The 72,089-nt window shown below is 34.5% G+C and overlaps 2 protein-coding genes across 4 annotated transcripts; one reads left to right on the forward strand and one right to left on the reverse strand.

The window, feature by feature from the left end:
* Positions 1 to 3,284: 3,284 nt before the first annotated feature.
* Positions 3,285 to 14,692, forward strand: LOC137387565 (uncharacterized). 3 transcript variants are annotated; one of them, XM_068074025.1, is made up of 8 exons: positions 3,285 to 3,454; positions 5,046 to 5,152; positions 5,490 to 5,615; positions 8,696 to 8,866; positions 9,119 to 9,301; positions 10,827 to 11,012; positions 12,115 to 12,294; positions 14,011 to 14,692. In XM_068074025.1, the coding sequence occupies exons 1-8, from the start codon at positions 3,327 to 3,329 to the stop codon at positions 14,022 to 14,024; spliced, it is 1,095 nt and encodes a 364-aa protein (XP_067930126.1). In that variant the 5' UTR covers positions 3,285 to 3,326; the 3' UTR covers positions 14,025 to 14,692. The 3 variants fall into 3 exon arrangements, with proteins under 3 accessions (XP_067930126.1, XP_067930127.1, XP_067930128.1); XM_068074026.1 differs by having other exon boundaries at positions 12,118 to 12,294; XM_068074027.1 differs by lacking the exon at positions 5,046 to 5,152 and having other exon boundaries at positions 3,312 to 3,454.
* A 2,420-nt stretch (positions 14,693 to 17,112) lies between these two features.
* Positions 17,113 to 47,741, reverse strand: LOC137388443 (paramyosin-like). The gene is made up of 13 exons (XM_068074928.1): positions 47,705 to 47,741; positions 46,857 to 47,161; positions 46,395 to 46,694; positions 46,025 to 46,169; positions 31,234 to 31,441; positions 29,002 to 29,116; positions 28,565 to 28,619; positions 24,807 to 26,666; positions 23,263 to 23,532; positions 21,264 to 21,320; positions 20,012 to 20,077; positions 17,362 to 17,442; positions 17,113 to 17,204 (listed from the first exon to the last, which is right to left on the reverse strand). Exons 1-13 carry the CDS (start codon positions 47,739 to 47,741, stop codon positions 17,113 to 17,115), a joined length of 3,591 nt encoding a protein of 1,196 aa, XP_067931029.1.
* Positions 47,742 to 72,089: the final 24,348 nt, after the last annotated feature.

Here is a 72,089-nt window from a genome sequence, read left to right on the forward strand (position 1 = left end):
TATCAAGTTTTGTCGATTTTAATCTAGAAACATCCTGACAGTCAGATCCCTTCAATCATCAAAAACACTCGCAAATGTTAGAAAAATACAGATACTTTCTCATAAAAGCTACTAAAATTCTGTGCAAGATCATCCGCGTTGACATTAAGCTGAATGTGGTTTATGTTTACAGGAATATGCCTGAAGTAACTCTCATTGACTTATCAAACAACAGTCTTGAGCATATTCCATCTGGAACATTCCGCAATAAAACTGCCAAACTGAAATCGGTAAGCATACCTTATTCTGCGACATAATCATTGTTGAAAATAAAAGTTTTTACAGCTGATATGGTAAGAATGGTGATTGATGAAGTCTATCATTAGTGACCCATACCGTACCATGAATTGCCTAAATCATATTTTGTGTTAAAAGGATGCTATAAAAATAATGTTCAATATAAGATATAGCAAGGATTTTTATAATTAAATAGAGTTCATGATGTAATAAACTATACAGCTTGTAAAAGTTATTCTAACATAACTCATCCTAAAACACAAAACAATTTAATCTTTTATATTACTTAAATAGTTAATATTAACAGTACAGTGCAATGTACTGCTACTTAGTTAAAAATTGATTGCTGTGTACAAAACTGAATCTATTCATCGCATGCATGTACAAATTTTTGAAATAATCAACTAAAAATTACCGTATTACCATAAAATCAACAAAATGTTTTTCATCACATGCCAAAAAGACTAAATATAACAAAACAGCGTTTTTGGAAAGATATATTTTGGGGTGATACACTACTATTAGTTGACAGTAAACTTTTCATGTGCTCATGTAATGGAGGTCTAGAGGGCTAGAAACAAGTAAATGGAGACGATAAAAAGACCAGTATTACCTTATTATTACCTTATTACATAGATGAAAAAATTCAGTCTTTTTCAATATATTATTTAGTGAAATTTAATGTGATGCTAATAGCGTTGCCGTGGTTATAAACTTGTTCTCTATCATGGCGATCAAATGAACAAACACATGCTATAGAAGGCCATATTAATACTAAAGTTAAAAATCTCATTCAAGAGTCACATTCATAAATATATCAAGGAGTATTTGCACTTTTTACATTTATACTGACAATTCCTGCAATATGTTTCTTTTATGTATTTCCTTTTGAAATGACCGAGTGGTCTAAAATGCTGGACCTGCAGACAGTGGGTTAGACCTAGTGCTGCACGATAACACGATATAATTCGATATGACGATATATTTCAGTGGATGATTTTATATTTGGTCAGTTTTTGAATCGATATGAATATCGAGGCCGATATTTTATCGAAATATCGGCTTGTTTTATTTTGCAAAAATGGAGTTGTCTATTATATTTAGTGTAATGAGGTGACAACTCCTGTTTTTCAACTGATATTTACCAATATCCTCTCATATCGTTCATGTTAAAGCCTAACACTATATATCAAAAGAAGACAACTCCAATGTTTGATATTTTTCGATATTCGATATATTTTGAGACCAAATAATCTAATGTACATGCAAAAATATCGTGCAGCACTAGTTAGACCTCAATTCTCAAAAAGGCCACTGGTGGTGACAGGAATGAAATCTAACGTTACATTGCTCTCTGTAGCTAGGCGTGTCTACAGTCATCAAGGTTCCCTTGTCATAAGACTCAGACATGTCCAGTCAAGATCATAGAGCTATTGTTTGTGTAATAATACTTTTAAAATGCACACACAGTTTCTGCTTGCAGTAAGCTAAGCGGACATCCTACTCGTTCATTGAGAGATTACTTACATCCACACATGTTTTTTTTACTTGATTAGAAATAATAGTTAGTTAATATGCCAGTGTAAGATTATTAAAAGGAAAGGCGGTCTATCACCAGCTTTAACTAAACACCAAATATGATGGTGTGGTTTTAGGAAACCAGAAGTTGTCTACTCTGCATTCTGACAACTCCTGTTTACATGGACTGCTTTTGAATTGCATTATTTCAGAGAAGATCTGTGATTATTGCTATGTAAAATTACTATGTTAGGAAAATGGTCAAATTTTAAAAAGCCTTATAGGTATTTTCAGAAAGTAGCAAAATTTTGCAAGGTTTGACAGGTTTATCTGAAAATAGCAACATTTTTTTATCGCTAATAAATTGTTTAAAAACATGGTAAAATATTTTAAAACCGTATAGGGTTTTTCTGAACATAATAAAACTTTGCAAAACCTGACAGATTAAAAAAACATTTACATTTTAAACCCTAATATATTGTTTGAACAATAATAAAATTTTCACAAACCTGACACATTTTTTCAGATAATACTAAAATATTGCAAAACTCCACTTAGTGGGCACTGAAAAGAAGCTAAAATACTATTAGATTGCATCATAGTATTGTGGTGGAAGTCAGCTGGTTCAAGAAATGAGCTGGTGCTAGAGCCAGCCAGTTTTGTACAGCAGCGAGATGTTTGAGTCAGTGCTAGCTCGGTGCTTTGACCTAAAAATAATGAGAGGAACCAACTGCAAGCAGGGTATATAAAGGCCAGCTATTTTTTTATCCGATGAGTTGCAGAGAGTCATTTTGCTCGTGCCATAGTATTGTAAATATTAGGCTGGCAGTCTAATGTGCCACGAAAAAACGTCATGCGTAATAGGTACATGTATGTGCAGGTTTGTTCTCAGATGTGGAAAGGTGGTCGAGTGGGGCAGTTGTAGTACGGTTGCTTTTGAATCAAAATATCAAGGTTTGATTCCCATGTGAGACAATATTTTTTGTCTCACATGGTAATCAAACCTAGATACTTTGATTATCTAGACAGGTAATCGCACACCCAGTGATGTCATTTCGGCACGTATGTTTCTTCTGTGTGTTCTAACTGTGATCAAGTTTTGTCATTCTTAGTGTGGATTTGGACAGACAGATGAACGAACATGGTCCTTATAGTAAAGGCCAGTAAATATTACTTTATTGTTTATAATTAATTTACAGAAAAAAAAGTTTATTATCACCTCAGCTGGAATGTCAGCTGCGTAGAAGTAAAGCATCAAGGCGTAAACGTTATAGAAGATAGATGTTACGGTGACCAGCTAGCCTCTGGCCAGTCAGTTATCATTCTTGAGTGCAAATTTGTTGATGTGGTAGGTAAATATTTAGGATCTTTGAGACTCAACTGGCATAAATATGTACTTTAGGCAAATTATAATTAGGTAAGTCTGAGAACCAACAGTTGTGTTACCCCACACTACTTTTCTGCATTTGTTACAACTTTGTTGTTAGGTTTACTTGCGGAAAAACAAGCTAATTACACTGCACTACTGTTCCATGTTTGATTCCTTCAACCCTTTTATTGACACTTCAAGCAAAAGAATTAATCTCTGGATACATGGCAACAGTATTACATGTGACTGTCATCATATCTATTTGAGGAACACCAATTGGTTCTCAATCAGGTAAATTTACAAATTTTCTCAAATATTTAGTTAAACTCCAATAAGCCATTTTGCTTTTAAAAAACCATTGTTTTCGTCAAGAATTCAATATTTTATTATATGTTGTTTTTCATTTTTTATATACATTAAAGAAGCATTAAACAAGCTTAAATGATAGCTTTTGAAGTTCAGGAGATTAAAACATGCAACGTGTGTGGTCCTGCGGTGCATATTCTCAGAAAATGTTTTGAACTGGCTTAACTATATTTAAGAAATGACATCAGAATGTTGCCATGAGTGTTCATTGAGAGTTGTACAGGAAACACAGCATAATAATAATTATTTAAAAACACATTAAGAAAATCATAAGAATAAGTCAACCAATACTAATATTGTACCGCGGGTTTTTTATTTACTGAAGTCACTGTAGACTTAGCCTGGGCATGGCTCTCGTGGGGGATTGGGAGAGAGAGCCTGGGACACATAGCAAAAAATGTAAGATAACTTCTGCAAAACTAGCGCCATATGTTACATATGACGCTCAGACTGATACTAATGGAAGCGTGTCGTTAATTTGAGATCTAACGATGTATTAGATGCGGCGCGTTTAAAAACCTATCGTCACGGTCATGGTCATGTGACTTGATCTAGTAAAAGGCCCTATGTTTTTGATAGGCTGGGTGATTACGTAGTACTCCGTTTGATAATAAAACAATAAGAACCATAGGTAACTATTCTCTTGCGTTTTCACGTTAGCAGTTTCATTTTATATCTTGATAAAAAATGGAGCGATTCCAAATTACTATCAAAGCTAGGCATAGTCACATTGAGATCAGAACAGTTTCAAGCCTCACAACATATTATCGCAGGTTTTGACCAATTTATAGTTCTTCCTACTGGCCTCGGAAAGAGTATTTGCTTTCAGATGGCACCGTTTTGCAGTGGTAGGTCCAAGTTGTTCATAATAACTGTCGCGAGTAATCATAATACTCGCGAGTAAAATAAAACTGAAATTACTTTTTACTAGATAAACTTTTCTTTACTAGCAGCTTGCAATTCATTTTTGTTGTTCTATTGCTATTCGTTTGCTATGTTTGTATTGTTATTGTGATTTTTTATTTATTTAATTGATTTAATTTTTTATTATACTTAAATCAAAACATAATGAATTGAATATATGAAATAATGTAACTCCCGTGATTGATTTATTATGCAGCCAACATTTCATACTTACTAACCAGCGTTTGCTTGCTGCCAATTCAGATTAAAAATAATACATAATACTCGCGTAAATCATAAATAAGACTGTCACATGATACTCCTTCGGAAATAATGATTGTGATATTAGCGACTGCAAAAGTCGACTTTTAGAGTTGTCTTCCCCGCGTGTTGCTACGTGTCTCAGGCTCTCTCTCCCAATCCCCCACGAGAGCCATGCCCAGGCTACTATAGACTTATCTTGCACTGCGGCAGCAGGCCAAGTACTAACTGAATATAAATACTAACTAGTGTTACTATTTATATTATATGGTTGCATAAATTTTAATTGAGCCTCAGATCAATAATTGTTTATGCCGTGACATAGACTGAGCTTTGTAATCCTTATTTGTAGAGAATATATAAACTGTTCTGGCAAATCTGCAAACCTCCTTAATTTTAATGCTGAAGCGTGTCAAAATCCAACATATGTCAAGGGCTGTCCAAACAAATGTCCCACTGGTGAGACTTACAGTGCAAACCTATTTTGAAAAATATTCACAATAGTTACAGAAGCAAATTTGAGCAAATAGTACAGTTCTAACCATTTGTAAGATTAGAAAAGTAGTCTTTACTATAATAAGAACCATGTCTGTCTGTTTGTCCGTAACTACCCTAAGATGGTTAGGAACAAAATGATCAGCGTTTTTCTATCATTTGTGATTGTGTTTGGTGTTTGAGGTGATCTGATTGCCAGGATTTTTCAAGATTAAAATTGACAAAACTTGATCGGGGTTAGAATGTCTTATCATGTATACTCAAATTGACGTTTGATTTAGTTCTACTGTAACATTTCCAGAATGTGACTGTCTCGGACATTTTACCGGTGAAGTTTGCTCTGAACCTACATCTTGTGCTGCTATGCACTGTAGCTATTATCATAATTGCATCAGCCACCCATCAACTGGCAAACCAACGTGTGTCGGTAAGTGCATTTTAAAGCCATATTTACATCTTATCTGTATTTCTCAAAGTTTGTGTGTGCATTCGTATATTCGTCTGTGATTGTGATTGTCCAGCTATAGCTATTATTTTAGCATTGCGCCCATGCGTTACAATGCTTCTGTTAATAAATATTCTGTAATAAATATGTTCATAAATATTCTGGGACCTAAGTATGTGCCTAAAATAAGATATTTTCTTTATTGCATTCTCATTATTGCATTCTGTATTGCCTTACATGTAAACACTGTATATGTCTTGCCGTGGAGCAATTTCTGTTTCCTGCCAGTATTATTTTATTTTGCTACTTGTAATCACCCTCTCTACATAACTGTTTCGTTATTTACATCTGACAATCTCACCTACAGATGGGGAGTTTCTTTCTCATGAAATATAATTATAGATTATATTTATTTTCGCCTGCAAATAGAGGGGCAAATCATATTATATTTTATATTAATATTATTTCAATAAAGATTAACTAAGTATGTGCAAATCGATACTTCTTCATCTTTTTTTCGTTAGAATTAATTTGTTCCGTCTCACGGTATTGACAATAATTTATCTCAAACTTAAAATTTGGCGATTTGTGTACCGATTATATACGTAAATATGCGTAGATATGCCTCACTGAACTTGCCATGACGAGTTCCGGTATCCGTTATAATGAAAACGATTCGCAAACAGACAAATGATAAAGGTTTTGTTAAAAGTTTGAAGTTTACTAAAATACATACTAAAACTTCCTTCAAGTATGTGTTTAGTAAACTAAATTCATTTAGGTTAGATTCAGCATTTATGTTACACGTCTGTCGCGAAGGTAAGAACTCTCCACGCAGTATATTGTAATGTTATTTTAGCTTGCAGATCCTAACCACAAAATTCACTAAGGTCATTGTAGGTACCTATAGTTACTAAGGTTAACATAGTGTTTTGGTATAATTTTTAATGATGATTTTTACCAGGAGGTGATTGCATTAGATGATGACTATGGGTTTCTATATCACGCTATGTCCATCTATAGCCTACGATATTTTCGCTTGCCAACACTGGCATGCAAAAATTGACATGCCAGTTTTGGCATGCCAACACTGAAACAAACTGAAATCATATGAATGTATACCAAATAATTTTTGATTGTAATCGTAGTGAAATAAACTATACTTAGCCATTACTTGCTAATTATTTCACAGTTAAACACCTTTACATATTTATTTTTCTTTCTAATTTATTTCAATGAAACACTTCTTTAAACTTATGAAATTTTAAACTCATAGTTGTTTAAAAACCTTTACAGTTGTTTTATTTATTTTTAATTCAGTTGTCCTGCACAAAACCTTTTTCTCATGGTATGAAGTTTGAAAGTTATAGTTGTTTGACAAAGTTTGAAAACCTTTACAGTCGTTTTTATTTTCTCTCTTAATTCATTTTAACTACACAAAACACTTCGCTCATGATATGTAGTTTGAAAGTTAGAATGGCAAATGTTGCTATATGTTAAATACAAATCAATTTTCTGTGCAAAGACTTTTTGATTACACGGGCAACGCCGGGGAGCACAGCTAGTCTATATATATATTTTTCAAAGTATGTGTGTAACGGTTTCCCTCCAGCTATAGCTATTATTAGAATAGCATAGCTAGACGATGCTTACGCTATGTCATGGCTTACTGTCATTAGAAGCCTAGCCCTTAACTAGCTTACTGGAATTTTCCATTGGCAAAGTGTCAGGCTAATAGTGGTGAGTGAGCAAGTGATAGGAGATGCTGATTGAGAAGATTATTGAGGTCTGGCATCACATAGTGACACCATAGTGAACAAACTCAAGAAATCTTGTTGACAGTATGCCAAGGCGGCAAGGCGGGGTAGCGCTGTCATCAGAAATAAAGGCTGGCCAACAAAGCACTAGACCTCAATTTCAAACCCAACAGCCCTTTTCAGGGCCACCTTCACTTGTACAAAAAGTTCTGTTTGTAAGTTTTCCTCAATTGAGCAATGTTCGCTGCTAAACCAATTCTAGCAATTTCACTATAGCGACAAGTTTTCCATCATTAGAAATATATTTTTCAATTATAAAAAAGCAGTTGAAATGCACCAGAATTCAAATGCATCTTTGAATTGCTCACAAATTTCTGCGCAAAATGGTGTATAACATTACTTAGTTCTTTGATTGTAAGCACAAAAATTACCAATGCATGTGACGCTTGTCATATTGTGCAGGAGGTTGCCATAATTTTGTACAGCACTGTATATATGTGTGTATATACTTGTGTATTTATATACACATACTAGTTGAATTCCCGGCGTTGCACAGGTATTAAAAACAGCTTATAAACAATGAGAGGTAATGTAATTGTCTGCCGCTTGTCTTTAGCCTAGCACATTGTCAATGACTAATTTGAGTAAGCTAGTATCCGTATTGCTAAACTTACTAATAAGAACCGTGAGAGCAAGCTTTAGTGACGTTGTGAGTAACACAGAGTCGCTATGCTATTTTAACCCAGATAATGACTCATGTCACCCAATGAATCCATTGCATCTCGTGTAGCTTAATAGGTTAGGTTACCGAGTGATGAATGAGAGATTCTGAGATCAAATCTTTAGTGATACAGATTTTTCATTGCTAGATATTCATTGCTATAGCTGGACATTCTGAATGACAGACGATAAACTTTGAGATATATATATACATGTATATATATATATATATATGTACCGTAATCAGTACAATGATTAAGGTACACGTATAGGAATAATGTAAAACAATATAAAAAATCACATTTTAGCTATGATGCATGTTAAAATCAGTTACATTATTTATAGTGAGGTTATTATTATTAAAATCATTAAAATTAAATTTAAATTATATGAAAACTCAAACGATTTTTTCCCAGTTTTCATGTACAAATGGTAGTGAAAAAATTAAAATCAGACTGCACTCTAGTAAACACCCAGAGGGTGAGGTCTTCACCAAGATCGTTCATTTCTTCCATATACAAGTATAGAAAATACCTATAAGCTAAAATACTTATAAGCTGTGTAATTTAAAGTAATTTATTTTAGAGGATTTGCTCTACAGCCGTGTAAGATATGGCAACCGCAAGAGAGAATCCTGTTCATCATCACCGGACTGTCAATATCACCTCAAGGACTCGGTTTGTAACACTTATTCAGAGAACTGTGAATGTCCTCCGAACACTGTTGCTCATGACAACAAATGCGTTCCTATGTGGGGTGAGTTTTATGTTGAGATTCTCAGGGAAAGGTACAAAGTAGATGACTTGGAACTTAGCCAATAAGATCCTTCTAAAAATCCTCAGGAGTTTAATAATAATGATGATAACGTTTTTATTAAATTCTATTTCAAACAGCTCAGTGGAAAGAGCTGAAAGTCAGTCTAATTATTGCATTTTCAGCTTTATCCAAGAGTTTTATGCCAACTGCTACACACTTTTCCCAACTGTTACTAAATTCTGCATGTTTTAGTTCCTTGCAAGGCTGAGATGCAATGTATATTGTTCACTTTTACTGCACAATGCGATGGCCGACCCCTAAATGACCTTGGAGATGCCATGTATCATAATAGAATGCCACTGCTCTCTGAGTCCGACTGCTTGTGTTATCTGTATGCCAAGAGCGAGAATGAGAGAGAAAGCTGCACAGGATACAGTAAGTACATAATCAGTATGTACTTACTGCATGTACTTACTAGTAAGTACATGCAGTAAGTACATAATCAGTATGTACTTACTGCATGTACTTACTAGTAAGTACATGCAGTAGGTACATAATCAGTATGTACTTACTGCATGTACTTACTAGTAAGCACATGCAGTAAGTACATGTATGTATTTTCATTATTTTTATATACAACATATATAAGGTAAGAAATTTGTAGAAAATGAGGGTCCATATGCGCAATAGCAGAGCTAATCATGGCGCCGAACCCAAGTCAGCAGACAAAGCAGCTCAAAGTCAATAGACCTAAGCTATCCCAGTAATCCAAGCAGATGTTGCTTCAAAGTCACTTTAAATTTGTGAGCATTGGCAATCAAGCGTAGACTGCCAGGCAATAGGTTCCAAGCCCGTGCCATCTGATAAGAGACCTGTGTGTATGAGACGTGTGTAAGACATGAGCAGTATGTACTTACTGCATGTACATACTAGTAAGTACATTCAGTAAGTACATAAGCAGTATGGACTTACTGAATGTACTTACTAGTATGTCTTACTAGTGTTAGATAATTTTAATCTTAATATACACAAAGTAATTTCTAATAAAGTAATATAGTTATAATGAATACAACCAATAAATTTTAAATCAATAATCAATAAAAACAAGTTGTTTCCTCACCTTAGAAAACACGTGGTTGTAATGGAAGGCTTTATCACACATACATAGGTTCAGAGGTATAAATGGCGATAAAAATATTTGGAGTAATTAATTAATTAAATCTAATAATTCACATTAATTAAATTAAATAAATTAATCTAAATAAAACTGAATGAAGATTAAAGCAGATTGGTTTATATATTACTCTTGTTTGCGTCATTTTACACTTATTTTTAAATTTTACCATGTTTTAATTTTTGCTCATGTGACTAGAAAATTTTGAGAAACATTAACTGCTGTATATAGCAAATGGCTTCTAGTTTATTCTTCAATACATGCTCCAATTCTATATCACAGTATCTGAATGCCTGGCATTGCTTTGGTAATAGCGAGGTTTTGGCATGTAAAATTTATTTTTAATCGACTAAGTTTTTGTACCCAATGAACCTGAGTAACTTGAGCTAGAACTGCAATAAAAGCCATTATTTCAATTTAAGCGAGCATTACGAAAAAAACATAGCATCATAATTTTTAAACATGCTAGCTGAAGGGTGAGTATTTTAACCAATTGGCAAGAGCATTAGTATGTTCACAATTATTCATCACTACAGCTAGTTGCACAGGTAGTCTAGTGGTCTAGCATGCATGTCTGCTGACTCAAAGGTTCCGAGGTCAAATCTATCGCAAACCAGATTTTACATTCCTAAAAATTTATCTCTAAACTGAACACATGAATGACAGCGCAACAGACAAATGAAACACACTGAAATATATATATAGATGTTTAAAAATGCATGTATTGAATTGGTCAAAAAACTGAGGTAAACTGTCTGTAATTCCGTTGCTATAATGTGTATGTAGGACTACGAGAAAGTTCGAAACCATCAGCTTACATAGCTAAAAATGGATTGGGAATCTTGGACCAGGAATATCTGCTGCCGTTAGTCCTTGGAGTACTGTCTATACTTGGTAACATGACTCTCTGCATGATACGAAGAACGAGAAGGAAAGCTAAGGCGAAGAGAAAGGAGGACCATAAACGCTATAGTGAGTCTTTTTCTTTAGCTACAACTATGGAAGACATGATAAGAAGGAAATATTTAGGATTGTGGCATGTCATAGAGCTACATAAACATATTTATCAGTTTGCATTTCAAAAAGCTGTTTGCAATTAGGCAGTCCACTTAGCAGTCTATGATCTGATGTTTTTAAATCTCTTGCATGATTTAGAATCCATTGAGCTGATTTTGGTTTAGCAACAATCGTAGGTAGATAATTAGGTTATTAACGCTAGTAATATATGAAAACGCTAATAATTATGGGTAGAGTATCATACCATAGCTTAGATAATATACATAACAGTAATCATAGGTAGAGTTTGATGTTATACCTTAGATGATATACATACTAGTAATCATAGGTAGAGTATCATGTTATAACTTAGATGATATACATACTAGTAATCATAGGTAGAGTATCATGGTATAACTTAGATGATATACATACTAGTAATCATAAGTAGAGTATCATGGTGTAACTTAGATGATATACATACTAGTAATCATAGGTAGAGTATCATGTTATAACTTAGATGATATACATACGAGAAATCATAGGTAGAGTATCATGCTATAACTTAGATGATATACATGCTAGTAATCATAGGTAGAGTATCATGTTATACCTTAGATGATATACATACTAGTAATCATAGGTACAGTATCATGTTACACCTTAGATGATATACACACCAGTAATTTTAGGTAGAGTTTCATGTTATACCTTAGATAATATACATACCAGTAATTATAGGTAGAGTATCATGTTATACCTTAGATGATATACATACTGGAAATCATAGGTAGAGTATCATGTTATACCTTAGATGATATACATACTAGTAATCATAGGTAGAGTATCATATTATACCTTAGATGATATACATACTAGTAATCATAGGTAGAGTATCATGTTATACCTTAAATGATATATATACTAGTAATCATTGGTGTAGTACCCTATAATGCTGTATGGCTCAGCAACGCACAAATAGATTATTTTGATTGCAACAAAAATGCTAGCTCAGTAGCCAGCTTAGACACATCGACCTAGGGAAACCGCATGTGATATTTTTGCATATTTCTTCAAGAAGAAGAAATGAGAAAAGAACACTTACATGATCTAGCTAGCTCGCTACCAGTAACCATCCCCAATGTTGAGGAGACAAACAACAGTAAAGCTAGCAAGATTAGCAAGAGACGTGACAGCTTCAAAAGTGTCATTTCCACAAAGAAGAGACCAAAGAGCTTGATTAATAAAACTCAACTTGGTATGGAGAACTAGTAATGATAGCTATACTACTATTACTTTTACCACTCTTTTCACTGATAGTCCTACGAAAACAATAACTTCCATTACCTGTACTGTTAATAGTACAATTGATATGACTACTACCACTAATACTGTTATTACTACTATTGTTACTACCGTTATTACTACTACAACTACTATTACTGCTACTATCACTACTACTACTACTATTAATACTACGGTTATTACTGTCACTACTGATATTACTACCACTGCTACCACTACTAGTACTACTACTGCTACTACTACCACCACCACTACTACTACTACCACCACTACTACTACTACCACTACTACTACTACCACCACTACTGCTACTACTATTACTACTACTACTGTCACTAATGCTACTACTACTGCTACTACGACTACTAGTACGGGCTATACTACTACTACTGTTGCTACTCCTATCACTACTAGTATGACTACTACCTCTACCTCTGCTACGATTATGATTAATACCATTACTACGACTGTCACTAGTCTAATCACTTTATTACTATTATTAATATACTAATACTATTACATCACTACAACTACAACTGTTATTACCACTATTAGCCAACCTTATGTTTCTTTACCAAATGTCACAAGCCTATCTGCTCAACAAATAGGCCCTCCTGAAAATGAACTTACAATAACTTGTTGAAAATTCACCATGCTAGCGTTTGCATAAACAGTAAAACTCTTTACATACCATGATATGTCGTACCTTGGCCTCTATACACTGACAGTGAACCATTTGTATTTGCAACATCTGAATTTTAGGCGATAGCCAATAATAGTTTACAATAGTGAATAAACTATAGCACACTGTCTTGCTCATGATTGGTTAAAAAACGTTTACTGTTGATTTATCATGCATATTGTGACAAAGTGAAAACCACACGACCTTTACTGACTTTTGCACAAAATCAGCATTAGGTAGTTGTTCGCTTCCTTTGTTTACAACAGTTTACTCTGTAAGAAGAGTTGCTTTCTCCTGCAGCAACTGATGTGTTATAAAAGCTGAAGAACTATTGTAAATGCGCCATTAAGGCCTTTGCTGTATATGATGTGTTATAAGAGCTGAAGAACTACTGTAGTTGCACCATTAAGGCCTTTGCTGTATATGATGTGTTATGAGAGCTGAAGAACTACTGTAACTGCACCATTAAGGCCTTTGCTGTATATGATGTGTTATAAATGCTGAAGAACTATTGTAACTGCGCCATTAAGGCCTTTGCTGTATATGATGTGTTATAAGAGCTAAAGAACTACTGTAACTGCACCATTAACGCCTCTGCTGTATATGATGTGTTATAAGAGCTGAAGAACTACTGTAACTGCACCATTAAGGCCTTTGCTGTATATGATGTGTTATAAATGCTGAAGAACTATTGTAACTGCGCCATTTGGGCTTTGCTGTATATGATGTGTAATAAGAGCTAAAGAACTACTGTAACTGCACCATTAAGGCCTCTGCTGTATATGATGCGTTATAAGAGCTGAAGAACTACTGTAACTGCACCATTAAGGTCTTTGCTGTATATGATGTGTTATAAGAGCTGAAGAACTACTGTAACTGCACCATTAAGGTCTTTGCTGTATATAGCCCTGCTGTGAAACTAGGCTGATGCTGTAGTCTGATATGAGCCTCTTTCAGCCAGGCTTTAACAATGTTGCTCTTTTGTAGAAGAGACAAATTGAAAGTTTGAATTAAGACCTATGAACTAACGAAGCCTGGTCCAAAAGAAGCCATCCGACATGCTAAAGAGATTTGAATACTCTGCAGAATTATTTGAAGTTTTTGGCATTAGATTAATATTATTGATTTATATAAGTGACCTATATAGAGATTTATATCGGTTAATGACCTGATTAACAAATTACATATTAGCTAATAATTAAAATTGTTGAATATCACATATTGTATTTCTTTAATAGTTTACAGACAAAACAGTAATTTGCAGCTGACAATAACGGTAGTGGAAAGGCAACTTTCAATGATAGGATGCATCTACAAAAAAGTATGCAAAATATTAATAGATATTTACAATTTAAAATCATTTTTAGTTAGTAATAAAACCACTACTGTATGAACTACAAAGAAATAAAAACTCTTTGGTATCGTCAAGATAGTTACATGCAAAGCAGTTGTTATTCCCTAACTTCCCACCTGCTAAAGAATGTCAATGAGATTTTTGTTAGCACTACATTTGGCAGATCTATAAGATGACTTGGCTAACACCTGTTTACCTACAGGTTATCTATCGGCACTGACAGAAATTATCATTTATAGACTAATACGGATAAAATCAAGTTTTAAACAATGTAAGATTGTTGTATGTTTTTTTCTCAACTCATTTAGCAAAAGCTTCAAATTACAATTGAGAAAAAGCCCTCCATGATGTTTAGAGCTTACAAAAGGGTTGCACTTTACCGATGTGTTTCAGCATGCCTGCTATACAGACACAGCCAACCAAAGTTTTTATGGTCAAACTTCAGAGAGAAGGTGAGGTCAAAAACGAAGAAAAGATTATGACATCTGCTAATATGAGGCCAAAATAATTTATTCAGACATTTTTAAATAACTTCCATCAACATTTTGTTTATATTCTATACAGATTTATGCTCTTTTCATACTTTGTGGAAAGGTTCTTTGAGCTTATCATTAATCAAAAATTCTAAGCCAGCCAATCAAAAGTTACTTTAAACTATTTGAAACCATAGCGACAAGCAGCACACCAAATGGTTTCCTTTTATATAAACAATTTACTCTGTGTTAAAGCTACATGATAAAGCCGTGGGCTGAAGCTATAGCTAGGGACTAAAACTATAAGCTAAAGCTATAAACTAAATTAAAGCTATATGCGAAAACTGTAAGCGAAATATATATGTGAAAGCTATAAGTTATACATTATAGCTATGCTAGCTGGTTCATAGTTTCAACACAATCATGCTAGAGTATTATAAAGCCTACCCAAGTTTCAGAAGAAACTACATCCATTTTAGAGTGTTGGTCGACTTCCTTAGGCCATAGAAGTGAACGCAATACAATCACATTCGCCTTTTTCCCTTCGCTGAAAATATACACGATAGGTGTTAGCAGGCAGTCATAGGTGTTAACAACAGGTAGTCATAGATGTTAAAAAGTAGTCATAGGTGTCAACAAGTAGTTATAAGTGTTAGCAAGTAGTCGTAGATAATAACAGGTAGTCATAGATGTTAAAAGGTAGTTATAGGTGATAACAGTTGGTTATAAGTGTTGACAGTGAGTCATAGGTGCTAACAGGTATTCATAGGTATTGACGGGTAGTTATATTTGTTAACAAGGAATCATAGATGATAACAGGTAGTTAGAGATATTAACAGGTAGTTATAGGTGTTAACAGGTTGTTATAGGTCAGCTTGTTCGCATAGGCGATGTGAGCATGTAACTTTTACAGTCCAATATCTTGAAGAAATCACCAATAAAATTGCTATGTGTTTGTTATATCCATATAGGTACTCATAATGTATAAACTGTTTTATGGGTGAATTTTAGAGTTTACTAGCTAATGGTGATGTACATTTCCACTCAAGTCAGCCAATGTGCTGCCTAATGAACAGGTCAAGCTGTAAAAGTTATAAGTAAGAACAGTCTAGTTGGTGAATACCTATCACAGGTTGCTATTGATTAGTTGGGGAATACCTATCACAGGTTTCTATTGGTTAGTTGGTGAACACCTATCGCAGGTTGCTATTGGTTAGTTGGTGAATACCTATCGCAGGTTGCTATTGGTTAGTTGGTGAATACCTATTGCACGTTGCTATTGGTTAGTTGGGGAATACCTATTGCACGTTGCTATTGGTTAGTTGGTGAATACCTATCACAAGTTGCTATTGGTTAGTTGGTAAATACCTATCACAGGTTGCTATTGGTTAGTTGGTGAATACCTATCACAAGTTGCTATTGGTTAGTTGGTGAATACCTATCGCAGGTTGCTATTGGTTAGTTGGTGACAGCCACTCCCTTCAACTGAATATAAGGCGCATTTACAACTGTTGTTGAGAGTTGCTGTTGTAAAATTGATCATACCGATGTCTAGTGTCGGTAAAACTTGTAATCTAATAGTGATTTTCTACTAGATTACAAGGTCAGGGCTTACTAAAGATTTATGCAGATACATACAAAATCAAATATACTTGCTAATATACATATTAGCAAACAGCTAAAATTACCAAAGATAAACAGATGAAAAATGTAAAAATATCCCCTTACCATGCATCTATCAAACAGTTACCAGTGTGTGCAAGAAAAAATAACTCTAGGAACAGATTTTTATGTAAAGTTATAGTTTTTATGTAACCTAACCACTTGCTTCTTTAATTAGGTATTACTACAATTGACTAACTGAAAACTATATAAATGATATATATGATTTGAAACTGTTATCCTGTTTCATGATGAATTACAATATCTTATAAAGTTTTATAATGTAATATTAAATATTATAACATGTTATAAAGTGTTACAGTATAATATTATAATATGTTATACAGTGTTACACTGTAATATTAATATTATAATATGTTATACAGTGTAACTGTAACACTAAAATATTGAATATTATAAAGTAACATAAAGCACTATGGTATGTAATGAAGTGTGTCAAATGAGGTCAGACTTAGGTCAAAGGTCATAGGTCAAGGGGTGTTTGACGAGTTAGAATCAAGTCTTAAGCATGCTAACTTCTTAGAGCAGTTCTAAAGTTGGAACCACTCTAAGCATGCAAGAATGGGTACAAAAGCGTATCTATATGTTTTTATCAAAGCATATGGATATACCGTAAAACCTCTGATTGAACGCCACCGCTATTTGAACACCACCTCCAATTGACCTAGACCCTAAAGAGAAAGGACTGAAAAACAGAGTGCCATGGCATTCAATTAGAGATTTTACGGTATTTATAAAGTAGTTACTGTGTATCAATTAGTACATTTGTCTACATAAAGCGGTAAGCAAAGCTAGTTGCTTCCCTATGTAGTAGTTGCATATGCTTACCAGTGGAAAGTGACTTCCTTGTTGATACGGATAGCTTGAGTTTTCCTGTCTCATGATCACCATCAGTCTCATTCAGCATTCCTATGGAACAGAGTCTAAGTTACTCTTAAATATTGCTATTAAATAGCTTTTACAATTTCTGCATTTGTCAATTTTATTAGGATTTTGATGGAGTTGTATTCTCTCGGTCTAATCAATCTTGCAAAGGGAGACAACACTTAATTTGACACTCGTGTCTCTCAGCAACTCTATTAAATGCAGCTCTATTAAAATTACCGAGTTTTTTTATTTTCAATCCAATCAGGCTGCCAAAAAACTTTTATCAATTTAAATAGATATGTTATTTTTTAACATTGTAGACTGGCTAGCATGCTTGCTGCCTATATGTAGGCCTATAATTATATCATAGTTTACAATGCACATGGCTATATAAATTCTTGTTTTATTACTGAGCTGCAAACAAAACAATGATTTAAAGAATTAATTCAATTTGGCTTATATTTTTTATTTGAACACATAAAACACATAATACAGAAAACAAAGGGTTTTGGTGAGAAGTTGTTCAGTAATTATGTGGTAATAAAACCTAAGTGCAACACATGGAAAGTATACTGACATAGTCAGGCAGAATAGACTAATGTCACTAGTGTTAATTGTTCTGCTAAGATAGTACCTTAGTATTACAGTTACTTCTTCTTGTAGTAATCCTGCTACTACTACTGCTACAACTACTATTACTAGTACTAATACTACTACTACCATTACTACTAGTACTACTGCTACTACTGCCACCACTATTGCCACTACTAATACTACTACTACTACTACTACTGCTACAACTACTATTACTACTGCTAATACTACTACTACTTTTATTACTACTAGTACTACTACTACTAATACTCCTATTAGTACTACTACTAATACTACTAATACTACTACTACTGCTACTACTGCTACTACTATTACTAATACTACTACTACTGTGACTATCAGTAATAGTACTATCACTGACCTTTTTGCTAAGTTATTACTAAGTACTATTACTAATACTCACTGTTCTTCTAGGCTAGTGATACTACTGCCAATTGTTCGGATGAGCTAGTACTAGCAGTTACACTACTGGATGTTCTGCTACACTAAATAGAGCTATACAAGTTAGTTCAAGATGATTTTATGAAGTTGATTTTACTTTAATTTTCAACTCAGCTAGCAGAGTCTGGACAAACCGAAAATGATCTACAAAGGCATGACCTTCACGTATAATTACTTATTATATTAATTTTAATTTGTAATGACCTCACCTTCTGATGCATCCAAACCAGGCGGAAAATTTTTTCCATCCTCAGTTGCTGAAAGCAAAAATTATAAATTGGAAAAATTTTATGTAGATATTTTGAAAATCATGATAGTTGGTACAACTGTATGTCATGTAAATTTTAGGCCATTACACATAAGGTCGTTCTTCTTTGTGAGTTTTGATGCTTAGCATTGGTTAGTGTAGCTGTAAACACTACAAGCAGCCTTGACCATCTATGTATATTATTATTGGTCGCCTGTCCATCGGCGTGTCTAACGATTGTCCGTTTGTTAGCTTTTTCTTTCATTATGTAATCTTTATTCTCTGATTGGCACAATTATTCTGAGGGTTTGGAAGGTAGCCAATCAGCTGAGTTGGTTACAGTGTCAGCTTAATAAGCTGAATGTCATGGGTACAAGCCCCATACCGGTCATCATTTTAGCCGTTTCATTAATTGCACGAAAATTGACACATTAAAATCAACTGCTACTGTAAAACAAAAATAAAAGGCTTTGACATCTATTATACTGCACTTCATCATTTCTGACACTTTAACATTGATTATAATATCACATTTTCTTATCCAGTTTATGAGGCGTGGTAGCTTCCACCTGTAAGAATACTTTTTACAACTATTATTTATGTCAATATTAATGGCCTATATTAATGTAAATAATATGACCTTGACGAAGAGCCAGGTTTGAAGCTCTCAACTTCACAAATTCGTTTCAATTGTACCACCAGCTGGCATTCAGTTCATTGAATTAAAGTGGTTATTTTTAAAATGAAATGTAGCACAAGACAAGTGCCTAAACCCCTTGGTAACTCCTACAAACTTATTTGGTTTAATATCTCTCTCGCAATTTGTTGATATGACTAAGTTTGGCTATGGTAGTGGCTTGATTGTTACTTTTGCCATTTATTCCATAGAGCTGTATGCAAATGTTGAAAGTGATTTATGGTATTCCATAGAACTGTATGCAGATGTTGAAGTGATTTCTAGTTTTTACTGAACCAGATTCCCTCTTTTGACAGAAAGGATATGGTAACCAGCAGACAAGAACAAGCCAAGACATGTCCATCTTGTTGTAGCGACTGGATAGATAGATTTGTTTATCCTCGTCCTCTATATCCTGCTACAGTGCATTACTAGTATAGTGTAGTTCTTATACAGATGCTGTTTTTGTTAGGGTGTCCAGTTCACCCTCCCAACTTGTATGGGTGTTGACAGTTTTATCACCGTCAATCCGACCCTAGATTAATATATGCCTACCTGAAAATGAATCTGACACCATTATATTATCAAATTCTGGAACAGGATATTTACACCAAGCATTGACTAGAACTTACCACTTTCGTACTCACTCTCCACACTCTTAGCTGTCATTCTTGACTTGGCAGAGTAAAGTGAATTCACTAAAAGCAAAAACATAACCTAATGTCTAATAAATTACTTTGTAGCGCAATAAAATGCAATATAATGCTGCATAATATAATACTATATAGCTTAATATAATTAAAAATGATATAATATAACCAAATTTACTATAGTAACATATACTATAGCCAAAATATACCGAAATATAATATATTAAAATATTTTACAATTTAATATATTTTAATATATTTTATTATAATCAAATATAATAAAATATTATATAATATAATATACTATAGTATATTATATTTTAAATATATATAATATTATATTATTTTATATATATAATATTATGTAATATGTTATACCACGTAATAAATATAATATAATCATATAAGTAAGAATACAGATGAAATAATCATATTCTTTTATTATATGCTCCCTAACTATTAGCAATGATAGGGAACTGTTTAACTGACAAAACTACCCGATTTTATCGGCTTTTTAAAATAATCTGCATCTTAAAAGACACTAAAGTAGCATTTATTAATGCTGTGTAACTCTGATGATAGAGATGATGAAGTGTGAGTTGATATTTGTTCTGTCCACTCAAGTAGTTAATAAATAAAATGACTTAAAAACTAAATACACAGAAGGCATTTACAGTAATCATGGTATAATTATAATATTGCACTTACATAATCATATATGAAATGTTTTACATTGGACTTGTAAAAACCGATTGTTATGATAGTCCGTGAAATCAAATAGTTTTGTATTAGTTAACTATTTTAATTTAAAGAATAAAATAAACTGTAACTTTATGTGGATTTTAATTTAAAAATAAAAATCAGCTCAAATTGATCTTTACTTTATATATTCAGAGTATAATAGATACATAGATACATAGATACATAGATACATAGATACATAGATACATAGAGCTACATAAAGCTACATAGAGATACATAGAGATACATAGTTACGCAGATTAATAGATACATAGATACATAAATACATAGATACATAGATACATCATAGTTAATAGATATATAGATACATATATACATAGAGCTACATAAAGCTACATAGAGATACATAGAGATACATAGAGATACATAGATACACAGATTAATAGATACCTAGATACATAAATACATAGATACATCATAGATTAATAGATACATAGATACATAGAGCTACATAGAGCTACATAGATATTACTTATGAACGGACCTCCTGAAGAAACACCGTCTAGAGCATATTCATCTGGCTCCAGACCTACAAACAAAAGCAAAAAAGGATATTCCTCTTACAGAAAAATCTATACTAAGACTTGTGTTCTGCAGATTAAGTATTCCAGCTTACCACACTTCCGCCAATCACATCACAATACCTTTGAACATATCGTCTTATCCAAACTTGCTTGCTTTTGCATTTATACTACATGTTTCAAAATCTTGCGTAAACAATGCCTAGATTATTTGTATTTGTTCTCTCCCACATATAACAAACATAGTTCTCTAATCTATGACACTAACATACTATGTCCACCATAGTATGTTTCAGTTTATGAACTTTCTGTTACTACAACCTACAATTCACTATCCAGACTCCTCCACAAGACTATTAAATTATCCACTTATAAAACACTTTTGTTCAACTCACTCAACAATTAATGAATTCTGTTTTTTTTTCTCAACATGTAATCAAAAGATTTTCTGAAGATCACCAATGCCAATAAAAGGTGGTACACGCAGCAGAAGATATACTTGTTTCTGACGTAATAAACACTAGAGGGCCTAACCTACTAATAACAGGAATTAGTAGGAATTATTAGTTAGAATTATTGCTGGAAAGGCCACTAGTTAGTAGTGACAGAAAAGTGATCCTGTGGGTGCTTTTTGGAAAATTTTTGTACAAACAATGGCTCTGTGCTCTGTTACCTTGTCTGGCCATGCCTGGGTGCAGTGGCAAGAGAACCTAAACGACTGGAGACATGCCTAGGTGCAGGTTTACCTAATTTAAGGTCAGATATCATTTTCATCATCACCAGTGATCTATTTGGGCATAGAACCCCAACCTGTTGTTTGCAGATCAGGCGCCCTAGACCACTAGATCACTGTAACTGTACCAATTAGTTGGCACTCTGCCTGACTAATTAGAGATTGATGAGTAAAAAACTAGATTAGTTGGTAGAGGAACTATCTTGTGGTCCTCTGCGTTTATTTTTAGTCATTTGTTAGTTAAATGTTGACTTGCAACAAGATTCACACTACAGTTATTTGGTATCAAAAGATTCACCATGTTTTACTCTGTTGTGTTGTAGGTGCCAAATATGTGGAAATGTGAATACAAGCTCTTCAAAACTCAAAAACGAACAGTTAATCGCAGCCACACGAGACCGCCGTAGTTTGGATTCTCCTTCCAAAATGGCTCAAATCTGACGTAGCTGTGGTAGACGGTTTCTGTTTACACTTTCATGCAACCTTATTCGCCGAAATATTTTCACAAATATACTTCACGCATTCAATAAAACCATGTCCATTGTTCTTACGCGTCTGTTTTATCGTCATTGTAAATGCTGTCACTTTTAGCAGTGATATCTTATAACTTACTGCAAAAATTCATTTAATTTTTTAACCTTATCTTGAAGGAGTACATATCATTGTCTGATAATCATGACGAGCCTGTTGGTCACCTGGGATAATTGAAAAGTACTGCAAAAATTATTTGCGAAGTATTGGGTCACATGATCAGATTACGGCGTGCCGATTAGATCCAGCCGAAACAAAACTGTAAAGTAGCGAGCATCTATTTTCATACGGATTCTTCGGTAAAACCCGAAGTGTTTGTCATAAACTAGTGCTATGATAAGTTTATATTGAGCTTTTTATTGGCCTTTCAATCTACGTGAGAACATCACGTGACAAGACAATAACCAAACCACCATGACTACGTCAAAAAAATAAATAGATTCCAATCTACGACGGCTTTTCGTTTTTGAGCTTTTAAGAGCTTGTAATCACTTTTCCACACATTTGGCACCTACAACACAACAGAGTAAGACATGATGAATCTTTTGATATCAAATAACTGTAATGTGAATTTTGTTGCAAGTCAACCTTTAAGAGATTTCTGATTGCTGATTCGGAGTTATCTACCTTTTGAGCTTTAGCGACATTCTATCTTATGTTCTATTTTAGTTTTATATTTTTATTACCTCCCGTTTTGTTGTCAGCTACATCTTCCGTTACGGTGTCCATGCTGTTTTCTGTTATATCATTCGTTGTTGCTTCTGTAACAATGTTTGGAGTTATGGCATCTTCTACCACAGCGATGGTGTTGTCCCCAGCCGTAGCGTTTGTATTACTTTCTATTGAAGGCAGTTCAATTTTAGTTGATGCGTCATTTTTCTCTGTTGAGATGCTGTTGACGTTTTTTGATTCTTTACCAGTGACCTGTGCTGGTTGACGCATTTCCGTTCCGTCTTCTGTTTAGAAGAAGAAACATGCAATAAATATAACAAGCAACAAAAACAGTACGCTCTTAGCTTTGTAAGAATGCTGTCATTTTTGCGACTTTACCAACATTAGGTAAATTTTTTCTTAATAAAGAAAATATATGAATACTAAAATGACTATACGGTATATTATATTATATTATTATATATTATATTATAGTATTCTTATTAATTTAATTAGTTCTTTTCTTGCATTGATTGTAGCTTTACAAACAGTTAGCAAAATATTCCAAAATAAAAACACATTCAAGTTTTTGCCTTAAATTTTGTAGGCTTTTTGAGAAAAATAAATAACTTTTGTATATATTTATTAAACGTTGACTTGCAATAAAAATCACATTACAGCTAGTTGGTATCAAAAGGTTCAGCATGTCACACTCTGCTATGTTGAAGGTGCAAAATGTGTGGAAATGTGATTACAAGGTCTTAAAAGCTCAAAAATGAACAGCTAATCGCAGCCATCACAAAAACACCGTAGGTTAGAATCCCTTTACTTTGAAGACTTACTCAACTCGACTTGTTTTTTTTTACACGTGAAGTTATCACCTGAAATGAAAAATCAATAAAAGACTCTATAAAAAATGTCTCGTAGTACTAGTTTATGACAAACACTTCGGGTTCTACCAAAAAGCCCATTCAAAATAGATGCTTGCTACTTTACAGTTTTGTTTCAGCTTGGTCTAATCATCGAGTCGTAATCTGATCATGTGACCGATACTTCCTGCAAAACGGCGCAAAAATTTTTTTCAGCAATTTTCATGCTCGTCATGTTTATTAGAAGATGATATGCACTCCTTCGAGGTAAGGTTAACAAATTAAGCGTATTTTTTCGGTAGGTTTTGAAGTATCAATGCTCAAAGTGACAGCATTACAATGCTGATGAAACAGATGTGTAGAACAATAGACATGGTTTTATTGAATGCGTGAAGTATATTTGTGAAAATATTTCGACGAATGTGGTTGCAATGAAAATGTAAACGGAAGCCATCGTGTTCAAATATGCCTCATTTGAACAGTTTTGAAAAGGGATTTCAACCTACGGCGTTTTTGTGATGGCTGCGATTAACTGTTCGTTTTTGAGTTTTTAAGAGCTTTTAATCACATTTTCACATATTTTGCACCTACAACACAGCATAGTAAAACATGGTGAATCTTTTGACACCAAATAACTGTAATGTGAATTTTGTTGCAAGTCAACCTTTAAGCAATTTGATTTGCAACTAGTTTTAGGGGAGTTGTCATACCTTCAAAATATTCCAGTTGCATCGTTAGGGAACCATCAAGCGTTTGATATTGTTTGATAGGCATAGTTTTAGCAGCATTTTTGTTTTCAATAGACATTGAGTCGCGCTCCTTTTCCTGAAGGGGCTCTTCACTCCTTGACATATCTGTTGCAGCTTTAAACGGTGCGCTACTTTGTTCAGACACATTTTTTTCTATTTCAATGTCCCTAGATATGACTAAGTCTACAGATTTTTCTTCGCTCTGTTCTCGGTTCTCTAGACCATTTGTGGAACTGCGTGGTTTAGTTTCTGTTATATTTAATAAATCGTCTTCATCTGTAACCGGATCAAATGAAATTCTTATCTCGGACATGTTATCATTTGGCCCTAAAGCGCTAACAAAGGAATCATTGCTAGGTTTTTGCACGTAACTTCGTCCGATACGTAAAAGAAGATTATTTGGAGAATTGCTTAAATGGTGGACACCCAATTCGGTGACTTGTTCCATCTCTGTCTGTCTATGAAGCGACATGTTTCGTTCCATTTGATTAGAAACGATTGATTCTAACGATTTAGTCGATGATAAATCAATTCCGGATGCATTTTTGGAATCTGGTCTAAAGACAACAGCTTTTTCTTCGGCATCTGTTTCACTTTTGTCTTCAGGTACAATTTCTTTCGACTCTTTGCACATATCAGAAATTTCTGCCCCTAGACCAGCTTTGTAATCTGTGTGCAGTTGACTTTGAATTGACCTTCGTCGCTCTTTGGCAGCAGCCTCTTCACAACGCCTGCTGCTTAGTTCAGTTTGAATGTCAGCTATATTTTTACTCGCTGTTACAATCATCTTTGAAAGCTCTGTCCACAGATTAACGCTGTGACTATAGGATATGCACATTGAATCGATTTGCTCCAATTCTGCTTCAAGCAATACCTTATGTTCTGTTTCTTTTTTTAGCAGTGCTTGTAGAAGCAATCGGTTGGTTCTTAATAATGTCTCATGGAGAAGAGCTTTAACTTCATTCCAGGTAGCGCTTTCTGTTTCAGTCATTAGAAATGTCTTAATATCCATGTTATTGGGAAACAGAAAAGATATAGTCTCTTCTAAAAATTCCTTGGACATTGGTTCATTAGCAGAATTAAGTTTGGCTAATCTTTCCTCAATCTTTTGACGGGCAAGCTGATTATTATCTTCAGCTTTTGTAATCTCTGCTAGCTCTTTGTAAAGAGATGCTAAACTTCTATTGCGTAAATCGATTTTTTGCCTAAGTTCTTTGGCAAGTGCTTCAGAACTTTTTGGTTCGTAGTCAAAACTTTTCAGTTCGTTGTCAGAAATTTTTAGTGCGTGGTCTGAAAGCTTCGAGCTGTGTGCTTTTTTGTCTACTTCCTCTTCTATAGTTGATCGACGGTTTTTTAAAGCACATTCTATATTTGCATGCTGCTTTTTGACATCTGCGAAATTGGCTTTAAGCGTTGTCTCAAACTCGCTAAGGGATGAATTCCTTCTTTTTTGAATCTCATCTCTGAGATTATCGTAGTTAGTTCCTGTTACATTAAACTGTTCCCTTGAGGCCATCTTGTTCATATTCGGTTTAGAGTCGCATCTACATTCACACGGGTTTTTTGGTGTACTCAGACAAGAATTCTCAGAATGTGCAAAAGGGTAGAAAGCGTTTTGGCTACTTGATGAAAATTTGTATAAGTTGGGAGTACTTTCAGGATACTGTAGGGAAGTATTTGACTTCTTGGCAGCATACATCATTGCAAGGAATGATGGGATAGATCGCTCATTGCTATGTCTTCGTTTGATACCACCAGAATAGTCGAGTCTTGTTGTTCGTTGAACTGTATTCATTGGTGAGCTGTTCATTGCTGGCTCATCTACAAATAAAGTGACAAATTTTCATCTTTTCTGTCTGTTTTTCAAGTGCAAACTCACAACAACTTTCGAATCAAGGCTTACAAAGTGTGTGTATTATAACAGAAGCAAAAAAAGTTTTGTAAAATATTTATAAATAAAAATAAATAAAAAAATTGCCCGATAGTTACAATAAAACTCAGAAAACTTAAATCTGTCACATAATTTTATTTGTTAATTTCCGAGCATGAGAAAATCAACTATTTGTGAAAATATAGAGTGAGTGCAGAATTAGCTAGTAATAAATTGTTCACTAAACTGTCAGCTTGCATTTGTGATCATTACCAAAACTATTCGTTGAAGATTCTAGTTTTAGTTACTTTAGCTGCTTTTCTCAACCAAAACTTTCAATATTATAATCTTCAGTGGCTCTCATGATTTTGTGCTAACATTCATACAAGCATGAATATAGTCTACTTAATATAAAAAGCTGAACTCGGCAGCTTTATTATGGTAAAACTTAATTAATTTCAAACAAGTTTTAGGCCTAGCATTGCCAAGATTCCTTTTCATATTTAATTTACGCCTGCACCATTCGTGTACAGTAGTGATCACATCTATCGGATTGCCTGGTAATTTCATAATAATATTTTTCATTTATGGCATAAACTTCCTTTCCCTATAATCTCAGATCATACATATTATACATATTTGAAAAGCAAACTCACTAGACATTCTGTCTACCACTAAAGGTACACTCTAGTAACACAATCTGTTTAATGGGCACCCATTATATCTTATCAGGTCAGTCTAGTCTTATGGTGCCCTACCAAATAGAAGGATGCTAGAACTACTCTAAGGGAACTTAAAAACACCACCAACTTACTTTTATAGAGCTATGTTCTAAAATTATGTAAAATTAAGTTGTGTTTACTACAAATTTAATAGAACATTTGTTTTGAATTTTTTTGCCGCTTTATGCCGAAAATGGCATATTGTACCAAAATCAAACTAATAAAGCAAATATCAGTTAGTTTTACATAAAATTCTTATCCACTAAATTTTGAGCTTTCCATTGATGTGCATATTGTCATAATTCACAAAATACTGACAGAACAATATATGAGTTAACAACAAAAAATGTGTTTATTTCAAGTGATCCCATAATTGCGATCACCACTGTAGATTTTCATTACACATTGCTATACTGCTGCCATGGCAACAATTCATGAATGCATTCATTGATGACAATTGTCTTTGACGCATTCATGGATCAAAGACAATGGCAAATTCTTGGAGAGTTCGCCATTGTCTTTGATCGCGAATTCTGGAGTTTCTCATTATGTGAGCGTATGAGAGGCTGATTCTCAGAAACCAGATGGAGTTTGAAACCAAATATTTTTGGCAACCTGGTGAAAGAATTGGAGCATATGTGTATGAAGTTTGAAAGAAATTGACAAAAAAAGTGTGGAAAGGCATGCCAGACTAACAGACAGACACACAATGACAAAGTAGGATTTATCGATGGAGGTTCTTTTTTGTAAATTTGACATACTTTTTAATTGATATTTAAATAAAATGTATTTAAAAGCTACTTAAAGTTTAGAAGAAAAAGAATAATATTTTAGAATTTAAAACCACAATCAAGTTTTTAGTATATCTTCTGCATTGCTATTTGGCATTAAATAGTAGTATAAAATGATAAATTTTGTTTTTAAGAAGATGAAATGAATTAATCACTTTCTTTAATAAAAAATACTGAAGGTTTTGTAAATATATCATATTTATATTATATAACATATTATATTATATATTACATAACATTGAAGTCTTTGTGTTATTTTAAGGCAGAATCTATTCTATGATGGACATGTTTATCAAATCACATTTTCTCAATTATCTTGCCTGTGGAACAACTTACCGCTGAGAGACAACACCGAGGAGTTGTTTGCCTTTCCTTCTGAACTTGATGGTTTCTGTAAAGTTGAGAATTGCAACAGCTATGCAATTTCTTAAACAAGAATTCAATTTGACAAATAATAGATTAACATCAGCTAAATCTACTTTATAGTTTTAATGTAAATCTTTTTACATCGATGTTAAAAACACATAGAAAAAATAGTTATAAAGGACAACGTATAGAATAATGCCAATGAAAACTACAGTAATGACAACAACGTTGATGATAACATAAATACAGATAAAATTAATACAAAAACTTTGAGAAGGAAAATAAAAAGAGAAGACATATGACTATCGCTCTTCATTGCTTCTGCTCACCAAAATTATAATCTTCACCTTCATTATTTGTAACATTTTTACAAATAGCAATTTTAGACCCTAATAGTATTTACTAACCGGAGTGTGAATCAATTGTAGCCCTTCCACCCCTTCTCCATTTTCACTTCTTTTTAGACCTGGAGTTGTCCAACCATTGAAACCTAGGTTGGCTTTCATTGGATTAGTTGAAGATCTGTCAACAACAATTGGTTTGGATAGTTTTCAACTTTCTACCAAGATTATGGTATACATGTATATGATAAATAGCCAGAGAATTTACTCATGGCAATTCATAGAGCTACTCCGATTTTGGAGTTTTTCAGAGTTATTTATTGATCAGCAATGTACACCGCTGTCTATGGTTTATAATTTCCTAAGCTTTTTGCATAAGCTTAGGAATCCATAGAGCTATAAACTGTTTACTAACTCTTGAACTTCTTGTATATAGTCTAGTAATCTAAAAAGTTATCAATAATTTATTAATTATTGAATCTCTTTTATAGTCTAGTAATCCATAGAGCTATAAACTTTTTACTAATCTTTAAAGGTTGACTTGCAACAAAATTCACATTACAGTTATTTGTTATCAAAAAATTAACCATGTCTTACTCTGTTGTGTTGTAAATGCCAAATATGTGGAAATGTGATTACAAGCTCTTAAAAGCTCAAAAACGAACAGTTAATCGCAGCCACACGAGACCGCCGTAGTTTGGATTCGCTTTCCAAAACAGCTCAAATGGGACATAGTTGTTACAGGATGGTTTCTGTTTACACTTTCATGCAACCTCATTCGTCGAAATATTTTCACAAATATACTTCACGCATTCAATAAAACCATGTCTATTGTTCTTACGCGTCTATTGTATCGTCATTGTAATGTTATCACTTTTAGCAGTGATATCTTATAACTTACTGTAAAAATTCGTTTAATTTATCAGCCTTAGCTTGAAGGAGTAAATATCATTGTCTAATAATTATGACGAGCCTGTTGGTCATTTGTGATAATCGAAAAGTGCTGCAAAAATTATTTGCGAAGTATTGGGTCACATGATCAAATTACGACTTGCTGATTAGACCAAACCGAAACCAAACTGTAAAGTAGCGAGCATCTATATTTGATACGGGGTCTTCGGCAAAGCCCGAAGTGTTTGTCATAAATTAGTGCTACGATAAGTTTTATTTTGCCCTTTCAATTCACGTGAGAACATCACGTGACAAGACGATAACCAAACTTCATGACTACGTCAGAGAAATAAAGATATTCCAATCTACGGCAGCTTTTCGTTTTTGAGCTTTTAAGAGCTTTTAATCACATTTCCACATATGTGGCACCTACAACACAACAGAGTAAGACATGGTGAATCTTTTGATACCAAACAACTGTAATGTAAATTTTGTTGCAAGTCAACCTTTAAATATCTTACATAGCTGAGTAATCTATAGTAATCTAGATTTATTAATGGTTTACCAATTATGGTTTAGCATTTCGAAGAACTATTTTTGACATGTTAATCTATTGAGTAGTATGTAGTTGGGCAAATTATTGAACTTCTATCTATAAAGCTATACACTGTTTACTAATTCTTGAATCTTCTGTATAGTCTAGGAATCCATAGAGCTATACACTTTTTACTAATTCTTGAATCTTTTGTATTGTCTAGGAATCCATAGAGCTATCAACTTTTTTTAATCCTTGAATATCTCACATAGCTAAGTAATTTATAGAGCTTTCACTGGTTTACCAATTATGGTTTAGCATTTCATAGAATTATTTTTGACTTTTTAATCTATTGAACAGTAGGCCTATGTAGTTTGGCAATTCATTGAATTTTTTATGTTATCGCAATTTATAGAGTTGTTCATGTTTCAGCGAGCCATAGATGTTTTCATGGTTCAGTCATTTATACAGCTATCTATGCTTCATAATTTAGTAATCTATAGAGTTATTTATAGTTTAACAAGTATCGGTCTGTTCAATGATGAAGTTGGTTTAATGTGTTTAAATTAACCAGAATTTAATTCAATGCTTGATTGGCTATTCGCATATCGGTTTGGACCAACTCTGCACAAGTTTGACCTAGGCTACTTTTTCAAACTATCGTTAAATAACTTTTTTTAATCAGAATAAAACGCTTAAAGTTGCAATAATGTAAGGTAGAGTTGTCTGTTCATAAGGAACAATTGCATACTTGTTAGGAAAGAAGCATTTTCAAGAACAACCTTACCGTCACAAATTGCTTATGGGAGTTGTCTGCTTTCAACAATCACCCTAATGTTTATTAGAACATAGGTCGGTATTTTTAGTTGTACCTGCGTGCTTCAGCTCTACCAGGCTTCTTTTTAAATAGAAGATCATGGTGCTGAGGTTTCTGGGAAGCTTTAGTCGGATGTTTTGAATACTTGGAAGGCGGGAGACCTCTCTGATGCTTGTTGGGTAGTAAAACAACTTTTGGACCGCCAAGCTTTTGTTGACTAGTAATAGATTCTTTTGCTATTGCTTCCTTTGAAGCTGAGTAGGCTAAAAATTATAAGAACTTATCTTATTACCGAGCAAGAAGAACGTTATTATTATTAGTTATTATCTAAGAGAAGACAACTCCCGTTTCTAATTCCTAAGGTTTTATTGGCATCTGGCTAAATCCTCTTGACTACAATAACAGCCTAAAGCCACAAAAGGGGGTTGAGAAAAAGGATTGATTCGCACAGGATTAAAACCTGCAACCTTTGGCATAACCAAACAGTACACAACCACGCGCACCAATCATCCGCCTTACTGGGTATTATACGCGCTAGTACGTTTGGCAGCTCTGTGCACTGTGAGAGATCGTCATGAGTAATTACTATGCGCATAATTATCCATTGCAGTGGTTGGCGAGCCGGGGTACAATGCAGATTCATGTGTGAAGAAAACTTTTTACAATAAATATTAAATCAAATATTTATTGTAAATCTTTACAAAGTTTCGAACAAGTAAGGAACTTGAGCTATTTTTATTTGTTGAATAATCTCTATTATAGATGTGAGCTTAATTATAGTGACCAGATATGCATAATTATAGCAGATGCAGCCAAAGTCCATGTGATAAGTACATGACAAAGGTTCAATCAACTGAGAATATTGATTAAAGGAGTTATCTTCTCTGCTTTGTGTGTTGACTCTAGATAATTTGGTCAACTCATATTTCAACTACTCTATACATGTTGAGTGTTTTGCAGATCACTTAACATTCCAAGACTAGAACTTTCTAGAATCTTCTAAAATAGCAACTGAAGGCTTTGCATGTATATTTCTGACGGTTGAATTTGATAATAAAAGCTGATATAATATTATTTTGAAAGGGATTTTCTCATTGCTTTTGACTATTAGTACCGGCAGTTAATTGCTACTGTCGCTCTCAAACTTAAATATTGTTATGATTTTATAGGGGAAGGTCAGTGAAGACCCTACTGCACATATAAAACATTCTAAAAACCTTGGCAAGGCTTAAATAAACTTCGTACAAGCAGCCAATGGCATTGCTGCAAAAGACATGCAGGTCCCTTAAACTCTTTCATTACTGACAACTAAAAATTAATTTTGCTTTATTTTTCTAAAATAATCATTAGCTTTCGCTGTCACAAAATATTGACAAGTTTTTAAAAGAAGTTGAAGAGGGAACCCAGATGCATGGAGATAACATACCATAGCTCTGTAATGCCCAAAAGTTGGTACTAAATAATATAAATGAGTAAACAATATAAAATGAATAATAAAATAGAGAATACAAAATTTAATTTATATTATTAAATTGCACAAACAAAATTTTTCGTATATATTGTATGATTACTGAAAGTTGAGATGTTGTTACTGCTTTGGAGCAGCTTTGGAACTGCAGCAGCTGTGTTTTAGCGTTATATTGAGGGGCAGGAGCTACTTATCAGAGTAGGTGCCTTGTGGGACTTGTCTACTACTTGACAGTCCAGCTTGCTAGCCACTAAAAAGCGCGATTTTATTACAAGCTAGTGTTGTTATCGCATTTTTTGAGCTCATTTCAGCCTATTAAACATCCTGTAACAAGCTACAAGCAATGTTAAATAGCTTATTTACCTTTCCGAAAAATCTGAGATTATTTTGAAGGCTGAGTTTAAAGAATAATGGGCTTTAAAAACCCATCTCTATAATTCTAGATCGGACTAAACATCCTCAACTTCCGCCGCTAAAAAGCTAGGTTACGTCACATATTTATGGGCGGGGCTTGTTGTGTCGATTGTGTCATTTGCGACACCGATGTTGAACCGCTGTACAAGAGCCTCCATAAACAAAAATGACTTTGAAAGTTAGTGGACCAATCTTTATTTTGATTACAAAATCGAAATCAGTGTGTCTGATTTACATAGAAAAAACAAGGAAAGCTGTTCGTGGCAGTTATTCTTTAAGCTACGTGAGATTGATGGATTCATTGGGCAATATGAGTGGTTATCTAGGTTAAAATACGCATAGCATTATGTTACGGCACAACATCACTAAAGCCTGCTCTCACGGCTCTTGTTATAGTAAGTACTCAAAGTATTATCTTACTCAAATTAGCCATTGGCAATGTCCCAGGGCCAGCAAGTTGTGGCACATGGCAAGCAGCAGGGCCCTTAATGGCAATTGGCAGGCAACTACATTACCTGCCACTGTTGTATCAGCTGTTTTTTAATACCCGTGCAACGCCGGGCATTCTACTAGTTTTTGCCATAATAAGACCTTTGTCCATCCACCTCTCCAAAGCCACAGCTGAGGGTTAAGAAAGAGATTGTATTATGCAGGATTTGAACCCACAACATTCTCCTTCATCAGCTGGTGCACTACCACCTGCACCATTCATTCCTCATTCAGGGGTATTGAACTATTGCACATATACTTATGCTCATTGCTTCATTGTCAGATCTGATGATCATTTGCAGTACACTAACCTGCCAGGGTACTAGTTTAAAATAAAAGGTCGTAGAAATTTTTTGAAGCATTTCTCTTTGCACTAGAATTTGTGCTAAAAGTCAAGTGTTGTTGTTATTAACAGCTGCGTATTGATAACATTTGGTAATAATGTTCTATAATATTTATAATATATTATAGCATATTAATAATTAATATATATTAATTATATATATTAATATATAATTATATAATTATAAGATATATATAATTAATTAATATTATATAATATTAATTATATTTTTATAATAATATAACATTTTTATATTATAATTATGTTATATTATATAATATTAATTGTATATAGTATTATACATATTAATATAGTACATGTATATTAATATATAATACTAAATATATAATATTTAGTAATAACAGTCTTGATCCATTTAATAATAATTACAATGGGTACAAATTCTTAAATTTGTTACCTTAGCAGAGCAATTTTCAACAACAGCGCTGAATGGCAATTGCTAAGAAGAAAGAATTAACTATTAAATATATGCGTTATGTATCAAAGAAAAATAATTGGCCTATAACATGATCTGTTATAAAAATTAATATCAATAGATATCTTATATGAAAAAGATGCAATTAACTACTAACGGTAGTTTCTGAGTGTCAAAAGTAAATAATTGACCAATCACAATGGCTTCAGAATATCAAAAAAAGGCTTGACCAGTAGCAGCAGCTTTTGAATGTCAGGCAAAACAAATTGACCAATTAGAGCAGCTTCTGAGTTTAAAGAAGAATAGATCAGTCTATAGCAGAAGCCTTTGAGTATTGAAAAAATTGATTGATAACATTAGCTCCTGAGTATCAAGGATAAATAATTGACCAATCATAGTAACTTTTGAATAGCAAAAAGAAGGAACTGACAACTAAGATTGTCTGATAGATATAGAATTCAAAATACATATGACAGTACCTGCTGATGAGAGAGCAGATTTTGCCACCTGGCGCCTATTGTTGTATGGATTACTAAGTCTCACAGATTCATTTTTTCTCATTTTGCAACTCGCTAAATATCTACAAACAGCCAGGGAACAGGTTAAAAGTGGTATTTAATGGTCACAAAACAATTATGGCTAGCCAATCAAACTGTGAAGCATGTTTAAACAGCCTATTAAACTACTAAAATTATCAGAAGCCAATCAAACGAAACTTAACATATACTGTATACACAAAAAATAAGTCCAATAGCAGTTTTAAACAAAGTACATCCTAAGTGCAAATCAGCTATAAGTAACCAATGAGGTCACAGAATAGTTATAGAAAGCCAATAAGGTCACAGAACAGTTCCAAACAAGCGATAAAGTTACAAAGCAATTTTGAAATGCGATATCAGTTACAATTTGCTTTTTTGGTTACAATCTTGGAATCACTCAGAGCACTGAAATTCCTTGTTGTTAAAAGAAGTAGACTAATTCTTTGTGACTACACACGTACATAATAATAAAGAGTTTAGTATTTTGTCATTCTTAGATCATTATTTTTTAACCACAAAGCAAAAATTCTTTTCTAAGCAATTTCTGTAGAAAGTTTTTTTCTGAATTTTTGCTGTCTATATATCCTAAAGAGTATTTTGGTTCAATCATAGTTTTAGTCAAGCTAGAACAAGTTAGTTACTGTAAAATTATTTTTTTTACAATAACAAAATAACACCACTTGACATGGATAGGTCATCATTGAGCTAAAACTTAGAAAAAAACCAATTTTATTAAAAGTTGTCAATGACCTTTTCGAATTGGCTGGGGGATCAGATGCTTTCATTTATTACATCTCACACACAAATTAGAAACTCTATTTGCTTTTTTCAATAAAGAGTCCTCTCTTTGGTGTAGTCACAAAGAACTATTTTGTGCTGTCATATAGGTAGAGGCAACAATTCAAGGTTAAGCACTCGCTTTTTCTACCCAGGAATAAAACCTACATTTTCTTCTGAGACTAAACCCCTAGGTCATGGCGGCATGCCAGGAGTAATGCATGATCCCGGTTTGAAATCAGCTGTGTTTCAACATTGAAAAAACTACTTGTATGCATTCTGACTTGATACTTAATGTCAAGTGTCAAGTCAAGCTGACACTTGACTGTATGTCAACCTGACACTTGACTGTATGCCAATCTGACTCTGTGTCAAAATGACCTAAAGTCAGGTTGACATACAGTCAAGCTGTTGCTTGTTAAGCCTGGTTTCCATATGACAGCGCAAGGCGCGCAACTGCGACACGTGCAAGGCGCGTAGGCCGGCTGTGATATGGAAACATCAACACACGACGATCGCACGATGTGCGAACGCTGATTGCAAGGATCCAACAGAATGAATCCTTGCGACGAGTGCGCACGATGATGTATCTTACAATACATCACTCGACCTTTTCAACCTATTCCAAAATTCAAACCGAGGGCTGTTATCCGAAGAAATCGGACTCCCGTATGAAAGAGTAAGACTGGTTTTCATATGACAGCGTAAAATCGCAATGAAGGACTGTTTTTCCGAAGAAATCAGTCTCTCCTACGAAAAAGTAAAGAAATTACCCACCCTGTCCAATGCAAGCATGGCACCTACGCGCGATATGGAAACACTGCATCGCAGCCCAAGAAATGCATTGCGTACGATCACTGGGCCGCGCACGATCATTGCGCTGTCGTATGGAAATCAGGCTTTAAACTCAACTGTGCGTTTTGTTTCAGAACTATGGGTACACTCATGAACTTCCAATTCGGATACATCGCTTTGGAATGTATAAGCGTTTGGTGACTATCTATGTGACAGTCTATGTGACAGTTCACGTCTCGCCATTGTATTTTCTAGACAATGGCGAGAAGAGGACTGTCACCAAAAAATATATCAAGCATTATTGAAGGCTTTTACTGATGAATGGCAAGAAACATGATTGATGTTCGATGGCCAAGAAAGACAAGCTCTGCAAATTTGTACAATAAAACCAAACAAAGACTATAGAGCAAAGAAATCACACAGAAAAAGCTACGTCTACATGGCCACACTATGCACCTACCTGGGGAAACACAAGTACGGCAAGCAATGAGTGAGTATGAGCGTTCGATGAAAATGTCCCGATAAGCCCGCAAGATCACACCGGGAAAAACGTCAAACAAGGCATTAAAAATTAGGAATAGACACCACCACATTTAAAACCATCACACAGAACAGAGGCCAGTAGTTGTTAGTAATACAACGCGCAGCTCTGACCGAAGAACTCAAGTTTTTTTGAAGTATAGGGTTGTGTAATTGTTATCATAGCAGCTAATGCTCTAACTTTTCGCAAGTTTTTAGTAATACCTTGACTGTTTTAGCTATTAGATAACGCTTTACTTACCAACTCTAAAGATACATACGTCCTGCATATGTTATTATAAGTAGTTGGTGCAAATCTTCTGCCATGTATGCACCACTAAATCTTCATCGTTGCTTTGGAGAACAACCTTGTGAATGTTTAAAAGTGTTTAAAAGATTGGGTTTTTAAATCTACTTAAAACTTGATTTAAATTATTTACACCCTTAAGTTATTCAACAATCATTTTTAAAGATCTCTACCTTAATGATTCAAAGAGCTTTGAAGAATTCATATTAATTTAGACATACTAATTTGAACAAATACATGTTGTGCTTTAAATATTCCCGTAAAATGACGTCAAACGGTGTATATTCATTCTTGCAGTTTCAAACCATTCTTTTGCAGTATATTAAATGATGCCAAAGAAAACTTGTTAAACTATTGATAAAAGTATGTACCAAGTATCTGCTCATTTTTAGCCCTAGAGTCTTATTAGTGGTTGGGCAGTAAAATGAAAGGAAAAAAATCTTCTTTTGTCATTCTATAGCTTTAAGCTGGGTCTACATTATCAGCTGAAAGTGATACGCTAGTAAAAGAGACATTTTACTAGAGACGTTTAAACATAGAGACATAATTGACATTTTACTAACATGAGATATTACTATTTTCCACATCGTGAGGTACTTAGGTAACAAGAAAAGATTGGTGAGTCATTCTAAACTTGTGGGCATTTATTGTCACTACGTCTTATTTGCCAAAAGTGCAGCATACCAAAACTGCTAGCTACTAGTGAAAGGATTGCAAGCAGTACCACACTACATGTTACATGGGGAAATGTTAAGGCAACTTGCCTAGAAGACTATGAACTGTGAACATACAAAAACTTTACTCTAGCAAATTTTTCAACTTTTTCTATAAAAACTGTACCTACCAAATAAAAAGCCTAGAAAAATAAAAATAAAAGGCCTAGCAAAATATTTTGGCCCACAATGTAATTGCCAGTGCAAAATATTGTCCTTAAGCAGGATTTGAACTCAATACCTCTCCTTTTTCATGGCGCATCCAATACCACTAGAACAGCAGTTCTTAACCAAGGTTTGATCAAACTCTAGGGGTTTAGCGAGTCAGTCTCATGGGTTCGGTAGAAGTCTCTCAAAAGCAACAGCAGAAGTCACACTGATTTAAAAGGTCATGTCCTTACGAAAAGATACGTAATTTGTTGTGAGTTCATGAATTGTGTTGGTTTTGCTCTTTGAATACAATGATATTAATGCACAGTTCATTTTGTGCACCAATAAAACGTGTATATCGATGTCTTGACTATAATAAGTGTTATTTTAGTTTTCAATAAAAAAGGGTTCGGTACACGCACATAAAATAAGGATAGCTTTTTTCTTACATTTCTTTTTAGCTGAGACCTAATTAATTTTTAAAAATTTTGCGACTTCGTATATGGGCCGACTTTTTACCATAACTAGAAAAGTATTGATCCAATTGCCACAAAAAAAAAATGAGAGTGATCAGTTTATTTTTTTCTACAACATGAACAAGTTATAACAGGTGTAAATAAAAGTAATATTTCCTATTTTTAAAATTTCGACATTAAAGAACATCTAAAACTTGCAGTGAAATATTTCTCTCTACTCTACTTTCCCTAAAAATATTAGTTACAACAAAATGATAGTCACCATTTGAATCAGCAAACTCAATTTTTACTACTTTTACTATTAAATGAGGACTCCGTCTCATTGAGATGAAATATTTGTAGCATCTTCGGCACATCTATCTTAAATATAAAAGTATTGAATTAAACAATCATATTTTCATATTTCCAGTTTTGAGCTGACTGCAGATTGGTCAATTGATCAGATAAAATCAGTCAGATGATATGCCGTTTTGTCTAAATTTTATGACAAAAATTATAAGTTGCTGGTTTATAGGTTGCCTACTCCTGGTTTAAAACATGCAATACCACTTTTTTAATGACGCATCAAGCGGCTTCTAAAGTGGTGTCCTGTATGGTACAAACAATTCTGCAAGTCATTAAAGTTAAGGAGTTAAGAAGCACTGCACTAGAGTAAGAAACAAACGTATCTAACGTTTTTATATTAAATAAATCACTAGACCTCTCATAAGACTCACATGTAAGGTAATGCATTCTCATGAATCTTATTTTAATGTAAAATGTGGAAACTTTACTTGTCTGACCAACTTCAGTTGGTACTTGCTACAAACGTCATTACATTTCCGGTGGTAATTATCAGCCTTTACAGAGAAAACTCAACACATTCTGAATATAGATAAAAAATCAAGCATATTCATTTGGACATAGCATTTGTTCAAGCCCTTCTTTCTAACAAAACATTCCTATTTCTCCAAAAAAACCATTACACCTTATATCAGACACCAACACCTTTCCAGTTTATATTATAGAACAAAGTTATGCAGAAATAGCTTTATTTTCGATACACATAATTTACTTTACTATATTGGTTTTGTTTGTTGTCTCATGGTCTGATTTGCTTTAAACCACAGTGATCAGTGTAAATAGAGTTAATACCTACATATCATCAGCACCTTCGGTGGTTGAATGAATGCTGAAAAGATTAATTAAGAAGTCTACTAGGACAAAAAAATGTTGACTCAATACGTTCAGCTTAATGTTTTTTTCCAAAATATTCAAGAGCTGTGCAGTATTTACTATAACAAGAGCTAAGTCAGTTTTTTTTATAACAAGTCAGTTTTTTCATCTGTCCAAATCTATGGTTGATGACTGAGCGAAAAGATTACATCGTACTGGAATTGAACTCACAGCTTTCAGCTTGTTAATCCAACATGCTAACAACTGCCCTAATTTATCTTTGTCATTAGTTGAGAATAGTTATTGGCTATGCTTTTGTTACAGACCTGGCAGCTCTCACAACACACTAAACTGTCAATGTGCTAATTGTCATAATGATAGCTAATGTTCTAAACGGGCACACAAGTTTTATGTAATACCAGAGGACAAACAAAGGTTTGTATATACCAAAGACTTCTTTCACTAGAGCTCTTTCTGCTTCAAATTTAAAACATGTCAATGTCTGAGATGGTCCTAGCGGAGAGAATGCTGCATAAAAAATCGGCGTCTAGCTTACATATGAATTCAACTTCATTTTTGAGCTAGAGGGCTTTGAGGTTGGTTTTACTGGGAATTACACCCAAACTTAGTGTTTGTGGCTCAGTAACCTCAAAGTATTGAGGCACAGCATCCTCCCTCCGTAATACAAGTAACGTTTATACTAATCACGCAATAGTGATTAATTAAACTAAGAGCGAAATGTTACATAAAAATCTGTTCCTAGAGTTATGTTCCCTTGCACATACTAGTCACTGTTTAATAGATGTATGAAAAGGAGGTTCTTTTACATTTGCCAATTTGGTAAAGCAGAAATTACCAATGTGGTAATTTCTGCTCTTTGCTAATACAGTGAAACATGGATAACTCGCCCTTGGATATAGCGAACACATGGTTAACTCGAATGGATTTGCTTGGTCCGTTCTCATGCAATGATAAATGGCTTTATATAACTCGACCTCGGCACCGCTAACTCGAACAGTTTTTTGCCGAATTCACAAACGGTTTCCGTTCAATTTATTTCGAAGGAGTTTCCACTAGTCGCGGAGCTGAGACTACTCTGCTTTCTTAACGAAAGCGCTTTTAGTACGCGTATAATGTACGTATAATTTTCCCCGTACCGTATAATGGAACCGAAAAAGAAATCGTATAAAAATGATTAATAGGGTCGCTAAGACGTTTGCTTAGTTACGGCCAAGCTATAAACGTTGGAAGGTATTAACGATAAAAATTTAATAAAGATAGACACAGCATGCAAAAAACATATTGTAACAGTGATTATATGCGGATACATAAAGGTAAAATGTCTCAAATAGGCTCGTGGCTTGGTGTCCGCTACAACAGACATCCGCTTTACGATGGCATCACGCAAGTAAAGAAAAGCGTAGAAACCTTCTGACAAACTTAAAGTACTCGAGGAAATCGACGCAGGACAAAAGCTATCAGCATTATCAAAAAGAGAAAATCTTCCAAAAAGTACAATGTCAACATGGATTAAACAAAAAGAAAGAATAAGATTGTTATGTGACCAAAATTCATCAAGGCTAAAGGTAGGGCCACACGAGACAAAATTTTCACGAAATCGGCGAAATTTGGACGAAACGATTCGTGCGAATTGACATTTGGAAGAATTCATCCATCGTTGGTTGCGCACGATGAACGAATCCTGAATTGGACGAAACGTCAGAAATTCCTACGAATCGTTGTTTGATTGGTCGGTTGAAAAGGTTAGTTGAATGTTGAAGGTCGTTTTCTTCTACGTCTGACGCAAATGATTGAAATGGAATCGGCTTCAATTTATTACCGCGTTCTGCTTGGCTAGTTGAAAGTTAGCTTCGTACGAATCCGTGGTGGGGAAACTCCGTGTGGCAGGTCAGAAATTTCGTACGAATGGAATTTCCCAGATTTGGTTGAAATTACACGATACGTGTGGCCCTACCTTAAGAGATCATTCAACGTCGCACGATGAATTGGATGGTGTATTATTGACTTGGTTCAGACAAGTGCGTAGTGAAGGCGTACCTATCGATGGGCCAATTTTGTTAGAAAAGGCTAATAAGTTTTTAAGGACTATAATAACTGTTTAAAATCTATTTCTACAATAAGTCACACTGTTGATCTTTGTCAAAACAATACCTTGTCACAGACTACACTCGATAAGTTTTTTAAATGAAACAACTGATCAGATGTAAAGCATGCTTTTTGCATTGGTCATAAATGTTTACTTATGTCCAGTTTTAAAAATTATCAGAAAGAATAGATATTTTTCTATTGGGCTGAGATTTGTTTGCAGTTTTAAGTGATGTGACTGACAAGACATTTTAAGATTAAAATTGGCAAAATTGATCTTGAGTAAAACACTCAGAAGAAAAAATGTCTTCTGAGCATTTTAACCACGATTAGGTTTTGCCAATTTTAATCTGAAAAAGTTCTGGCAGTCACATCACCTAAAACAACACACAAATCACAAGTGTATAAAAATATCTATACTTTCTGATAAATACTTTAAAACTCCACATCAGATGCCCTTTAACTTACAACAAACAACCTATACTTTAGTTTTATATATACATGTAGTTTGTATATGTATCTACTGATAAATACATTCTCTTGTGACTGTACTCTGATAACTTGAACGCTCTGATAACTCAAACACTTTCGCTCGGTCCCGTGAAGTTTGAGTTATCCATGTTTCACTGTATGTATATTACCAAGTATATTTGATTTCTCTATGTATGTGTATAAAGCTCCGATCTTGTAATATAGTATAAAAATGTTGCCCTGGAGGTAATATACATGTAATATAAACATTAATTCCAGAACTTGATAACATATTGCTCTGGATATGTTTTGATCCTTTGACATGCACCATGGAAGATCAGTACTTTACCAACTGCACCACTTAAACACATTTCAAAGTTGTAGGTTAATCTTTAGTATAATAGCTTTAATAACACCATTTGTCATGTTTTATATGTTTTACATAGAGAGTGATAGCTGGTTATCACTTTAAAAGTTGCTTCACCAACAGCTCTTCAGTCTAGCAGTTTTTTTCACGTAAAAAATCCATTTAGTGTGCTATTTTAGTGTTTGAAATAAATTAAAGTTTATGGATTTATGGAATAATCTACACATATATTATAAAATTCTGGCCTTTCGATCTTGCATGTTACCTTCATACTGAAGAGATAGTATAAGTGGTGATTAAAGAGCTCCATAAATACCTGCTCTATACACATTTTGATCACATGACAGGGAGGTTGGTCGACTAACACTCTACTAACTGCACTACTCGAACCACCTTCAGAGGTAGTGGTATAATATTTACTATAATAAGAGTGAATGTCCCGTGACACGCGAGGAAAGAGTTATAAGATGAGACTCACTACGGCTTATTTAATCTGTAAAAGTAGTTCTACTTCAAGTAGTGGCAGGATTAATTGGTAGCCTTAGAACTTTCCTTTTACATGTAAATGTGTCATGGACTATCTGGTTAGAAACTTAAAAATTCGTTTTCATATACATTAAAGACAATCGCCTTTAATGAACACATTTGTGGATTTTTGTCACGAAAGAAATCCCGTTCTTACTGCTAGCACATACTATAAGCTCATAGCTTATTCCTGTAACATCAAAATGACTCATCAATTACATGTGTGCCAGAAACCCAGCAACAAAATTTGAGCTAAATTTGAGTTAGTTAGAACTAGATTGCAATCTAGTTCAATTGAACGTGATTGAACGCAATTGGACCCAATTGAACGCGATTAGACGCGATTGGCAATTTTTGAATTAAAAACTAATTAGAAACTCATGAATCTATCTTTACATGTCTTGGAACAATTGTCCACAATGAACATGTTCAAAGATTTTTGTCATAAAACAATTTGCGTTGAAAACGAAAGAAGTCCGAGCATCGGCGAGCTTAATACTAAAGTAATAAATAAAGGGGCTTGATTTTCTTAACAATGAGTCGTAAATTGTAAATACAATTATAGATATGACTAAGCAAATTTTTATGTTGCAAGTATCATAAACCAAAATATTTCCAACATAAGAAAGATCTGGCAGTGTCTAGAATGTTATTTGATTTTTTTTCTTTGATCACTTGTGCACATTCATCACTCAACTCCGCCTGTTGCTTTTCCTGTGAGACATTTCGATGAAAAAAGTGAGTTGACACTCTAAAAATGGCTCCTTCAAGTCAAGAATAATTTGCTCTGTTTTACTTTCTTCGGGGCAAAAGAATTTGTATTGTCAAATTTTGTCAAATCAAACCAAAATTTGTGTATTGTTCTTCTACTGTATGGCTCTCATTTGTCACCCATGTCAGTAAAACTTTTCTAATGTAAATAATTTACTCTGTAAAAAACTGGCACAAAATTTGTAATTGCTTTGAGCTGGTTGATTGGTTGGAGAACAACTATTGACTATTGATTGACTACTGACTATTGACTATTGACTATTGAACTCATCTATATATATATTTCTCAAAGTCCGTGTGTTGGAATTCCGTCTGTTGGAAATCCGACTATAGCTATTATTAGAACAGCTGAGCTGGACAACAATACAGACTCAAAGTCATGGCTTACCGTCATTGAAAGCCTAACCTTATTAACTAGCTTAGTGGAGTTTTCCATTGGCAATATGCTAGGCTACTGACTTGAAAGGTACATTTGTTTGACAAAGTTTTAAAACCTTTACCATTGTTTTTATTTTTCACTTAATTTATTTCAACTACATGACACACTTTTCTCAGGATATATACTTTGAAAGTTATAATGGCAAATGTTGTTATATGTTAAATACAAATCAATTTTCTGTCCGAAGACTCTTCTATTACACGGGCAACATCGGGTGGCTCACCTAGTTGTGTAATAAATGTAAAAATGTAATAACTACAATACAAAATATATATTTATATATTTCTTACTTTATTGACAGCAATAGCATTGTTTAAAACAGAAATTTCTGTTTTAAACCAAGTTATTGCCGTCAATAAAGGTTGGAAATTATTGGAAAAATAGGATACCATTTATGGTTTCCAAATTATGCCATACAAGAATCAAAAAGCAAATAAAGGGCAAAAATTACCTCATAAAATCAGTATAAATGGCTATTAAATTTTATTTCAGTAGACCCTGGGAGATAGGATTGTGAGATGCCAAAATAATATACCTACATATATAAGACATTCACAGCAATCAAAGGTAAATAGAATCTTTAATGTTTACCATTTTTCTTGATCAATTGTTGTGTTGTTTTCACTATTTGAAAACTTTTAGCATAGCTTTTAAATTTGGCTATGAAAAAATATTTTTATTAACCTTGAAAACATTTAGGTAAAAACTTTTTAAAAATCTTTTACAAGTGGTGAAAGTGGTGAAGCCATCATAAAAGACAACCAGCCACAAAGAGCATGTTCTCCGAGTGCGCTGCCAGCCAGCTGTCATCCAACCGAGCAAGGAAAGGGAGGAGCCTATTGGTCTATAAGGCGACACTCAGATATGGACAGGCAGAGTAGACGGACTCATGTTCTATACTTGTGTTTGTACTCTGACTGTATTATTCACAAACATGTGCATCATATTATCGCTACTTTTATTGTAAATACACAGAGCTAGTGGCAATAAATAAAGTGCCAAGACTTCCAACAGGGCCGAGTCACAGAATGGCAGGAATATGATGGTTCCTTTACATGTTACGTTTTAAGGCTTATAGACAGTTTATAATGACAGTTCATAGATTGCAGTAGTTTTAAGGAATGGAAATACATCTGTTTAAAGGAGTCAGCGCTAAAATTGAATGCCATAGTGGTTTATGTTGAGTAAAATCCGAACAAATTCCGCGGTACTAGTTGAAACTTTGCCTTTCTAGTTATGCTAGCCTGCCTAGTTGTGCAATTTTTAAATGCCTTACATAACAAAAAAATAGTTGCTAAAACATGAAAAACACAATAAATAGTAAGTACATGCCCTATTGTTGTAGCCTATGGTGACAGTGTATGTGTGGCAGCCTGGGGTTTTAGCTCCACCCATTTTCTAAACCCTTATTATGTAGCAAGATATAAATTTTTGTCATGCAAAGCAATGATTTCATTTTCTATTCTTGCCTCCTATTGGTCATGTGTGAGAAGTTCTTTGTACTTGAACTAGGTTTTCTTTGCTGTTTATCTAAAAGTTATGTACTTTTAGCATTTTTCTGTTTCAAAAGAATTTAATTTTTTCACATCTCTTTCTCTCTCTTTCTCTCTTTTCCTTTCTTTTTCTCTTTCTCTCTTTCTCTCTCCCTCTTTCCCTCCCTCCTCCCTCCTGTAGCTCCCAAATGTCTAACTGTAGCTCTCCAACCTCTAACTGTAGCTTCCCAACCTCTAACTGTAACTCCACAACCTATAACTGTAACTCCACAACCTATAACTGTAGTTTCCCAACCTCTAACTGTAGCTCCACAACCTCTAACTGTAGCTCCACAACCTCTAACTGTAGCTCCACAACCTCTAACTGTAGTTTCCCAACATCTAACTGTAGCTCCCCAACCTCTAACTGTAGCTTGCCAACCTCTAACTGTAACTCCACAACCTATAACTGTAGTTTCCCAACCTCTAACTGTAGCTCCACAACCTCTAACTGTAGCTCCACAACCTCTAACTGTAGCTCCACAACCTCTAACTGTAGCTCCACAACCTCTAACTGTAGTTTCCCAACCTCTAACTGTAACTCCCCAACCTCTAACTGTAGCTCTCCAACCTCTAACTGTAGCTCCACAACCTCTAACTGTAACTCTCCAACCTCTAACTGTAGCTCCACAACCTCTAACTGTAGCTCCACAACCTCTAACTGTAGCTCCACAACCTCTAACTGTAGCTCCACAACCTCTAACTGTAGCTCTCCAACCTCTAACTGTAACTCCACAACCTATAACTGTAGTTTCCCAACCTCTAACTGTAGCTCCACAACCTCTAACTGTAGCTCCACAACCTATAACTGTAGTTTCCCAACCTCTAACTGTAGCTCCACAACCTCTAACTGTAACTCCACAACCTATAACTGTAGTTTCCCAACCTCTAACTGTAACTCCCCAACCTCTAACTGTAGCTCTCCAACCTCTAACTGTAGCTCCACAACCTCTAACTGTAACTCTCCAACCTCTAACTGTAGCTCCCCAACCACTAACTGTAGCTCCCCAACCTCTAACTGTAGCTCTCCAACCTCTAACTGTAGCTCTCCAACCACTAACTGTAGCTCTCCAACCTCTAACTGTAGCTCTCCAACCACTAACTGTAGCTCTCCAACCTCTAACTGTAACTCCCCAACCTCTAACTGTAGCTCTCCAACCTCTAACTGTAGCTCTCCAACTCTAACTGTAGCTTCGAACAGATGGCTGAACTAGTAACCTTGCAGTCCTGTACACTGTGAGAAATTGTTTAGTTGTAACTACCTGCACAATTGTTCATAATGCAGCAATGCGGTTGATTGAGGCAGATGGTAAAGTGTTGCTCCATCAAACTGAAAGATGCAAGTTCAAATCCATTTCAAAGTAATTTTTTTCTTAAGTTGATGCTTTCTAAAAATGAACTTGCACAAAGTATTAATAGACCTCATAAAAAATGGTATTTTTTTATCATTTGCCATTTTTTTATGTTTGAGGTGGTCTGACTGCCAAGATATTTCAAGACTAAAATTACCAAAACTTGATCGCAATTAAAATGTTCAGAAGAAAAATATTAATTTCTGAAATAGGCAGAATAGAGGAATTGTATATTAAAATTATATTATGTCTCGAATAGTAGATCATAGAACAAACAGTCAAGTTTGTAAAAAATTAATTTTATTATGTATTGACTCGTGGGGCAAAGAGAAACAGACATGGTTAATACACAGTAGATAAGCCTATGTTCTAGACAATTTACTTATATCTCTGATGTTCAAAAGTGTTGATAAAGACATGCTGGTGCTGAAGCTTTAACATGGAGAAACAATCTAGTAGCTTGACAAGGGTGTGCAGTAAAGTAAGAACGAGAATAGGAAAAACAAACTCGAAAAGGTGTAACCATGATGATGAGAGGAAATACCCCAAATCCAGCCATGAGTCGAATGACTCATCAGCGTACTACAGCGATGTATCGACGTGAGTCAACATTTGTTTTATGGCTGAGATAATTACGTCTAGATATCCTAGACAACAATATGACTACAAATAATGTAGTATGACTGTGCTTAAATGGCTTATGTTACTACTCATATCATCCAGGTTCTCTAACGTAATCTCATCGATTAATTTTTTTCTGATAGTTTATTGCTAGAAGATACATGTATATCTTCTAAGCTATGGTATAATACTCTACCTATGATTCCTGTCATGTATATCATCTTAGTTGTTACATGAAACTCTACCTATGGTTACTGGTATGTATGTCATCTACTAGTTACATGTATATCATCTAGGGCAGGGCTGGGCAAAGCGCGGCTCTAGAGCCGCATGCGGCGTTTTGCAAATTTTGTTGTGGCTCTTTCAACTCTGTGAAAATTCAAATTCTTTTGACGTATATAAAAATATCCTTATAATATACCGTACAAAACTACATGCATTGTGACATATTAGGCTTATCTAAAAATGCAATATTACTGCGTTATATACATAGACTACACATGCATCATGAGTCATAATTCATGACATCAGGTACATGTAGCTTTTCTGATGTAATAATGTTCATTGCTGGCCTAATGAGGACAAAAATAGAATTCTCCAGAAGGGTTCATCAGGAAGTCATTCCATCATGATTTCATAATGCTGACTTATATAAGAGGCTGAGCCTTAGTTGAACATGTCATTTGCAATTGAGCCAATTAATGCAGCGGGGGTAGCAATGGCATCTTCAAAAAAACGAACCATTCCCAGAGTTACAATGGACGCCTCACAAAGTAAACAAAATAGAAACGAATCTACAAGAGAATTCCAAGATGAGTGGACCCTGGAATATGCATTCATTTTTAGGCATGGCAAACCGCAATATCTATTGCGCCAGAAAACGATCTTCGCTAACAAGAAGACAAACATCAAACGACATCATGCGACGAAGCACAGCGAGTTTACTGCAAAATTTCCATTGGGATCTTTAGCTAGACATCACAAGCAAGATAAACTTCCAAAATCACAAACTTCTTCAGAAAATATGCTAGTTTCTTTCACAGCTACTGATACACACGCTATAGAAGCTTCTCTACGAGTTTCAAAGATTAGGATCTATGATCAATAGTATGTATATCATCTAAGCTATAACATGATACTCTACCTATGATTACTAGTATGTATATCATCTAAGGTATAACATGATACTCTACCTATGATTACTAGTATGTATATCATCTAAGGCATAACATGATACTCTACCTATGATTACTAGTATGTATATCATCTAAGGCATAACATGATACTCTACCTATGATTACTAGTATGTATATCATCTAAGGTATAACATGATACTCTACCTATGATTACTAGTATGTATATCATCTAAGTTATAATATGATACTCTACCTATGATCACTAGTATGTATATCATCTAAGTTATAACATGATTCTCTACCTATGATTACTAGTATATATATCATCTAAGTTTTAGTATGATGCTTTATGTATTTGGTCTTTTGCTGATATGTAAAAGAACACAATTCACAACATACAGGATGCTATATAACATAATTATAGTAATACAAAAACGAGTGTTTATAAGGTTTGCTAGTTTGTGTAGCACTTCAGTGGAGTATTGGACAACACAATTACCTAGCTGCAAGTGATCAGCAAGATACAAGAAGAAGCTGCTTATTCATTTTATAATTACAACTATTAAAGTAATAAATCATCGATTTTATTTCCAAAGGTGATTAAGCGATTTATTGTTCAGATTCCAAAGACATGTACTAATGTTTTATATGCATGTTTAGTGTTGGAAGATCTGGACAAGTGTCAGCATGTGTGTAATGATTTTCTTACTTTTTCTCAGGTATCGATGGGTTGACTATGACAACTGGTGGCCTGTGGTCCAGAGAAAACCTATACCTATCATCCGGTGAGCTCGTTTTTTAAAGTTTTTATTATGACATTACTGAGTTTGGTTTTTTCCAACTTCTGAAAGCCATAGAGTTCTTACCTTTGCACAATGTTTAGGTAGCAGTGTCACAGTATTTCTGACGTTTAAATAGCTTGATTAGTCTGGACGAATAAGAAACATTTTTTAGTTACGGTGAAAATGCACATTTCCAAACGGGAGATTTGCTATCAGCTTTTGTGGTGTTGTGTATCATTCTATTTCTAATGTTTCATGTTAGTTTTATTTAAAAGCAATTGCTGACAGTAAAAAATTGGGCCCTCTGCTGGTTGTTTAAAGACCGTGAAATACATACTTGGCAGAAAATATTTGCTTCCATATTTATTTTTCTTGAAACAAGGCTTTTGCAAAAAAATAATTTGTCTGATAAACCGGAAAATAAATTAATTAAGAACAGAATTGTTAAAAATCAAATTTATTTATTTAAAACTTTTTTACTTTAAGTATATTCGTTGCTAGCGCTAGATGAAATAAAATGTTTTAATTCTTTTTTGCTTTTGTGACTGCTTTTTGTGTGAATGTAAAAGTGTGCAGTTATACAAAATTTAGAATATTGGTTAGCATAACACCTTGCAAAATACCTGAGCAGGGAAATCCAATTTGTTTTTGTAATTTTCAGTTATCTTTTTTACAGCTGCTCAAGCTCAAACACAGATTTATGCGTTTTCTATTCTCTAAAAGCTAATGCAAATCAGTAATTTTTGATTAGGGATGCTCGCACCCCTTAGGGATGAAAGCTCCCCTTAGGGGTGTGAGCTTTTGTCCACCGGGGTGCAAAAATCAATAGTGAAAATGAAGAAAGTGTATTTGTCATTGCAAAAAAATCTCAGTTAAGTTTTTTCCTCACTAGTCAGCATGTATGATGTTTTATTAATATTACTTTAACAATTTTACTATTTCTTTGGTTTTTGTCTCATGGTCTAATTTGCTTTAAACGGAATACCAAAAATCAGCGTTTTATATACTACTGCATTTTTCAACAAGAAACGATTACAGATTATAATTTATTAACAGATTTTGTTCTGAGGTATCAATTGACACTTTTGTGATCAATTTCTGGTTATCGATAGAATGACCTTCTAATAATATGTTGTTTTTTTATATTTGGAGTGTGTCCGTTTTTGATTGTTTTGAGCCTATTTTTATACAAAACAGGCTGTGAGATTGTCCTCATCAGTCATAAGGGTTGATGATGCAATATGAATAGGGAGCCGCTGACGTAGATCAACTTGGTGTATGTCAGCACAGCGTTTACATAGTTGCTATGAATTAGCAAATAACTTAAAGGTTTACTTGCAACTTTATATTGAGTCTTTTATTGGTATTTCAATTCGCATGATATTAGCCTGGGCGTGGCTCTCTTGGGGGATGGGGGGGAGGGTTAGGGGAGAGAGAGAGCCATGCCTAGGCTAGCGTGATATCATCACGTGTCAAATCAATAGGTAATATACATGGTTTTATTGAATGCATGAAGTATATTTGTGAAAATGTTTCGACGAATGAAGTTGCATGAAAGTGTAAACAGAAGCGCATCGTGTTCGATTACGTCCCATTTGAGCCATTTTGGAAAGGAATTCCAATCTACGGCTGTTTCGGTGATGGCGGCGATTAACTGTTCATTTTTGAGCTTTTAAGAGCTTGTAATCACATTTCCACATATTTTGCACCTACAACACAACAGAATAAAACATGGTGTTCACCTTTTAATACCAAAAAACTGTAATGTGAATTTTGTGGCAAGTTAACCTTTAAGGAACTAGTGATAGTCATTAGGAGTTATCAGGTGCAAGTGAAAGATTAGTAGATAGTAACCATAACTATTAATTACTATAGTTAAGGTTGTCGTAGCCAGAAATGGTGTGAAATTGTCTTATGGCATTTTTTGTGCAGTACGTCACCTACAGTTATGTGTAGGGTTTGAGTCGCTTACCTGTTTTGAAAAGGGTGTTTTTATACCTGTTTGGTTATAAAGATATAAGATCATGACGTATAATGTTTTCAGGCAAATACACGCTACGAATTCTCCTATAAATGCTGCCATACAACCTCGAGAAGACCAAAGATGTTCCCATGAAGGACTATCTACAGAGTTCTGTAATAGTGCCAGCAAATATTTTCAAGCTGACCAAGCTAAAACTTACAACACAAGAGTTCCTGCGGATGTTTTTAAAATGGATGAAAACTGGAAGCTTAGCAAACAAGTCAATAAAGACGTTTCTAGATGTGATATTGGAGAATTGAGAGTAATCCAACGAGGGTGTCGAGAAAATAGGTCTGCTACAGAGAATCTTACGTTAGCTGGCGTACAACGACAATCAGATCAATGCAGGGCTTCCGATAAAAGATTCAATACAAAGCTTTCTAAAAATGACTATAGACAAATGAGAGCTGGCCAAAGAGAGAGTTTCAATAGAAGACTCAATACTGAGATTTCCAGAACTGATTGTGAAAAGTCTCGATCAAATTTTGGTGAGAGTTATAACAGAAGGTGGAATACGGAAGCTTCTATAATTCCACAGAGATTTGCTCCAGCAAACCAAAGTGAGGAGTGTGATAAAGGACTAACTAGGAATGATCCCGAAGCTGCTGTAAGAGAGACTCGAGTCATCCAAGGTGGTATGTCGAATAGAAGACTTATTACAGAAGACTCTATAACTGGTATCAAGCCACCTCAATTTGACCGAAATTCTATTAGGAGACAGAGTATGGAGGACAAATCAGTTAATCATATACGACCTGACTTTGTGGCACAGACTCATCTTTCTGGTATTGATGGTCACACTGGTGGTCACACTGGTGGTCACACTGGTGGTCACACTGGTGGTCACACTGCTTTACCTACCACAAAACAGTCACAACGCCAGAGAAGAGACTCGAGGCCTTGCTCGAAGTTCGGCTCCAAACAATATCTAGAACTAAATTCCGCCGCTGCTCATTTTGGGAAATGTAAGTTTAGTCACGCTAATTTTTATAACAAGTGTCATAGTTGCTTAGTATAAATAGCTTTTGGCCTTCACGAATGTTCTTTGTTTTGTATAGTACAGGCACCTAGCTAGCCTATGGCTTGGTCCGGTTACAAATAGGCACTTTGCTTGTATTGCCTTCAACTTTCTCAGAAGCTCATGCAGTAATCAGGGGTCATAGTGCACGCAGAATATATATTTAAGAACAAATATGTTAGAGCACAACAAGTGGATAAGCAAGTATCACTACTCTGCCATTTTCAGGGGCAAGAGTCTTTTATATAGCAAATCAATAGCTTAGGCTCCGCCTACTAGTCACGGCTCGGCTGGACTTAAGGCGTGGTCACACGAGCACCGAACCGACGTAGGATCGGTTCGGTTCGGAGGCTGGTTCGGTTCGTGGCACATGTCACACGGCCACCGAAGTAACTTCGCTTCTTAGATACCATACGTATAGAGACAAGACACGGTTTCATTAGTAGTTTTTATGTATTTGAGTTAAATATTTCTATTGTAAACAAAAAACTTTGAGGAACAATTATAATTACACAGCAGATTTATCAGAAGATCGTTCAGCTGCTCAAAATAAATCACTCGATACAAAGATTTTGCTAACCCTTCCCATCAACATAATTATATTTTTTATTAACATATGAATGTTTTTCTATGCTGAGTACATAACAAACAAAATCAGTCTTTATCATAGTACTGTGGTTTTACATAAATAAATCAGTCAACGATACTTCATCAGGATGAATATGACACATTACTTATATTCCACACGAAAAAAAATCACAACCATTCCCTTACATTTATGCAAAACTTAAGTGCAACATCTTACATTTATGCAACCCAATCACAAGTCCGGGTGAACCTTGTCGTAAATTGCTTCATGTTGTTTATTTAACGAAATAAAAGTATCGTCCCATATCTTTTTTAACTTTACTCACACGCACGTAAGAAGAAATGTGACGCGTGCTCGCTAGAATTCTAGAATTTTAACCAGCCAATAAGAGCAAGGGTTCGGCACGAAATTTCCAGCAGTACCGAAATAGTTCGTTTCGGTCAGAAATGTCCTCAGCCGAACTTTTTAGAGCTGAAAACGACGTCGTTTTGCGTCATTTAGTTCGGTTCGGTGCCCGTGTGACCACGGCTTTAGTCGGACCAGTACAATCCAGTTGTGGCAGTGGTTCAAAGCTTTTCATGTAGTATTTTTCTAAATCATCCTGTAATGCAAACTTAGCACTGTATAATAAGGTAGCCCTTGCATATCAGTGTAAATGCTGTCTAGTAATTGAATTTTTCAAGATTGAATCATATAGTTGTTGAACATAGTTTAAGATGCCATCTATACAAAAACACTTTGATGTACAATAGATGCTTCTACATGGTAAACTTATTTTTATGTAAATTCCATTCAATGTCAAGAATTTATTTACAGTTTTTGTATCATATTATATGAGAAATTTCGTATAATGTAAAGCGTGACATCGGTCGAAGTCCTGTAATTTGATTTGAATAACGAAAGTCCCATAGTTAGCCTTACAAATATTGTTTTTTCTCTTGGGAAAGCAAATGATGTATAGGAGTAGCTCTATTATATGCTAGTACACTGACAGTTGACAGTTATTACCCTAACAGGAAATAGAACAACACCTTATAAACAGTGGCAGGTAATGTAGTTACTATTGGCTAAGTTGACTAATTAACAAATATGGCAAATTGGCTAATTGGCTAATTTGAGTAACTTGAAGGTTGACTTGCAACAAAATTCACATTACAGTTATTTGATATGAAAAGATTCACCATGTCTTACTCTGTTGTGTTGTAGGTGCAAAATATGTGGAAATGTGATTACAAGCTCTTAAAAGCTCCAAAACGAACAGTTAATCGCAGCCACACGAGACCGCCGTAGTTTGGATTCTCTTTCCAAAACGGCTAACATGAGACGCAGTTGTTACAAGATGGTTTCTGTTTACACCTTCATGGAACTTTATTCGTCGAAATATTTTCACAAATATACTTCACGCATTCAATAAAACCATGTCTATTGTTCTTACGCGTCTGTTTTATCGTCATTGTAATGCTGTCACTTTTAGCACTGATATCTTATAATTTACCGTAAAAATTCATTTAATTTTTTAACCTTACCTCGAAGGAGTACGTATCATTGTCTGATAATCATGGCGAGCCTGTTAGTCACCTGTGATAATCGAAAAGTGCTGCAAAAATTGTTTGCGAAGTATTGGGTCACATGATCAGATTACGACTAGACGATTAGACCAAACCGAAACAAAACTGTAAAGTAGCGAGCATCTATATTTGATATGGGGTCTTCGGTAAAACCCGAAGTGTTTGCCATAAACTAGTGCTACGATAAGTTTTATATTGAGCTTTTTATTGGCCTTTCAATTCACGTGAGAACATCACGTGGCAAGACAATAACCAAATTGTAATGAATACGTCAGATAAATAAAAAGATTCCAATCTATGGCGGCTTTTCGTTTTTGAGCTTTTAAGAGCTTGTAATCGCATTTCCACATATTTGGCACCCACAACACAACAGAGTAATCTTTTTGATACCAAATGACTGCAATGTGAATTTTGTTGCAAGTCAACCTTTAAGCTAGTAACTTAAGCTAGTAACTTAGGCTTGTCTAAATCTTTACTATAAGAGCCATGAAGCCAGCTTGTAAACGTTATGTTACATTTCTCATTTCTCAATCATGATCTTCAAGCATGCTAGCAGTAACCAATTGTTTTCGCTAGTGCTTCGAGCCTGCGTATTATCACTGGTGGAATGGCTATGTACACAATTAATGGTAATTCATTGTTTCAGAAGTAGGTCGTGGTGGCTTAGAAGCTCAGAGTCTGCAGACAGACATTCGATCCACTGAGTTCAACTCCAGTGCACCACGGATTTTTTGTACCTATAATTTTACTTCATAGTATTAATATCAATGATGCGCTACTTACAATAATTATAGCTTAGAGGTTTATTTCTGTGTAGGAATTATAAAAACGCTCTCTAGTTTGCTTATAAGAGATTAGCTGAACATTTGGCGTTACACGAGTACTAAAAACACCTTGTAAAAAGTGGTAGGAAATGTAGTTGCTATTAACAAATTAGCTAATTTGAGTAGCTCAAGCTAAAAACTTACACTAGTAGGAACCTTTACTATAATAAGAGCCGTGAGGCCAGCTTGTAAATGCTATGCTACACATAATGATCTCTCCCGTAATCACGACTTGTGAGCGTTCTAAGGAGTAACCAATAGTATTTTCTGAAGCATTTTAATTTTCAGTATTTTAGCTGATGTAATGAATATGACCACAATTATTCCATTGTGTGCCAATGTAATAATAATGGTGGTCTAACCCTGCTCTATAACCTAAAGCAGAGCTAGAGGCCCTAGTAAAGGAGTCAGAATACTTCCAAGTGATATACATATGAAGTTTGAACTGTAAAAGTGCACTAGAGTGGTGATGAGAAGAGTAAAGAAGGTGGGTGATTCAGGTTCCAGTATGCCAAAAGGACAGGTGCTGCAAGACCTATAGTATATAAGCACCTATAAGTACTCGGGAGTACAGGAGGTAAAATAGGATCAAGATGAAAGGTATAAAGGAGAAGGTCAGGAAGGAATATTACAGAAAGATAAGAAAAAGGGCTTGAGTTAAAACTGAATGGTGGGAATATAATTAAAGCAATGAACACTTAGGCAGTATCAACAGTGCGTTACACTGCAGGGATAGTATATAGGACTGCTGATGAGTTGAAAGAGGTCAATAGAAAGACGAGAACACTGATGATGGTGACCCGTCTGCTCTACCCAAAAGCAGATGTAGACTACCTCTCCCTCCCTTTTGCAACCAGCCTTCACCATTAGTACATGCCCGCAGCACAATAGCTGCAGTTAACTCCATGGAAATACGGCAGTCTCAACTGCTAACACCTGTGCACAAACCAATAATCTCTCAGCAGCCCCCGCTGCTTCGCGATGGTTCCTGTCCACCCAGACCACCGCGCGCTGAAGATTTCTTGAGATTGAGATCTAAAGAAAAGAGCATGTCAACTCAGTAGCCCAGTTCACAGGTTCTTGGCTCCCTTTCACTACGCTTCTACCCAAAATACTAGACCTCTGTCATTTATATAGCCGGTCCTGTTAGCCAATCCATCGGTTTTCCACGAGAGCAAGTTTGTGTATTACTAACTATTCCCTGGAAAACTGGGCATGGCAACAATTAGTGACTTGTTTAGATGTTCATGTACATGTACAGTGATATCCCACACCAATTACTGGCTGTATATGTCTTTGATTTAATTTATTAGTATATTGTTAAGTTTTTGCTTTTAATAAAATAAAACAAACAAGCTCGTTCTTCATATTTTAGTTTTGCAAAAAAGGTTTTGCAAAGAGGCTAAGAGCTACTATAAATGTAACAACACGTTTCCATTCAGTCTTCGCTATTATAAAAAAACTCAGCGTACTTCAAAAATTGCCTGCTTTTTTAATATGAAGTTTGCAGTTTAAAATAGTAACAAAATATTAAAAAAATCGTTTTTATCGAATAGACTAAAATTAGTTACACTAATACCCTGACAGTACCATGCGCTGTGACAGATCGTCATGGGTAATAACTATGTGCACAATTATTCTTAGGTACTTTAAGTTGGTCGAGTGGTGCAGATGGTAGCATGCTGGACTAGGAAGCGAAGTGTTAGAGTTCAAATCCTATGCGTCGCAATCTTTTTTTCTAATGTTCCTCATGTGGCTTTGGACATTTGTCCAAGACTTCAAAACTATTGTAAAAAAAATTTTTTTTTAAATTCAAACAATTTTTTAGACAGTGTTCTGGAACAGAATATGGTAAAACCTTGAGCATTTCACATAATTCACATTTCTTACTAAGCAAGCTACAAACTAACAGCTAGTATTTGTTATTGTTCAAACGTATTTTATTTTAATAGGGGAATCAACTATGACATGTTCGCAAGATTACCCGTCAATCTACAGTGACATTAGCACGAAAAAACTCGCACAAGAATCATTAACAATGCTCAGTAAAAGTCAAGGCCAAACATCAATGTATGACAGCCAGGGTAAAATGCTTAAACATTCCAGTTTTAATTTTGGTATAGATGAAGATGGAAACCTCTTAGTGCAAGATCACGGGCAGGTCTTCGCGGTAATACAAGGTCAAAAAGTGCCTCTCAGAGATCAAATGTTTTGGCTACTCGACTGTAACGGAGTGCGTATTGGCAAACCTGGGCGATTTGTAGGGTTGGACCAAAACAATAACAGACTGTTCAGAGATATGTTACTCAACTATTCCATCCTGACACAATGCGGACAAATCACTCCGTTGAACCCAGAAGATGTTTGTTCAGGAGAGGGAAACCAATACTTCGTCACCTACAGTGGCCGAGATGTACGACTTGCTCTCCCAGAAGGAGGAGAAAAACTAATCATGTATGACCATTATACGACTCCAGATTTAGATGATGGTTGCGAGTAGACAACTTCAAAACTAATGAACTGACATAGAAATCATAAGATGTAAGACTAAAGCTATAAAATACCAAATTTAAGACTAAGCAAGCTTTTCATTTGTTATTCTGCACTGAATAAGAAATAAATGTTTGAAGGCCATGACACGAAATGTATGAAACAATCCCTCGGAGATCATGTTTGTTTAGCTGACGCTGAGCAGAAGCTGCACATGATATTGTTGCACAAAAGGTTACTCTGTGATGTTTGCTGGACATGGCTGAGCCCAGTGGCAAAAAATTTCAACCAGTGGCTAAGAGTAATTTAAGGGTGAATGTCATTCCTGTCACACCAGTAGACCTGTTTGAGAATTGGACACCAACCTGTTGTTTGCAGGTCAGGTATTTTAGGCCTCTAGGCCACAGTTGCAACACAATATAAAAAGTAAGCTACAATTGCCCATCTTGATGACAATTATAACATAACTGATGAAGTTAGATAAATGCTCATTTAGCATCAAAGCAAGGATTTTATTGTTTTTTAAGTTTGCCCACTTTTTACCTTTAATACTTGGAAACTCCTCCATAAAAAACACAGTACATCTTCAGACCTTAAATGAGTACAGTTGTCACAATCAATCATTCCAATTTTCCCTTTTTAAAATTTTCTCAACTTGTTACTAGATGTGCATTACAGTGAATTTAAATCAAATCTATAAGCAAAGGGAATAATTATATTATTTTTTATTGAAAGAAGTTGAATGTTTTTTAATTTTTAATAAGCAACTGTTTTAAGCTACTTGTTATGAGCAGTGACCCTCAAATAGTTTGACTTGTTCAATACAAAAATAATTTTTAGCTTGGATGGAATTAATTAGCGTCAACAAAAGCTATTCAAACAGCTGTTCACAAAGTAGTGCATAACTTCCATATTATACGTTCAATCAGCATTATCAAAACAGAAAAATGACCAGCAGAAATTTTTTTTACTGTTATAAGTATTCTAGCAGTTGTCTCACATAAAATAAGCAAAAACAAATGTCACCATTAGAACTTAGACTTCAAAAATTAAACAGTATATTCCAAGTTTACTCTGAACTTGACAATAAGCATATGATTTAATGCATATAAATTCATTATAATTTTGCTTCAAACCTATAAATAACAGTTTTATTCAAAATGATCATGCTAGTTTAGGAGATATTAGCTTTTGAATCAATAGTCGCTATATGTTGATAATTACTGAACAAAAACATGATTATTACTGAAACCAACAACTTTACACAAAAGCTTACAGTATGTGTTCAGTTGAAATAGAAATGAAATTTTCATGTTCGCAGTCTATAGCAGGTTTGTGTAAAATAGATTAGGGGTGTGTTAAACTTTCACAGCACAGTGGAATACTGATCATAGCGTGGTTGATATATCAGAATGCGTTTGAAGTTCAGAAGCAGCATCCTATCTAGGTGGCTCAGCCTATACAGGATATCTGCATTCACATGCTATTTTTTTACAATTCACAAAAATTCCCTCTTCCACCATTTGCAGTCTTATACGAAAACTGAGAATAGTTACTCACAGCTTGATCTAGGCAGCCGCAACCATTCATAGATTTGTTATATCTTAGATGAGGTCATCAGAAGCTCTCGGTTTTCGCTGCACTTAGTCTAGCAGGCCATAGTGGGCCATATAAGCGTGCCATAGTATGACACTTTTTAGCCATTTTGTTGTGCCAAGCCACACAAACTTCACTTAGCAAGTTGTAAAAAGTATGCAATGGCTTTATTTATGTGTATTGAAGTTTTAAATCAATGGTTAGCGCGGATTATTTAAGCTTTGATAAGTGGTAACAAATAAAATTCTTACCACCAATAAACACTACAACATTTTGACACTTTTATTGTGTTTGGACTATTGCTCAAAATAGAGTGCGATGCCTGCTTAGCTTGCTGTGCTTGTTTTTTAAAGTTTTTACTATTAGAAATAATTTACCTAATTGCATAAAGCATAAGTCTCTTCCAAACGGTATTTATTAAACATTGCTGGTCTCAAAGTTGTCTTGTTAGAGAAAGCTACACTTAATGGTTCCATGTGATCAGGTGTTGATTTCATTTGAAGTGTGTTCTGAGAACCCCAGTTAGTACTAGTCCTCCTACATCTGTACATCTGTACATCTGTACATCTGTACATCTGTATATCTATATATCTGTATACCTGTATATCCGTATATCTGTATATCTATATATCTGTATACCTGTATATCCGTATATCTGTATATCTATATATCTGTATATCTTTATATCTGTATATCTGTATATCTGTATACCTGTATATCTGTATATCTGTATACATGTATATCTGTATATCTTTAAATCTGTATATCAGTATATATCTATATATCTGTATATCTATATATCTGTATACTGTATATGTAAATCTGTATATCTGTATACCTGCTTACCTGTATATCTGTATATTTGTATATCTGTATATTTATATATCTATATATCCGTATATCCGTATACCCGTACATCCGCATATCTATATATCCGTATATCTGTATACCCGTATATCCGTATATCCGTATATCTATATATCCGTATATCTATATATCAGTATATCCGTATATTAGTATATCTGTATATCTATATATCTGTATATCTGTACATTCTGTACATCAGTACATCTGTACATCTGTATGCCCTAGCACACCTGTGCAGCCTGAAAGCATGCATAGTCTTGGTTTAAACAGAAGAACCCGGTGACTTCCCAATAGCCAATAAAACAAATATTTACTTACAACCATGCATAGATATATTTCACAAGCTACATACTAGCTAACCACCTAGTCAACTAGTTAGCTAAAAAAAGCGGATATTGAGAAATAATAGTCATGGCAGCAAAACAGTAATGACAGTCACAACAGCAAAAAAGTTGTGGCAGTTGTGACAGCAAAACAGTCACAACAGCAAACCAGTCACAACAGTCACGACAGCGAAACTGTCACAACTGTCACCACAGCGCTTCGACTACAAAAACAGTGTAACTGACAATGAGGTACTACAAATATAACGCTTTAGAAAGTACTTGAAATGTTATCTTAGGAGTTGTATCACTTTTTGCAGCTTCGAAGTATGTTTCAAAAAATCTTACAAGAATTTCACAATACAATCTTGGCATGATTGGCATGATTAACATAGCAAACTACGGAAAGTTATAGAAATAAAATGAGTAAGTATTTTGCTTTTGACCTAGTAGATATCGGTGTCAATACTTCACTTGACCTAGTAGATATCAGTGTGTCAATACTTAAACTTATACTTACACTTCACAGAAATTCCAATTATAAATAACAATTGTTCTTATGCAAAATTTGGTGATTCAAAAGTGCATGTAGCTAGTATAACTTGCAGGTTTATTTGATATTTTATTTTGTTACCAGTACTAACAGACATCTGCAGTTTAAGGAGTGGAAAGATGAGATAATTCAATCTAGAATTATCCACACCAATTCTGTATCCTGTTCTCTGACTGTCTATCAAATATAGCTTTATCAAGCTCTTGACTATCTCTTTATCTGACACTATATTTTCAATATATTAAACCTAACTGGCTATTGCTGACACCCGACTACTAATGTACGACACCTAATTAACTATTTCTGACTCCTGGTTAGCTATTTCTTGCTATTTGCTATTTTCCTTGCTAACTATGTATAACACCTGGCTTGTTTTATAACACCAGGCTAGCAGTTTCTGACAGCTGGCTAACTATTCCTGAGAGTTAACTATTTCTGACAGCTGACTATTTCTGACAGCTGACTATTTCTGACACCTGGTTAACTATTTCTGGCACATGGTGAGCAATATCTGACGCCTGACTATCTATTTCTGACACCTTTCTAATATCGCCAGCAAACGGCTTAGCAAAATAACTCAGCCTAGAGAACAAAAAATTTTAACTTTGTGAACTTACAAAAATCTAATATCACATTAACAAGCAAAAGTAAGAAAATATGCTAAAAATAAAATGAGGATAATTAAAATATTTTTTTATTGTTTAGTTTTTAGTTTTTAACAAAACTCAAAACTTCATCTTTAGTTCTGTTATTACCAAAATTTTACATATTTGTGTCAATATTTCTATCTTCTATCTGGATTATCTGGATTATCTGGATTATCTGGTAAAAAGTAAATACTTAGTATGAATCAGGAAAACTAATTATTCAAAACTCTTTGAAAAAGTATGAACTTTAAGGTGGATCAATATACCTCAGCATGCTGTGCTTCTGATGCCATCAAATTTTGTTTAAACTTTTGCAAAGGCTCTTTTTCTAATGCTCTAAAATCTAGATAAATCACAAGCAATGGATTTACTCCTTTCACATTCCCCTTTTATAAATAAAAAAACATGAGTTTATGGTTTTTTCCAAATGAATACAACAAACAAATAAACCAAACAAGATATAAATGGATGATCTTTATTCTCTGATTGGCCCAATTATTCTGAGGTGTTCTAAGCTGGTTAATTTGCTTATTTGGTAAAAGTGTCATTCAAATAAGGTGAGTGCCGTGGGTTCAAGTCCCATATTGGCCAAGCTTTTATTTGTCTAATTACAAACTCGTATTTTGCATCATTTAAAGAAATGTCTTTTTTGGGCTTTTTGAAGGCGGTGACCTCAAAAGATTTTTGATTTCAAAACCTGAAAAAGTATCCGAGAACACCAAATACAATTCTTTAAAAATATTGTCTACTTAGAAGTTATTTTAAATAAAAAACAGCCGCAAATGCCACAAAATATACACAGTTTATAGACATGGATGCCATTCGCAAAGCTATGTAGTTGTTTGCCATTAGTTTTATTTTACTGGAAAAAGATCGATAAATTTTTACAACCTCTAGCAGATTTTTCATTGATCTAATATTTATTTTTGTTAACTTTTAAATCTGTTTACTAAATTTGAGTCTTCACCCCGAGGCCTCCAATCATTTCGCTGGATTAATGATGTACAACTGGTTTAACCCTAAATCAGTTCTAACCATTCTAATTTTATCTGTTATCTGTGTCTGCTATTCTGTTACTATTAGTAGTTTTGGTTATTCAAATAAAGCAGAGGCTGCCTACTATCTCCATATTACAGCTTTTCCAATAAGCTTCTCACTGTTTTTATTTTACTTAGTCGTTAGTTAATGTTTTCCTCATCATCGCTAGTATTATTACTTAAATAAATATTAGCATTTGCAAAATTAATCTCAGCATTGTCATCGCTAAAATTTGTTTTCGATTACATGCATTCATTATGGTTAATAATGGCAGCATTTATTTCAATTAATTAGCAAATTATTTTAAATTATTTCGATTATAATTATTGTTATAATAATTGTTATAATAATTGTTATTATTATTGCTACTACTATTGTTAAGAGAAGTATTTTATTACAGGGTTAGCATACACAGTGTCAGAGTCCATTGATGTAAAATTAGTGAAAGAACTCGTAGCTCTAGCACGACTGGTCATTGCTAACAATAAATTGTGATAAAAAAAATTTTGCAACGCGAAACTACACTTAGGATGGGTTTTTTAACATTACTTATTGGCTCAACGCTTGCAGATAATTGTTTCTTTTTTTAAGTATAGAAGCAATAGGAAAATGTAGTGGTTAGAGTGCCGGACCAAAATTTGGAGTACCCATTTCCAACGCATCTTGAGGCAATTTTATTCCTATTGCTCTTGGAATAACCTCGAACAGACGGACGTACACTGTTTTTATTATAGTATAGTATTACTAACACTAAACCTGACATTGCTCAGGATTCTTTTCAGTTTCTGTCATATAGCCAGCGGTATGCGTGTAGATTTTCAATGCAAACTGCTATATTGCTTTCATGACCACAATCCATGAATGCGTTTGATAAGAACAATTGTCCCTAATGCATGCACATTTTGCAACATCACAGATTCACCTACATGAAGTGGGTGAATGCAGCAAGTGGGTGTTTAAGATGTTGGTTCATGGAAACCAGGCGGGTTGTAAAACCAAACATTGTTGGCAACCTGGTAGAAGGCACTGAGCATATGCATGTGAAGTTTGAATAAAATCGGACAAAAAGTGTAGCAATGCATAGTGTTTACACAGATTAACAGACAGACACACACAATGACAATGTTGGATTTATTAATATAATTTATATAAATTATTGTGAAGGAAACTGGCGGTTCTCTCCACTGCTTCACAAGAATCAAAGCCTCTCAATGTAAGACAAATATATTTGTCTGTGTATATGAATACACCGTAATTCTGTATGTGTGTGTGTCTGCATACTACAGAACAGCACGCAAGAGACTGCCAGCGATCTTAGCTCTCGTCGTTTTTCTGGCCTCCTTATATATGCATGGTCTCTAGCTGGCTCTCCTATTGGGTCTCGACTCTCTTCTCTCAGCCGACCAAGTCTTCATTGTCAGCCAGGACTTGGTCTGGCCATGGCATCGGCCTTGAAGTCGACTAAGGAGCCGGCCCTGGTCTCGGCGGCCTGCTGTCACACTAATATCCTCCTCATCACATTCTTCCTATTATTAGCATATAGATCACTATCATGCTCCTATTATTATGTAGAGAGCAGCAGTAGCTCAGTGGTTAGTGCGCTGGCATGTAATCAGTAGGTCAGTGGTTCGAAACACAGAAGGACCATTAGTGGTGTTAGGAAGGGCATTCAAACACAATTGCACCTGTGCCAAATCTGGTAGGGTTGTTGGTGACTAAACCGGCTCTCCCATCCGCGCTCAACTGTAGTTAGTAACTCTGCGGGAATGAAAAACAAAACCTGATAAAAGGCAGAGAAGCTCTTCTTGGAGCTAAGGCTAGCTAGAGACGGTGTTTCGGTAAAACACCCAACAGAAGATAATAGCAAACTACTGTTAAAACCTACCAAAGAAGGTCGTGATTATAAAAAATGAAAAAGAACTATGATGGCCTACTTAATGAGATATTTCTATCGTTATTCTACCAAAAAAGTCGTTAGTTTTATCGCTTCTAGTTGTTAAACTGTTTTATTATCAAAAATGGCCTCAAAGTTATTTGTCATATCACATCATATAACCACATTGATAAAACTTACTCTATTATTTCAGTGTAAAGTACTCGTGAACACCTCGACAAGTCCGCGCTCTGAAAATGATGTAGAATGTCGGACCCGACGAAAGAACGAGTAAGAGTGAAAGTGAAAGTTAGGAAAAAAAGAGTAAAAGACGACTCAAAGGAAGAAACAGAGTTTGAAACCACTCCGGAAAAGCCAGTTGCCCCACCGTGTTCACAAAACCAACTACCAGTTTGCGATCCAAACTTTTTATACTATAAAACACCACCAAGAAACTTTGGAGAAACAAAGAATAGAACTAGAAGCCCTTATAATCTCGAAAATGACATTGATGAAAACACAACGTAAGTTTTAATGATTACGTGTGAATTTGTAGTTGGCCATTGCTTCTTTGAACACTGCCTAAGAGATTATACTCTGGTTAATACTGCTTGGGACAATAAACCTTTCCCTAAACAACCTTTGTCTAGCGAGTATTTGTTCATCATATGTATATATAATATATACATATGCTATGATATATGTCATATGTATATATTATATATATGATATGATATATGTGGTATATATATGATATGTATAACATGATATACATGGTATATATGATATATATATGATGTATATGGTACATACATGTATATAATATGATATATATGGTACGATATGTATGGTATATATATGATATGATATATATGATATATATGGTATATATATGATATGATATATGTGGTATATATAGGATATATATAATATATATAGGACATATATATGATATATATATATATATATATATATATATATATACTATATATATGTGTGTGTATATGATAAATAGTATGTTATCAGTAAAAATCTCAGAGATAATATTTTAGTTACTGCATTTTGAAAGTTATAATATGAAGGGATGCAACCTAGAAATTTCATCCAGTTCATGAATTCTTACAGCCTTATCCATGTTGAAGCTCCTAGCAATGATATAGTCAATAATTGCATGTATTCCAGGTACAGGTGGGTTGCGTATGAAGAATGGACACCACCACATGTGGCATCACATCATCTGAAACACCGGTGAGTTCATTCTAGTTGAACTGCCGGGTTACAATTCTCAGCGCACCATCACTTAGAAACAGTTCCAAAAATCAATAGATTTATGCATAGACCTGCTATAAATAAGTCTTCTAGGTGTTTATAAAAGTGTTAATGTTGTGACTGTATGGTTGCCTTTATTCTTTGGAGTCATTCTATGATTTTTTTATCTAACTGGTCAGTTTTTGTTTGCAATGTTTAATTTAGTTACAGTTTCAAAGGTGCTGAGAGTCGGAGCGGAAATATTTTACATTACGTAGATCAATTCCTTTCACAATCATTCTCACATTTTGAATTTATCATACTAGGAACAAAATATTTCTACAAAAAAACAAAACAAACTCCTAATCGATTTGTATTAACTCTTTCAAAAGCAAAACAAAAAATAATCAAAAAGCATATCTTTATTTACTAAAAGCATGTTCAAATACGAGAACAAAACAAACAATATATTAATAGCTAATAAAATGCAGAATGATATAATAAAAGCTTGAAAAAGTGTAAACACATTCACTTGAAATGAAAGCCAAATTTTATGTGAAAAACGAAACTCTTCACAGTAGTAATTTTTTATACATGTGTTTCTGTTTTTGATTTTGCATACTAACTGCGGTTCTAAGCATTAGGTGATCTCAGCCAGCACAAGGGAGGATCAAGAAACCTTTATAAATTGAATTTTTGGTGATTTTAGAGTAAAAATTTAGCCCAAACAAGCTTTCATAACTTGAATTTCTTGTATGTAGAAGGTCCTCTATATTGGATTATCAAGTTTTATTGATACCCTGGCAGCGTTGTGCGCTGTGAGAGATTGCCAAATGAGCGAATAAAGCACAAAGAATAACTATGTGTACAATTATTACAAAATGTCTAATACGGCTGAACTGATGCAGATCATACCATGTCGAGCCAGTAAGCCAAATGTTGTGAGTGTAAATCCAGCACGACGCAATTATTTTTCACAGCCTCAAACTGCGACTTTGAAAACTTTTTTTTCACTGTTTTATTATAGTAAAAAAAACGATTGAAACACTTATGGTTAACAAACAGTGAAACTGTAAGGTTTGCGCTTAAAAGACATTGGTTTAAGGTCAAGGCTATGACCTTATCACACAAAAAGGAAAGTATTTAAATCTGCCAGCAAGAGCTGAAAGCATAGCGAACAGGCATAAAAGCACAAATTTTTTCCCATCAAAATAAATGTTCACATTAGCAAGTACTGTTTCTGGTTTTTAAGAGTTTGCTTGTTTTTTTGCAAAAGATTGTAGAAATTTTGATGGCATTCACTAGAGCCATAGATATCTTACATAACTTAGAATACATTGTTTGTTGCGCAAGACAAATGAGTTGAGCAATGTTGATAGTTGGGGGAGTGATTTGATATTGACAAGGCCGCAGTTTTATTCTTGTTTGTTTGTATTATTTTACTGTACATTGAGTTGCTCGGGTCAACTTGCTCATGAAACATTTTTTCAGATAGGAAGCAAGTGCAAAGAACGTAATAAAAACTTGGAAATAAAATATTTTCAAATTAGTTTATAAGCACTTATAAATTAATAAAATACAATAAACTGAGATTTATAAAAAATTTATAAAAAAAAATTAATTTCATAAAATAGGCGTAAAAAATTTGAGGTTTACAAAAGAGTTTATAAAAATAAAATAAGAGTTCATCAGAAAGTGTTTCATAAAAAATGTAGATTTGAAAAAAATTGTAAGAAAGTTGGAGATTAATAAAAATGGTTTATACAAAAATGCTCATAAAATTCAACATTTATAAGAAATAAATTAAAGGAAAATTAAAGATAAAAAGCAAGTTCCAAAAAATACAGTTTCTTAAAAAGAGATTTATGATTTAGAAGAAATCGATATCTAGCTAGAAATGTGGTAAGCTGCCTCCTTGGTTTATAAAATAATGGATTTGTTGCTTTTAGGTATTAAGCATTTTTTCTTTATAAAATTGCATGGTAGGAAAGTACATGCAACTGACATCCCTGCACTTGTTGGAATGATGCCATTGAAAATCCAGAGTAAAGGCGGCACGCCTACAAAAGATATTCCGACAAAACGACAGCCATGCACATTCCCGCCCCCGCCCTCCCTCTCACCCCCTCGTGGACAAGACACATCAATTACAATGAAACGTTATCATATTTCTAAGACAGTGAGCCAAGAGACTCTGGCCAGTGCATTTGAGACCCAGGAATCATCAAATGAATCGAGAATATGCTCACCAGCAGCCTCATCTGTTGACAACACCAGCAGGTGTAAGTAGCCCATACAGCTGCTAGATCAGTAGAACTTCAATCAAATTAATTCGAAATTTATTTATTTTGGGCAAAGAGCTAACAAGTATTAAAAATCAGACAAACATTTTTACAATATTCTTCTCTTCTCGTGTGATTGATTCTTGAGCTTACTGATATGTTGGTAGGTAATTTATATGTTTGCATCAAAAAGGTTTTACTTTATATTTGTTCATGCACTTTTAGAGCTTTTTAGACTAGTTTTTTACAAACGTATGTACATATAAGAGATCTCAGTCTATGCTATGTAAGATGACAAATTTAAAAATTGTTTCATCTCTACTTTGAATTAAAAAAAATAAGTTAATTAACCTCCAGCCAGGCCCAATACTCCGCTGCATGTAATTTGTTTTTCAGCATGCTGGTACAGTTTACCATTTTCTAAGACACGGACACCGTCCCTGTTCACAGCTTGCATATAAGGTTACAAACAATCACTATATACAGAGTGTGAACAGGTAGATGTCAGCAGGCTCATTTCTTATTGACATCTTTCAATAATCAATATATAAAGATTTGATTTATATGTCAATCAGTCTGAAACTAGACCTAACGTGGTTTAGCTGATTTTTAGAAATTGTGTATTCTTAGCTTGTGATCTTTTTATACTTAGGACTTGGAAAAGCTAAACCAGTGGTTCCCAACTGGTGGTCCATGGACCCCCTAAAGGTCCACAGGAGGTTTTGAGGGGGTTCACAGGCTGGTGCCAGTATTGGTTTTTCTAGCTAGTTATTTACAGCTATTTTTGTCTTGTAATGGTTGGATCAATGATATAAACCCTACAAGGATAGGCGACGGCTATCATATGGGCGAGTTTTAATGATCGAGCTCTGTTGGGGATGTGCCAGCCTGGGTTTTGGGGCTAATGCAATTCTCGTGGGTTGGTCACGTTGTCTTGTTAGGTTTTTGGGTCCAGATTTTCATCACCTATGTGCATCAATTGCCAGATAGTGCCTGATTTCCGGTTAGTAGTACAAAACAACAAAACCTGTAGCCAACAAACACGTAATTCTTTGTCTCCCTCTTCAATTTCAGCGATATACTAAGATCCATGGAAAATAAAACATTTCAATATACAGTGCATTGTTATAAACACCATATATTATGATGTTTAAAAAGGGGTCCGTGACTTTTAGATAAAGAGCTCAGGGGGTCCATGGCTCCAAGGTAGTTGGGAACCACTGAGCTAAACAATTTACATGTACATTTGTGTAGTAGTAGACACCATGGTAGAGAGCAACCGTGGCCTAGTGGTCTAGAGCACTCGACTGACAAACAAGAGGTTGGGGTTTGATTCCCACAAAAAGGATACCAGAGGGGACAAAAATGGCATCCAACATTAACTCTCTGCCATTACTCTCTGCCACTAGGCATGTCTCCAGTCGCCAAACCTCTCTTATCACTCGACTCATACATGTCCACCCAAGATTGCAGAGCCATTGTATGCGCAGCAATGTTCTTCAAAAACATGCACAGCCTCTGCATAGCACTAAGCTGAACAAATATCAGAATACATGAAATCTGATTGCAGCATAGAATCCGAAATATTGATTATGATATCGATATCATAATCAAACTTTCGGAGAAAACAAACACATGCATTACACACAGTAGTAGATACCAGTGAGCGGCATCAAATCGATATTTTACATAAGTTAACTTAAGGAAATATTTTTTGATTTTGGCTGTAAAACTGCCTGAGGGGAGCGTGTTAGCAACGCTTGCTGTGTAAGTACAGTTGTAGTTGGGTGAAAGTCAAACTTCTAGCTTTGATATTATTTTTGTTTGTTAGTACAATACCACAGAAACCATGGAGACAAAAATATGAACAGCAGTTTGCAATGAGTACAAGTAAGGAGTGTGTTATGGGTGTGCTTAGTTCCGGGCTATAGATTAAAAGTAAGAAGTTGTGTACTCTTGTGTATGTGTGCTAGTGTATTTTATTTCATCAATTAATAGAAATATAAAATTAAGCAAAATGAAGATATAGTTATAATACTGATTGAGTTAAACAAAATAAATGAAAGCTTAGTTCCTACTTATAAAGATGTAGTTGCATCAAAATTTAAGTTGATCTTAAAAGAAAGCATTTTTTTTTTCTATCAGTTGATATGTTGTTTGTTGTGTTACGCGATCGCATTGCCAAGATATTTGAAGATTAAAACCGAAAAAATCTGATCGCCGTAAAAACGCTCAGGCCACAAAAACGTGCCCAGCCTCGCCAAAAATGATGTCACGCGTTTGGCAACCTGTCTCTATCTCTCGTATTCACATCGGCTATTTGCGATAAAAGTCTAGTTTAACGCGGCTCTATTGGCATATATCTTATTTTGTATTTGCTCATGTTGGCTAGAATAAAACTTTAAATCCTGCTACAGATGCATTATTATGAATGTTTCAAAGGCCTCAAATAACGAAAATTGAAAATTTGTTCTGCTCACTTTCTCCAAATGTTGTGTAAACATTTGGGTACCGACTACCAATTCTACCGGTCTACGGTAATTCTGTCAAGTCACTTTATGTAGAACGCGGTCTTTGTATCAGCAGTTCTGCAGCTACCCATACAAACGATATACAGCCTCCCATAAGCCCCGCCCACATTATGTCGCCTATTACATATTGCCTACGTACTAGTTTCTTACTAGTAGCAATGATATACAGCTGTATACATTGCTGTATATCATTGCTAGTAGTATTCTTACCGAATACTAAATTAGTGAAATAAGCAAGCCACCTCTTTGAAAAGAATATGGACAGGGATAGAGTTTTAAGGATGAGAAGTCTGCTGCAAACTGGATTTGAACTCACATTCTCCAGTTCTGCGGACACCCATATACCATATCCGATTCACTACAATATTCTGCAAATCATGTTTTGCATTATCTTCAACAATATTATTTTATTATATAATTTTTACAAGCAAAAATATTTTCATCTCGGCATAAAGCTTTTATTAAAAATATTCATCAAGTCGTGGCCACTCACATAGTATTAGCTGATACAATAAGACAAATTCATCTACTGCAACAAACTCAAACAAAACATCATCCAGCACGCATTCAAGTCTCGCTTTCTCCTTTATGGCAGTTTCCACACTGACAAAGCTTCTTCGGCTGGTGGGACGACATAAACATTCTGTAATCAGTAAAACAAGTAAATGTAAACAAAGTAGATGCAATAAATATGTCATTCATACATGTAGATATGTCATTCTAAAGCGTATCTATTGACAGCTTCCAAATTGGGAGTT

Source organism: Watersipora subatra, chromosome 2, assembly GCF_963576615.1.
Source record: "Watersipora subatra chromosome 2, tzWatSuba1.1, whole genome shotgun sequence".
In the NCBI taxonomy this organism is placed as follows: domain Eukaryota; kingdom Metazoa; phylum Bryozoa; class Gymnolaemata; order Cheilostomatida; family Watersiporidae; genus Watersipora; species Watersipora subatra.

What these genes read in the sequence shown, in the direction of transcription:
- LOC137387565 (XM_068074025.1), top strand. Translation starts at nt 3,327, where the DNA reads ATGTTTGATTCCTTCAACCCTTTTATTGACACTTCAAGCAAAAGAATT. An exon ending in ACCAATTGGTTCTCAATCAG is followed by an intron (nt 3,455 to 5,045) that starts GTAAATTTACAA and finishes CCTTATTTGTAG; the next exon opens with AGAATATATAAACTGTTCTG. An exon ending in TCCAAACAAATGTCCCACTG is followed by an intron (nt 5,153 to 5,489) that starts GTGAGACTTACA and finishes TAACATTTCCAG; the next exon opens with AATGTGACTGTCTCGGACAT.
- LOC137388443 (XM_068074928.1), bottom strand. Translation starts at nt 47,741, where the DNA reads ATGTCTTTATCAACACTTTTGAACATCAGAGATATAA. An exon ending in TTGGGGAGTTACAGTTAGAG is followed by an intron (nt 46,695 to 46,856) that starts GTTGGGAAACTA and finishes GTGGAGTTACAG; the next exon opens with TTAGAGGTTGGAGAGCTACA. An exon ending in TTCAGGAGGTCCGTTCATAA is followed by an intron (nt 20,078 to 21,263) that starts GTAATATCTATG and finishes TTTTGCTTTTAG; the next exon opens with TGAATTCACTTTACTCTGCC.